Source organism: Electrona antarctica, assembly GCF_951216825.1.
Source record: "Electrona antarctica genome assembly, chromosome: 15".
NCBI classification, from domain to species: domain Eukaryota; kingdom Metazoa; phylum Chordata; class Actinopteri; order Myctophiformes; family Myctophidae; genus Electrona; species Electrona antarctica.
In genome coordinates this window covers 15,748,289-15,820,377 of record NC_136796.1, presented here as the reverse complement: position 1 = coordinate 15,820,377, position 72,089 = coordinate 15,748,289, and the positions used below count along the sequence as shown (strand labels likewise).

Here is a 72,089-nt window from a genome sequence, read left to right as displayed (position 1 = left end):
GAGAACAGCGAGGGTATAAGGAGAGGTTCAACCCTACTGGAGAACAGCGAGGGTATAAGGAGAGGTTCAACCCTACTGGAGAACAGTGAGGGTAAGGAGAGGTTCAACCCTACTGGAGAACAGTGAGGGTAAGGAGAGGTTCAACCCTACTGGAGAACAGTGAGGGTAAGGAGAGGTTCAACCCTACTGGAGAACAGTGAGGGTAAGGAGAGGTTCAACCCTACTGGAGAACAGTGAGGGTAAGAGGATAGATGCACGTTCTCCCTATCCCTCAATGCTAACCATATTACCCGTCTCTCTCTCCCTCTCATCTCTGGTTATCCTCTCCCATGAACATCGCTCACTTCCAATGGTGTAAACTGTAAAGTAACTATAAGTACATGTACTCAAGTACTGTACTTAAGTATAGTTTTGAGGGGGGGGGGGGGGGGGGGGGGTTGTATGCTTTACTGGAGTATTTCCAATTTTCTGTACATACTCCACTACATCTCAGAGACGAATATTGTACTTTTACTCCAATACAATTATTTGAAAACTTCAGCTTCTAGTTACTTTGTAGATTTTTGATTATTATTACAAAACATACAGTAACCACTTCAGCCCTATATAAATTCCGGACATTTGAAAATAGCCGAGCTTGTAGATCTGCTCTTTTCCAATGATTCGTTTTTGAAAACTTGTGAAATGCGGGACATTCTGCATAATGAGTACTTTACTATAGTAAAATTTGAATTCCGGACTTTTACATTTTGATTATTTCTACATTGCAGTAGTGACACTTTTACTTCCACCACTGCTCACTTCCCCTGATGTCTCATCTCTCTCTCCCTCCATCCTCCCTCAGCTCTGGAGCTGTTGCAGACAGCCATAGAGAAGGCAGGTTTCACGGAGAAGGTGGTGGTGGGGATGGACGTCGCCGCCTCAGAGTTCTACCGCGATGGGAAATATGACCTGGACTTCAAGTCCCCGCCGGACCCGGAGCGCCACATCACGGGAGAGGAGCTGGCTGACATCTATCAGGGCTTTGTCAACAACTACCCAGGTTATTACAATCAATGTAAAGTCTGCGGAAACTGCTCTACCAACAAATCTGCAATCTGTCTCCAGTGTTGATTTCGTCGACTAAAAGTATGACGAAAAATGTTCGTTGACTACCTTTTTTCATTGACGAAAACTAAATAAAAACTAAGCTATGATGACTAAATAATAATATATTGACAATTTCGTGTCATGGACGGAGTAGTGGAGAAGAGAACTAAAAGACAAGTCATTTTATGTTTGGTTGCGGTCGGGTGTGAGCTTGTAGATCAGCTATTTTCAGCATGCAACCAAGTGTAAAATCAGACATTACGACGCCATCAAAGCCTGCCAAAATACACTAACGCACACATTTCAGATGACGATGAAATGTAATTCAAAAGACAACACTGGCTGTCACTAAAACGTCCTTTTCTGTCTTTCCTCTTTCCTTCACTCCCGTCCATTGCAGTGGTGTCCATCGAGGACCCGTTCGACCAGGACGACTGGGCAGCGTGGTCTCGCCTGACGGCCCAGGTGGGGATCCAGGTGGTCGGGGACGACCTGACGGTGACCAACCCCAAGAGGATAGAGAAGGCTGCGGAGGAGCGCGCCTGCAACTGTCTGCTCCTCAAAGTCAACCAGATAGGCTCTGTCACCGAAGCCATACAGGCGTAAGGCCTTGTGTTATTATTATTCACTTTACACTAGACCTAGCTGTCACCATTACAAATTTAAGATGACGATTAATTGGCACACAAATAATTGCGATTAAAGATTTAATTGTGGGTTTTTTGAACAATTACAATTTGTATTTCTGTTTGCCTTTTAGCCTTCATAATCACAAAGCTCTACTTTACACTGCAAGTGGCTCATGTAGAGAAATATCTGGCATTTTACAAGCAACATTTTGGGATGTTTGTGAATCTTCCATTTATGTTCGTAATCATTTATAATTGCCGGTATTGCCCAGCTATTTGAACGGGAAAATCATTTTGAAGCTATATGGATATATGCCATAAATGATATGCCAGTGGAAAACAGCTCTGATAATTTTTGTCAAGCAACATTTCCTGACACGATGGGATATGAATTGGCAAATTACAAGTGTAACCACAGGGTCAGATCGTTCATAATCATACCCAGACTTTCTGACAAACCCATCTGAGCATTACAACCAAATCTAATTAAAAACAAATCAGCTATAGCTACAGATTGTTGACTGTGACAACCTCTTGGAGAACAAAATGCAGCTGAGATGGATTATAGGAGAACAGCCCCTTTAAGGAAGTATGCCTCTATGCAAGGCTGTATGTTACCTGCTCTAACCAAGGACACCTAGTACTGTATGTACATTACAACCTATAGAGAATAGCTGACCTGCTATCAATCACACTGTATAAAGGACACATGTGGACACATGTATCCTCCCAAGGACACACACACACACACACCCTGACACTCATCTCTCTGTCACCATGTTGGTCTCCAGGTACAGGCAGCATGTGCACGTACTTGCGCGCGCACACACGCACACACTCACACGCACACGCACACACACACACAATAATAGCAATACATAAAAAGGTAGCAACAGAGAATGTAAAATGGTCTGCTAATCAGATGTATCAATTCCCAGTGATTGTGATCCATGTACTGTAATAGTCTGGCAGCCTGGGGTATGGAGTGGGAAATTTGGTATATATCTTTTTTTTATTTTCCTAAAATATTGTCTACATACATTCATGAATCCACTTGCTGACCGGCTGTCGGTATTGAGCAATTTGTTTTGTAGGGGTTTATATGTGACCATACCACAAAAGAACACTGCTTGGAATTAATTCAGAATCATGAAAACCCCCTAGTTTGACATGTCACATGCTACATAAAGCATAATGACATTTTGATTATTGTCTTATATATATATAGGAGGTTAATGATATGGTCACATATATCCCCCTATAAAGAAATTGCTCAATACTGACAGCCGGTCAGCAAGTGGATTCATGAATGTATAGACAATATTTTAGGCAAATTAAAAAAAAAACTATATACCAAATTTCCCACTTTAAACAAAAGAAGCTTGCTGTTGGCTACCGGACTATAATATGTTTACAACAGTTTGGGGAGAGAGAGAGAGAGAGAGAGAGAGAGAGAGAGAGAGAGAGAGAGAGAGAGAGAGAGAGAGAGCAAGCAAAGGGAGTGAAAACATGCACTTCAAAGCAGTTTTTAAGTGCACATGCGTGTGTGTGTGTGTGTGTGTGTGTGTGTGTGTGTGTGTGTGTGTGTGTGTGTGTGTGTGTCTTTCAGTCAGTGTCAGTGTGTCACTCAGCAGCACTCATGTAATTCATCTATAAATCATGGTCCAGTCAGAGGCGGTGTATGTCAGGACCAAACTGGACCATAAGGACTGGACAAAATTATGACACAATGCGTCAGCCAACAAATAAAAAGAGCAGATACAAGCTCACAACACGTTGCATTGCAACACGTTGCGAGCTCATATATCAGCTATTTTGAACATGGATTTATTTAGCTATATCTTTTGATGTGTAAAATACAGGAGTGTTTCCCGAAGCACAGAAAAATATGATGTCATCATCAGCATGCATGTGTGTGTGTCTCTCTCTCTCAAGGTGTAAGTAGGTCAGCCAACAGCTCCTTAACAGTCTCACACTCTCTCTCTCTCTCTCTCTCTCTAGGTGTAAGCTAGCCCAGGCTAATGGTTGGGGAGTGATGGTCAGCCATCGTTCAGGAGAGACAGAGGATACCTTCATAGCTGACCTTGTAGTGGGCCTTTGCACTGGACAGGTGCGAGTGCACTCACACGAGCGCACTCACACGAGCGCGCACACACACACACACACACACACACACACACACACACACACACACACACACACACACACACACACACACACACACACACACACACACACACACACACACACACACACACACACACACACACACACACACACACACACACACACACACACACACACACACAATCATTCATTCTTTACTTCTCTCCCTCCCTTTCTCAGATTAAGACTGGCGCCCCCTGTAGGTCTGAGAGACTGGCAAAGTACAACCAACTTGTGAGGTTAGTGCTGGAAAAGTATCTCTCTCTTTTACACACTGGTGGAAAAAAGTATCAATACTACAATGTAGAATGTTGCAAGTAGAAGTCCCGTATTCATAATGTAGAATTACAAGTATCAGCATCAAAATGTACTTAAAAGTACTAAAAGTAAAAGTAGTCATATTGCAGAATGTCCCATTTCACAAGTTCAAAATGTGTACAAAATCTTTTGAAAATAGACAATCTACAAGCTGACAATGTGTTGCATTGCGACACATTGTGAGCTTGTAGATCTGCTATTTTCAAATGGCTGAAATGTTTATAGGGTTGAAGAGTGAAGACGTTTTCTAATCAAAATTTAAATCTCGAAAGTAAATAGTAACTAAAGTTGTGAAATAATTGTAGTGGAGTAAAAGTACAATATTTGCAATCACGGTTAAAACTGTTTTGAAGCATTCCTTGGAACTGACCGAATGATGGTATAGAGCTCAGTTTGGAGTTCATATGGGTCGAATGGGGTGACAGAGAAGGCTGTCTTGCCCAGCTCGGTCTGAGCATGAGGAACCTTAAGCATTAAGAAACCACTTTCAGTTCCAACATGGAGCAAATAATCAATCAATCAATTGATTGAGTCGATCCTATCAGTCAGTGAAAAGATGCTGCACGATAGGAACTCCTGTCAGTGATGATAAGGCACTGCCATTAGAAGTTGAGCCAGGCAGGTACTGCTTACTGACTGCTCTTCCTAATTGTGAGGACGGTTCAATACATTTTAACTAAACTTCTATCTATATCTACAGTATATGTACATAATCTACTGTTGCTATCTCAATATGATTGATTGTCACATAATCATAACAACAAACAATGTACTGGTCATAACAATTTGCAGATTTGTCGTATAATCCATCATCTTCATAGTTTATCTAGAACATCTTGAGGAAGAGGGACACAGTCTGTCAGCAACCTGTCAACTGTCTCAGAGCTACGCAGCTTAGAGCCTTTAGACACGCCCCCCTCTACTGATGTCATAACCAGTGACACCCATGTGAGCCGTGCGGTCAGCAGACGTGTGTTTGGGGGGGGGGGGGGGCACCTTGGATTTGCTGCTCAAGTAGCTAAACTAATCCCATTGGAGTTCACAGGAGAGGGAAGGGAAGGAGAGAAAGAAATATCCCTAGATAAGGGAGAGAGATAGATGGTTTAAGGAGGGTGATGGATTATATTAAGGAAATAAAATAATATATATATATATATATATATATAGCGGCCTTGGACAGATGGACAGTTTTCCAGCAGAGCAGTATATAGAGCAGTGGGGAGTGAAGCACCTGGAAGGTGTGTGAGTGTGTGTGTATTTATAATGTGTGTATGTATTTATTTATAATGAATAATAATAAACCCAGGTGCTCCACTCCCTGCTGTTCTGCTGGATAATAGTCCATCTGTCACCAAGGCTGCAGAAAGAATGTTGCTGGGACCAAACATAAAATAAATCACGGTTCAACAGAGGTAACGCCTACACAGAAACAACAATACACATATTCTAACTATGATGAGGAGCTGGAGTATGTCTTTCCTTTCTAAGAAGGACAGGTGATAAGTAGATCATAAATTCATAATCATAATACACTTTTCTCTTGATGTTTCATGTTTAAATCTAGCGACTTGTGGATGGTGATAAACGAATATCTCAACCCAGTAGTCACTGTTTTGCTCTTCAAAAGCATTGTCTTGATTACAAAACACCAACAACAATCAGATATTTCAGGAGCTAAATGTAGTATTTACATTTTCTCTCTTGCATACTGTTTAATTAACAACTAAAATGAATAGGGAAACACATTGCATCTCGTAGATCTGCTATATTCACTACTTTTGATGAGAAATCATTTTTAAATTCTTTGGGGCAAAATTCTGTAATGCTATACCCAAAATAGGTAAGGCAGGTTGAAATTGCTTAAGCAGTAAAAAATAAATAAAAAAAATGCGTCACTCAGATGTTTATTGTTTATGATGAGTACAGTACTTGAGTAGCCATTGCCATTTTTACTTCACTTTCTCCCTCTCGTTTCTCTCTAGGATTGAGGAAGAGTTGGGTGACCAAGCTCGCTTTGCAGGCCATAACTTCAGGAACCCCAGTGCTCTGTGAGACTACCACCAAACCAGACAGACTGACCCACAGTCACTGACTGACTGAATGATTGATTGAAACCTGAATGAAACTGACTGACCAGTGACCACTTACTGTACTAAACAACTGACTGGATGAATCACCAACTGACTGACGGACGGAGGGCCTAGAAAACAGGACAAAAATGGGTAAAAACGTAGGCCTACTTATATTTTGTGTCCTTGAATGATAAACAATAATACATTAGACATAAGACTTGACCGTGTACAAAGACAAGACTGCACATGCAGATTCAGCACCATATATATATATAGGACAAAGAAAACCGAAGCAAAAAGACTAAAGAGAAATTATGCACTGGATTCATAGCTAGGGAGATGCTGTACGCACGCACGCGCACTCACATACGGTACAAACAACACATACACAACTGCAGTGGAGCTACATTAAAAAAATAAAAAATAAATAAAACTAAACAACAAAAGCCAGAGATGCACTGTTGTTCTAGTATTTCAAGACTAGAGAGCTACAATGGTAGTCATTAAAAAACAAAAAGTCCTCTATTAATCCTCCACTAGTACCGCAACAGACAATGCAGTGTATTGGTTCATAATCATAAATGTGTGCTATTATAGCTGAACAGGCAGATTGTCACACATGCACACACATCTCTTTCAACTATCACATGCCAGGCCTGGGTCTTGCACCATCTGATGGCTGAAAATGGAACAAAACTTGAATTTTCCATACCAATTCCTCTCAGAGGTGGTGCAGCAAGGTGAGCTAGCCTGCAGTAATATAAATTAATAAAATAAGGTTGGGACCGGCTACTACTGTATCTCTAGAACATGAAATATCAGACAGATATGCACTGACATGATGTAGAATAGCCTAATGGAGACGAGATGGCAGCATTTTTAACTGTTAAATGAACAGAGTTTACAGAAGAAACAGTTTGGACTGGCCAAATAAAAAGAGCCATTTTCAGGGACTGACTGAAATATAGTTGGACACACACACACACACACACACACACACACACACACACACACACGTTGCACATTCTTGCGCTCACTCACCCTGAACACAAAACTGCACTTGTCCTTCCCGACCTTGCTCTTTTCCACTTCTGTCCATGTCTTTTTCGCCTGTCCTCTTCTTTACTTTTCTTCTCAGTGTGGTTTCTTTGTTTGTTGATGATGTCCCTCTCTCTCTCCTGATATGACCTGGTCCGTCATGCTTGAAGTTATCCCTGACCCCAATCCCTACTTTCCTTTGGTTCCCAGTTCCCACTGAATGTCAATAAATGTGTTGAAAAAGAAGGAAATATATTTAAAAAATATAAAATATGAAAGCCTGTCATCTAAAATAATGTGAAAATATGTTAAATAAAAGAGATGGTACTTTACAGTTTCAATCACAATGGATTGGTCTTGTGTTTTGTGTCCTTAGAATCTTGACTTGACTGATAGAAGTCCACCTAGTGGTGGCCTAATGCAGTGGTAGGGAACCCACCTGGTTGGTAGGTACTACTACTACTACTACTACTAGGTAGGAAGACAGGTTATTAATTCTGAGGGAACTATCACCATTACAGCAGCAATAGTAAAAGGTACAATAGAATACCAATTAAAGATTAAAAAGTGCAGTTATATAAACTGTAAAATAGTTCTAAAAGCATGTGTGTGGAAAGATCTAGATGTTAAAATAACTTAAATAAAATAACACAAAATGCAAATGTGGAATTATACAATTGTACTCTATAGCTCTTAAGTAGAATTGTATTGTACAGGTGTGCAAAATAGCAATGTCCAGGTGCATAATGTCTGTCTGTGCCTGTACATGTTTGTGGTTGATTGTAAGCCCATTTCATTTGTTATAGTCTGATGCTGGATGAGGACCTCTAGCCCCTTTCGGGACTCTCGGTTACCTTTTCTGTATTTTGGACGGCGTACCGTTCAAAATACAGAAAAGGTAACAGACTAAACCGAGGGTTCCGAAATGGGCTAGAGGACCTCCTGCAGCGCTCCACCACTCACTGAGGAAGGATGAGTCTGTTGTGAAGGTGCACCTTTGCATGTTGGACTACAAAACCCAAGTTCAAAATCGTGTGCATGGCCCGTTCAAGTTCTCAAGAACTGTGTTGAGTCAATGCTGAAGATATCCCTAGTCTAAATAACACTAATACATTTCTAACAATTACTCTACCCTGTAATACACATACTATTTTTTCCCCACCAGACTACTGCAGCACTCCTTTAACTTTATATGAATAATACATATTCCTGATTCAGTAGGCAGGGACCTGTAACAAATACAGATGACATGTTCAAATTCCACAACAGCCAACATTTCATCAGAACGTCTTTAAGTGACCCATTACCGAAAATGGTACAACATTATAGTTTTGAGTCAACTGTTTAACTCTAAGCTCACTCAGAACGAAAACAACAGTCAAGATTCCTTCTTTGTCCGCTTTATTCTTCAAGTGATTCACAGACTTCCAGGAGAGCCATTCACTGGGAAACCTGAATGACAGTTGAATCAACCAGGGGGGATACGAAGGAACGCAATCATCCAAAAGTGCCTAAATATATTCAACAAAGTGCATAAATGTTTCCAAGGTTTCCCAGCAACATTCTTACAATAAACTGGTCCCTTTTACAGTAGTGAGCACATATCAGCATCAAACACAACCTGGTGATTAACACACAGTAGTCAAGTATTAAAAGAAAAGATAGATTGTAGTTGGTCGATATCGTTACGATTCGTTAGTATAGAGGGTATGCGTGTGACATCATCATCAAACCAGGAAGTTATGCAGGAACGCCTACTGAGTGGCAAAAAACTACTTTCTGGCCTTGACAGCCCATACATCCACACAGAAAAGTCTTATCTGATTGCATTAAACAACATTAAACAATGTTAAACTCACTTTGCCTGTTGCTTTGCCACTCGATGTGCCATTCACTTTAAGCATGCGCATACTCTCTATAGTGGTAGATTGTTGCACCTGTATTTATTGGGCCATTTCACAATAACTCCACTCCTCAAAACTGACCAAATACCTAGTGGAAATTGACCCAAGTTTACTCTATGTAAGGCTTTTATCATGCAAGTAACTACTGGGTTATCGTTACTACTAGTGCAGTAGACAGTGAGACAGGCTGTAGCTTATTGAGAAACAACATACAGTAACAACAGTGTGATCAAACCACTAAAACACTTAAAGTAGACCAGTGGTTCACAACGCTGGTCTTGATAAGTTAGAACACTGATGCTTTTTATTCCGTCTCTCTACTCGGGACTATTTTGTTTAAAATTTTGACATTTACCATGCCAAGTGAATACATGAGCTACTAACAGGTACAATAGTGAACCAGCATAATCTGCAGCTGTATTATGTGGATCACTCAACCCACCAACACCTTGAAGAACATCTCTAAAGAGCAGCATCGTGATTGGTTAGTTTCACTGGGTCTGGTCAGTTTGATCTATGCACGGGCATTGATGATGTCAACAAACTCGGGTTTGAGAGAAGCTCCGCCCACCAGGAAGCCATCCACGTCCTCCTGAGATGCCAGCTCCTTGCAGTTGGCCCCAGTCACTGAACCTGGCAGGGAGAAAGAAAGATGGAGAAATAGGATAAACACGGCCTCGAGAGAAGGGCTCTAAAAGACTCTTTCCGCTGTTCATCATGAAACTGTCGATTTAATTAATTGTAAAAGGTGGATCATGACCAAGTCAGGAGAATAGTGGATTTCCTGATCTAAATGATGCTGAGAGTAATTATTCTTATCACTTACCTCCGTAGATTATGCGTAAGGTGTCAGCTACCTCCTCGGAGACGTTAGTTCTCAGCCAGGCTCTCAACTTCTCATGGACCTCCTGAGCCTGGTCACACACACACACAATTACTTGATGACCTTGATTACTTTTATATTTGCTTTATTTAGAAGGAGAGTAGAGACTGAGACAGGAAAATGATGGCATAAAAAGGGGGGAAACAACACAGGTCTCCACAGACTGAATCAAAAGGAATATAAGGTCAATGCACAGTTCAGCCACTCCAATCAATCACTTGGAGTTGTTGCTACCACTGCAGCATTTCGTGCCTTTTTCCTTTTTTTAAAGCATATCCTACACACTATTAGGTGATGGAATGATGACATACCTGTTCAGGTGTAGCGGTCACTCCAGTACCGATGGCCCAGACCGGCTCATACGCCAGAACCACCATCCCCCAGTCCTTCACATTTTCTGCAACATAAAAAAGCAGAACAGAAATAACAACAAATCCAGCATCTAGGTGGCAGAGTAGCCCTACTTGACTGATCCCCCGAGCAGCATAATCTCTCCCTTGGCCAGAGATGGGTTTTCCCTTTGACTGATGTTTGATTTCCCATGAAGGAGACTCGGCTTCCAAATCTAAGGTGGCTGCATCAGTATTGGTGAATGGTAACATTAACTGTGTTATGTTGCTTTGTACCACGTAAAACCAAAAGCCACCACTCACATCCAAGTGCTTTTAGCATATTTTATTGTCATGCACAGGCAACAAATGGCGGTCTTTGGGTGTAGCCTTCCTCAGTGTATCAAATGCACTGAAGGCGGCTCACTCCAAAACTGTGCCCGACAATAAAATACCCTAAAAGGACTTGAAATGAGGTCTGTTGGTCTTTCCCTTTTAGTGGAATTATTTCTGAAGCGTGCACCAGGTTAAAATACTGTTGCAGTAAAGGCCGTCGGGATCGGGAGTCGAACCCGCGGCACACTGCCAGACTGGATTGCCAGCCAAGGTGCCTGGACCACTGAGCCATGGCCCATGCCTAAAATACTGTTGTTTGATAGAAGTACTGCAATTCATTTTAAAGTTGCCTAGTATCATGCACCGTACCAGCGATAACCTGTGTCTGAGCGAACACTACTTCGTCTGTGGTGCCGGCCTCTCTTTCCTCCAGTTTCTCTCCGACGCAGGCGATCACACTCAGGTCACTCTCCAGGGCATGGGCCACCTTAATTTAAAACGCATAACAGGCAATGAGGCAACCGTTCTAGACTTGTTGTGAAAACAAGAAAAACTAAGTAAAAGTAGATGGTTGATGGGGAGGCTTACCTTCTCTCCAATCAACTCGTCGCTCTCCCCGAAGACATGGCGACGCTCTGAATGTCCCAGGATCACCCAGTCTGCCCCACAGTCCTTTATCATGGCCGGGCTGGGAGAGGGTTGGGGTAGTTGAGGTGTGTGCAGTGGCGGAAAAAGTACTCAAATGTTTTACTTAAGTAAAAGTATCAATACTGCAAGCTACAAGCTTGTAGATCGTCTATTTTCACTTATTGTATGTTTTGTAATAATAATAAAAATAAATGTAGTGGAGTAAAAGTACAATATTTGCCTCTGAGATGTAGTGGAGTAGAAGTAAAATAAATCAGAAATAATCAAGTAAAGTACAAATACCCTAAAACTGTACTTAAGTACAGTACTTAGGTACTTTCCACCACTGAGTGTGTGTGTGAGAAAGCGAGGCAGAGATGAAAACAGTACTGTAAGCAATGGCAGTCCAGTGAAGCCCCCCTTTTGTGTTTTTTTTCTCCAATGACACAGGCAGTAGCCAGGAGAAGTTGTGGGAAGGCTCTGGTGGGAATGCACTTCAGAAAAGTATTATTTTCTCATCATCACACGTCATTTCAGTTAGTCTGCAGTGCATATTCGACTGCATGCTGGACTGAGCTACAAACAACTTCTAAGTACAGTATATGAATGTTGCAAATTATATTATTTCCACATATCCCCAATACTAACAATGTAAATTAACTTAATATTTTAGTAAATCCACAAAAGATGAGGCACACACAAACACTTCAAATGAAGAGTGCACATGCCAGATTGAGAACAAAAGACAAGAGATAAAAGATAACCACTCGCTACCAGATACAGTATTGTGTGTCCGTACCATATCTCACCAGTGAAGGCTCCTTTAGCTACTTTGTAGCAGTTCTGGGCTGCCACACCAATTCTAGCATCCAGGTTTGAACGGGCAAAGTCCAGATATATGGATGGAGCGCCACACACTACCTCTGAGATATGCACAGGGAGGGAGGGAGAGAGAGAGAGAGGTTTAGTTTATTTGAGGATTTTTTAAATATATAAAGTGGCCCTTGCGGCAGTGACACACCTACATTTAAAGCAACCAGCGAGAATAAAAATGCAGTGATGCTCATGTGTGGTCCTCTGGGATATGGGGCGGGATATGGTGCAGCATCAGCACCAATAGAAAAAAACATCACAATTTCTGTACATACGCATAAACGAATAGTTCAATTTCAATCAAACTACAGTAATAGCCTACTTTTTAGTCAATCTAATAAAAAAGCAAACAAAAATGTTACCTCAAATTCATCTATGAATCCACATTGCACTTTTGGGTATAAATTACGATTCCTATCATTCCTAGGCTAACCATGCATCTCTTCAAAGCCGAACGGAAGCCTCTTTCTGTGGCTTATGCTTTGCAATAGGTATAGGACACTCCAGCATACACAATAGGCAAAATTTGCCCCATATAACTCAGTCTCTCTCACTCAGCTTAACCACTTAAAACATTTTTACCTCCAAAATAAATATATTTGTCGTAATGTTCACCCTCCTCAGCACAGAATAGGGTGGGGTCCATGTGGTTAAGAGATTTAACAGGTATGCAGCAGGCCATGTGTCCTAAATCATTATTCTAAGGTCAGCCTTAGACTGTAAAACTGTGTATGATGAGTTTAAGCGGTGCCCAGTTAAGTAACTTGTGTTTAGTGACGTCTCACGTCTGCAAATGTTTTCATTGCATCTCAATTGAGAAATGTTGTCCTTTTTGTCTAGTTTGGTAACTTTAATATCATTCAGATAATAAGAGTGACAGAGACAGATAACTTTTGTCTATTAAGGAATCTGTTTTGCCATGTCACGCGAAAATGGCATATTTAATTTGACAGAGAAATAACTTTGTCTATGAATTATTACACTTTTTTTTATTTTATTTTTTTTGCACAGTCATGCCAATAAAGCATTTTTAGAGGGGGCAGAGAGAGACCCGAGCCCTTCCCACTTCCCAGACATTAGAATGTACTGTTTTACATTTGTTAATTAAAAGCAGCTGCAGACTATCTTAACCAAAATATCTGACTATTAATAAGTTAATGTCCTTTAATCCTTTATGAATTAAGTCGTCGTCGTTGCAACAACAACCCTGATGGTCTGGAGCGCCCAATGTCACACAACAGCATCCCCTACCCGGGCTACCTCTCCGTCTCCTAAACATAATCTGTTGAAAACACATTCAGATCCAGGGCTTTAACGGTGCGTGGTTCGATAGTTTTGGACTGAGACGAAAGAAAGACGTTTACCGGTTTCGTCGTTCAAGCTGGCGGTGTTGAGAGTCGTCATGAGTTCTTCAAGGCTCTCCTTATTGCCGTTCATCTTCCAGTTTCCTCCGACGAAGAACTTTCTGGACGACATGTTTGGTTTGTTTGTTGCTGGTAAATATCGACAGACAGAGGCCCGACAGGTGCTGTTGCAATTTGCTTCTCTCTGGATGATGCGCGCAACTCTGCGCCGTACGACGGTGCCTTGTGCCAAGAATAGCAGATCTAAAAGCTCACAACGCGTCGCAGCCATAGACCGTAAAAAGGTCGCAGCGCGAGGCGTCGTGTGCTTGTAGATCAGCTGTTTTCGGCCCGCCCCCTAGCTGTTCATTGGCGGCCTGGGATGACACTCTCTCCTAAGGGCCCAATCCCAATTGCCTCCCTCAAGCCCTGAGCCCTGAACCCTCATTGACTTTAGTGACGTCAGCTGTAAGTGCTTGAGGGTGAGAGGCTGCAAGGGCTCCAAATTGTTGTGAAAGGAATGGGACAGCACTTTGAAGATGAGTCCGCCATTCATGACACTTTGCATTATAAAAACTGTCCCTATTCACAGCCAGTACCTATGATGTGGCAGCGGTGGCCGAACGGATTGCGGAGCGGTCTTGATACCGGAAGGTTGCCAGTTCGAATCAGCGGTCCGACACATTAAAATTACCACCGCTGAAGTTCCCTTGAGCAAGGCATTGAACCACTACCATGAAATGTTCTATGAGCAGGGCCTGGCTGGAAACAAGTTCTTGAGCTTAGCCCAGATACCCTGGGTAAATATAGTAACTTTGCTTTGCTTTTTACATGCTTGGCCTATTTATACATGTCTATCACGTCTATTTTAGTATTTAAGCTGATCGTTTTATTATTAGTTTCATAAATACACTTTCCTGTGTGATAGGGGTTGTAATATTCATATATAATAATATTCATTATAAATTGCATTTCCATATTCTTTTACTTTGCTCATTAGTCATTTCTCATCATCTTATTATTATTATTGTTATAGCCTATCCTTCCATTCCGTCTCCCTTTGAGAACAGTGAGAAAGTACTATTGTGTTTGTTGACATTCTAACCGCGATACATAACTAATTTGCATACTTAAATGATTGACGTTCGGAGGATCCCCCTCATTCCCCTGGTAACGCTATGAACTGTGGGTAATTTCTTTGCCAAAGTCAGCATCGATGCTGACTTTGGCAAAGGGCACATAAAGGGGCGGGGCTGAGCCCTCACTGATTTACCGATTTCAAATGGGACATCCCTCAAGCCCTCACAGACTTCACATGAACGCGCAGCTAAGTCAGTGAGGGCTCATTGAGTCAGCAAGGGAGTGGATTGGGATTGGTCCTAAGGAAGCGCTTAGCCAATGATTCTGATCCGGTCTGGGTCTAGAGCGGATACGGAAACGGTGGATGCAAATTACCGGATACAGTAGGCGGGCTCTAGACAGAACCATGCTAGATTATGACCTGATAGATTGATTGATTGATTGATTGATTTATTGATTGATTGATTGATTGATTCATTCATTAATTCACGAAAGTACAGGTCAATACAAAAAACTGCTACGAGGATAAAACCAGAAAAAGCACTTGTTTACACCAGGGTCCTCCATTTTCAAATTATCAGAACATTTAAAGACATACAAAGGAAATAATGTTATATTCAGTTAAATAAAGTAAAAAAAATCTGTACAGTAAGCATTATGGAAAAATAGGTGGGGGGGGGGACTTTAACTTTTTACAGGGGCCAGTTTCAAATTGCAGCTACCCGTAAGTGCTCTTTGAGAGCCGTTTTGAAGGAGTCTAGGGATTCACATGTGGCTGTTGGCAGGGCGTTTCACATTTTAGTGGCATAGGAGCGAAATTAATTTAAGCCCTTTATTGTTTGAGCCGAATCTGGGTTGCACATGGTTTGTGGAACTCCCTCTGGTGTTGTGATTATGGACTTCGTTGACATAAGGAAGTATTTTGACAGTTACATGGTTATCTGGTGTAGCGAATCTTGTAGACCAGGCGAGTGAGGCGAGTAGGCGACACACACATCAATCAATCAATCAATCAATCAATCAATCAATCAATCAATACTTTTCTCTCTCCCTCCCTTTGTTGATGAATTAAGCACAAAGGACTCCAATGGAAACAAGCCATAAGCTTTCTTGGGTTTATAATCCGCTTAGCAGACCTTGTATTGAACTGTACTTTCCTGTGCTCTTTTTTGCAAACTGTTAATAAAGTATTCAATCAATCAATCAATCAATCAAAAACTCACTTTCTAGACTCGTATGGCGCCCCCTATAGGTCTGACTGGCAAAATACAATGTGTGAGGTTAATTCATTCTCACCTTGATTTTGATCACATAAGTTACTGGTTAGTCATTATATATGTCTCTGTCTTTGACCCTATTCCCATTGGAATTGCAATGTCTCATCACATAATGCACTACCGTGTGTGTGTGTGTGTGTGTGTGTGTGTGTGTGTGTGTGTGTGTGTGTGTGTGTGTGCGTGCGTGCATGCATGCGCATATACAGAGACTCCAACATGGTGTTAATGCAGAATTCTATGTTTATTAGAAAGATTTTCAACAAACATTTCATATTTTTTACAGAGGTACTGCAAAAGTGTAAAAGTACTACAAAATGCAGTTGCATCGAGGAGGGGTAGGAAAATATACAGTTACATTTGTAGGTCCAAGGAGCCAAAAACTCAGTAAACACCTTGTTTATTTAAAGACTCAGCATGGCTGTTACTGTCAGTTAAACAGACCAACAAACTCACCTGATGGCAAAGTGACACTGAGCCTTGTATTTTTGATGTACATCACCAGACATGCATGGTGAAAGGAATGGCAGCCATCTTGGATTGAAATCATAAGGAGCTCTGGCTCCATGCTGGTTAACAAGCGGCCAAAATGGCTGCTGCTACCTGCTACTCTTGCATTCCTGTGATACACATACACACTCCGAATATGCGTAGCCCAGGAACACCACTGTACATAAAATCTGCATTACTAATGTGTCAAGTTAGCTATACAATACAAATAAATTTACATATCGAGCCTTTTGACTACATAAAGTGTGGGGTATATTATACAGGTAAAATAAAAATTGATTGGTAACTCTAAAACTGTAATCTGTATTTTGAATTCATACTTTTAATTTTTCTCCATTATTGTCCAAAAGTCTATGTGTTTAATTGCCAATTGCCATTCTCACATTAGATATTACAATAAGAGCATTTCTTACCTGATAATAATTGATCATTTCAAATAGTGTGCTATGTTTCCTCTTTTCTTCCCCCTGTCATTTAGCCATCGTCTCAACAATAATAAAACTGTCCTGTACATACAGTGGGGTGCATCGTGCATGTCTTTCTGTGGATGCCATTTATATTCTATGGAGTCCCATTCACAACCATCCAGATTTGCATACATACAGTAGATCAGGAAGAGGGAGAGTGAGAGAGGAAGATCAACTATATGACCAAACCATTAAAGAACGCATCCTCTTGATATCTCCGTAATCCTAACATGTAGTTTGCTAATTTCCACCATTTCCTTTCCCCCTCGCCTCTCCTCTCCTTCCACCCATGTCTCCTCTCCCTCTCCCAGCAGAACTCCCATGGAGGACCAGCTCAGTTCCAGAGTTTCAGGAAGCTATCCCAGGACCCTGTGCACACCCCCAAACCATCAGCAGGCACCCCAGTGCAGCTCACTCTGTTATCATGGCCAGCCAGCACACCTGTGTGAGGAGAGAAAAGGAGTAAGAAAAAGATAACCTGTTCTGACATTCCATAATTATGTTGATCTGACCTCATCAAACCCTATAGACTGCCCCCGCTGCCGTCCTTAGATCTCCATATATGGAGCTGACCTGTTCTGACATTCCATGTTGATCTGACATCATCAAACCCTGTACACTCAAGACACGCTCCATGTACAGAATTCATTCCATAGGTTGATCTGACCCCCCATGCCAAAGCGCAAGCGCTCGCCCAGCAGTCTGCCGTCACCCAGGCGGATGCGTGCTCGTTATTTATTTATATGTTTTACCTTTGCATGCCTTGTATGATCGTCTCACACTCTCACCCTCTTCTATCTCCTTACATACCTCCTTTTTCCTATAGTGCAATAGTCTCCCTCGGCCTGTCTGAACGTCTCTGTCTGTATCACTCTCTACATCACTCACTACATCCATCACTGTCCATCACCAGCACTGTTTTCTTTTCTGCCTGCCTGACAGGCTCTCTCTCTCTCTCTCTCTCTCTCTCTCTCTCTGTGTCTCTCTACCTCAAGTACTCTTTAACATTGCCTGCGTGGCTTAACTTACCAACTTTCTCTCCTTTCAGTGAGTCCCAGATGTTACATTTGAAGTCATCGTGGCCAGCGAATATAAGACGGCCCGACAGGGAGATAGCCACAGATGTGTTGCCAGTTCTAACGCTGGAGTCAGCGTAGTGTAGCACCTCCTGGTCTGCACGAAGGTCGTACATCTTAAGAGTAGTGTCATCGGATCCTGTGATGATAGCATTGCCATTGGGGAAGAACTGAGAAGGAGATTGGAAGAGTGAGAGAAAGAGTTATTTTGTTTATTCTGATTTATTATCAGATATGTTTACACATGCAAATAACTTGTCTCAGTGAAGTTGGTGCATTAGGTTAAACACATGGGTCGATTTGAATTATTGCACTTCTTATATTTATTATACCACAACTTCATATGTATTTAGGAGAAGCGTGGAGTAACGGAAAACCAAACGGTATTTCTCCACAGGATTTCCACATAGAATTCAGACAGTGTTAAACAAGTATCGGTCAATGAAACTTGAATTACCAAACTGACTAGCCTACATTATGTCATGTGCATTTGCATGCAAGCACATCCTTACTCCAATGGCGTTAATATCGCTGGTATGTCCAGAGAAGGTCTGCTTGCACTGGCCATCTCTGATGTCCCAGAGCTTGGCCAGGGAGTCACAGGCCCCAGAGATGAACATGTTCTCATCTGGAGAGAGGGCCAGGGACATGCAGTCTCCAATGTGGTTCGCGAAGATAGTCTTCTGCTTGCCAGTCTCCAGGTCCCACAGACAGCTGGAGAGGAAGAAAAAGAGGGGGGAGGGTTAACTCATTTACCGCCATCTAGTGGTAGCTTAGTGTGGCGCAGCCCGCCATACATTATAAGTGAATGAGCAAGTCTCTTAACTTGAAAGCGGTTTTGGCCGGAAACCGCTGAGTCAGGAAGTAAAAATCCGCTATGTAACATGTCTCGCGATTGTCATTTAATCCACCCAAAACATACTTTTTGTAAGCGAAATACTATACCAGTTTAGATAAATCAGACGCAAACCAAGCTTGTTTTTGGTCTAAAAATAAGATCTGAGATATTTACGTTCTAAGATGCTGTGTCCCATAGCAAGCAGAAGCCAGCGGATTTTTTATTTGCGGTTTGTACCGGATATTTTTACCGGATCGAAATGGGAGTGTTACGTGGGGAAACTGGACGCAGCACAGAACCGAAATCAATTGTTATTAAAAAGGCGTGATAAGGCCTCATCGGCGCCGAGGTACATATGAAAATAGGCGTCAAAAGGCAAACTCTGCGCCGGGTAAGTTAAAGAAAAAAATGGTGGGAGCAGGCATAATGAAACAACAGTGACACTTGGTGGTGAAAAAAACGCTATTTCTACTTGGACGGACCCAGCCAGCCAGGGACACACATTGCTGGGCAATGGAGTGGCTGCACCACTCAAAAAGAGAGAAAGCAGGGGATGTAAGGAGAGATTGTAAAAGTAGGATGCACAGTGGGGGTAGAAAAGGGGACGGAAGAGGAAATTAGAACGAATTTAAAGTGCCTTGCCCAAAGGCACCTTATCAGTAACTGCTGGGGAAGGGTGAGAGCGGTTGTTCAGTTTCACTGTTCTAATTCTCCCACCCAGCTGGGGTCAATCAGTTCATTGGTCAGTGTCTCAATCGTCTAACGCTGGTGTGCCCAAAAGGTAGATCGTCGTGATCACAAAGGCTGTGCATGCCATATGACATGCCCCTAAAAATATATATAATTTAAAAAATGTAAAAGTATTTTTGGCATCTGCCCCTTGAATTAAGGTGACTTGATTGATTGACATAAAAAAGGGCCTGTCAGCTCAAACCCACAATGCAATACTTTGTTTTCAAGAGTTTTGAGCACAGACGTCAGTTGCATTATGAAGTTACAAATAAAAACCCCTACCAATTCCATCCATTCCCATCCCAAATGCGCAGCTAGTACATTTTCAGCAAGGGATACTTTTTTTGGTGCGTAGATCTTGTTGAAAGGTCATTTTGAACGTAGCTCGCAAGTCAAAAAGTGTGGGCACCCCAACGGTCCAATTGTCTGGTTAGACTCTAACAAACAAAAGAGGTGTAGTGCAGTGTGCACTATTGACGGTGCTTCTGCAATGTTGTTCCCTTTGTATTGCTGTACCCAACAGTACTTTTCATACTCTGTATCTGTACATCTGTAACTCTAACTGCTGCGCTGCCTTAGGCGAATGATTTCTCCCCACGCTATATATTATATACAGTAAAGGTCTATCTATTTATCTAACCAGTTGGGGTTGCATTATGACACACTCAAATGGAAGACACAAATAATAGTATGTATGTCATAAAATATTGATGTCAAAATAAAATGACTAAATGGGATGCAAAAAGCACCCAGTTATCCAAAGCACTTTACATAGAGATTGTGCATTACATTCACCTATTCATATACACCGATGGCAGAGGAAACCATGCAAGGCAACAACCTGCACATCGGGAGCAATTAGGCGTTCAGAGTCTTGCTCAAGGACACTAACTCAAACTGGGAACTTCCCATCCGGCTGTTCTACCAATCACTCTACTCCTGAACCCATCAGCAACTTACCAGGTGGTGTCACCAGATGCAGTGAGGATCTCATTGTCATTAAGGAAACGAGCGCATGCCAGGTATCCTGGGAAACAGAGAGAATTAATATTATTTTCTGATTCTGATTTATTGCCAGTTATGTTTACACACACACACACACACACACACACACACACACACACACACACACACACACACACACACACACACACACACACACACACACACACACACACACACACACTCAGATAATTCTGACACTTAGTTCCTATTAAATCCCTCTTCATAAATAATCACTTCAATTAAAATGTGGATAACAAATTGTGCACGCACAAAGAAAATAAAAGGGAAGTACGCACATCTCTAAAAAATTCTACAGGTGCTGAAAAAAATGATACGTACAGGGAAAAGGAACATCATCCTACTTCTAAATAAACAACCCTGGGAGCTGTTTAAGGCCTCACACACCTTTCGATCTAGCATACAACATTGACACAACATTGTGTTGTGTGAGGGGGAGGGGCGCAGTCGAAACGCCCCTCCCCCTCACACAACACAATGTTGTGTCAAACCATGTGACCTCCATTGGAAATACATTGGGCGGCCATGACACTACACAACATGCATCCAACGAGCACGAGAATTGCATTAAAGGTGTGAGCTCAGCCAAAGATTGCTGAAAGCTTGTTGTATACAAAGGGTGTGACACAGCTTGCCCCAATGCATTTCCAATGGGAGTCACATGGTTTGACACAACATTTGTGTTGTATGAGGGGGAGGGGCGCAGTCGAAACACAGCCGAAAGCCATACAACAGCTTGTAGTGCAAAATGTGGACTACAAACCATGTGACTTCCATTGGAAATGCATTGGGGCGGCCATGACACTACACAACATTCATCCAACAAGCATACAGCAATGCAGTAAAGGTCTGAGTGAGGCCATCATTCTGCATAATGAGTACTTTTACTTTTGGTACTTTAAGTACATTTTGATGCCAATACTTTTACTTTTGGTACTTTAAGTACATTTTGATGCCAATACATTACTCAAGTACATTTTGAATTCCAGACTTCTACTTGTAATGGAGTAGTTCTACATTGCAGTATTGATACTTCGGGGTTGAGTACTTTTTCCACCAATGCCTCTTTCTACCTGCATGTGCATCCTGCGGGTCTTGGGGCTGGCCCAGATGTCGTAGAGTAGACGTACCTGTATGTTCATTCAGCTCCCTGCAGGTCTTGGGGGAGGCTCCTGAGATGTCGCAGACTGTACACATATTGTCCAGACCTCCACTGGCCACAAAGTTTCCTGAGGGGGCGAAGCCAACGCTCATCACCCAGGCTGACTTCAGAGGGACAGCGCATGTCTGGAAAACAAACCCCAAGTTAAACCAGTGAGAGTTTCATTAGCATTTTATTTTGTTGTTGTAGTTGAAATTATGCCGAACGGGAGAGACAGGAGCCATGCAGACTATAGGAGGGATTCGGTTAAATGCCAGCTAAATGTACATGTGGGTCGGTAACGGATGTTCTTTTGGAACTGAAAGTTTCTAACTATTCCTGTATATCATAAACTTTTGACATTTCTGGATGTATATTCTGAAAATTCTTTATGCTGATGTGAGGCGATTGAACTATGTATCTCCTTTCACTTTGTTTAAAGTGGTCTCGTTAATGTCCACTTCACACTGAGTTGGCAAGGTGTGGCTAATATAAGCAAAGGCACTGCCTGATTTTAATTCAATTCTCCGATCTGGAAGAAGGCCGGACAGCAATGGCGTGCATTACTCTTTCAATGGATGAGCTTCAGAACAGTACTTCTATCTCTCTCATGTTTTGTTACCTTGTTTCCTGTGTGTGTGTCCCAGACCAGAAGCTTGCCATCCTGTGAGGCACTGACCATGTGCCTGAAAGGAGGAGGCAGGAGAATCAAGAGGTCAGTAATCAGGGAAAACATTCAGCCCTAAGAATGGGATCCGGAGGGGGTCCCAGCTAAAGTATTGATAGTTATTCCTTCAAATGAAAACATTTGAGAACCACTGGTCTACTCTGCTCTCTTACTGGGAGTCAGTTGCCCAGTGCAACGCATAGATTTTGGCCAAGTGACCCTTCAGGTCCTTCCTCTTCTTGAGCTGGACGGTGCCCACAGAGGCCACATCCCCGGCCTGTCCTTTCATGGTGGTGTCATTCACAGCCTGGCGAGCCGCCTGATGGTGATGGGTGGGTGAGAAGAAAGGGCAGTGAGAGACATGGTAACGCTGATTAAAAGCGATACAAAACAATCTGGTTCGTAAAAAAAACGTGTTTATTTATGTATTCATTATTACAATCATTTATTTGAGTGGTGTGTACATGTATGTGTCTGCTAGAGGCTTACATACAGAAATGTATATTTAATGTTAGTCGTGTTTGAAATGCTCAAACAGTATATATTACAGGCTGAATATGAGCCCAAGAAGTGCTCACCTCTATCTTTGTTCGCATGCCATCACACTCCTTTTTCAGTTTTTCAATTTCAGCTTTCTCAGCCATAGTGACAGTTGCTAGAGGTTGTTACTGACGGAAAACAAAACTGGCACTGAAAAACATACAAAGATGACAGAAAGAAATGATGTTAATTGGTTAATCATTTGAAAAGAGTAATTATTGTTAATGCACTACATGAAAACACACGCAAGCACACTCACACACGCGTGCACGCACACACGAAAAGTTTGTCAACTCAGTATTTAAGATAAACACAAAGACTATCCAACAACAATGTAATGTTTCTTCTCCATTTCTATTTATACAGATCAAGGTTTCACATGATTTTATCATTCATACCTGGAAGACACGCTAGAACAACTACTAATCGCGTAGCAGCACTAGCAGATGTATGTATTTGTTCTTTTAAAAAAATTCACTATACATTATTGCAGGTTTGTACAGTACACTTATCTGATCTATTAGTGCTTATTTCATCGTTTTTCAGCGTCCGTTTTCATGAAAATGTTGTCTATTGCTCCTTTAAGTGTCTTTACTCAAGGTAACTTTGTTCGTAAGTTTTTGAGTTGGGACACTAATGTCCCACCCTAATGGCACCCTGATGCCTTCAAGTAGGTCACTCTAGTTGGTGTTGTATCACCACCGTGTCTAGAAGATATGGAGACAGCCCTGCCTGACCTGGGAACGTACGGTAAGCATAATCCTGTAATACAGTTAGCTGTCAGATTGGTCTAATTAGACCCATTTCCTGTACAGAAAGGAAGAGATATGAGATGGGAAAGCAGGAAGGAACTGAGAGAGATGAGGAAAGAAAAGAAAGTATAGGGAAGCAAAAAAAGCCATGCATGTGAGATTGATTGATTGATTGATTGGATGGAAGGGAGGAAAGAATGAAGGGAGGAGTGGACAGATGAAGACAGCAAGGAAGGAAGAATGAAGGGGAGAGTGGGAGCAAACATAGAAAGAAGAAAAAAGTATGGACAGAAATAAAGAAGACAGAAGACCCAGGTCGAAAGGAAGTGAAGTGAGCTTTTCCAAAATCACAAAGAAATAAAAACAAACCTTATATAATTTATTCAGACAATACTAGATCCTTGAAACGTGAGATAATTTCTCCCGTGATGTACTCCTAAACCTCACCATGTGATATTTAAGGTGGTCTAGTTTATGCCAGTCATTATGATTTGAACATATGAGTACCACAGACGAATAACAGTCTAAGTCCACACTATTGATCCATAATATATAAATTATAGATAAGGGTTCAGGACAACAAGGCCTTTTCGTGGAGGGGTCAGTCTGAAATTTGGACTTAGACTGTTTTTCGTCTGTGGTACTCAATTATATAAAGCACTCTGGTATTCTATTGATAGCCACAAAAGTAAAAACCATCACTTGCTAAAACCAGTAGCATAGTATCAAAGTAAGCCTACTTTATTTCTTAATTAACATTTTGAGGCATTTGGCTAATAGGCCTACTAATTTCTATAGTGACTGAATTGTGATGATTACAAAAGAACAAATGAAGATATCTCCAACAATTCAGAAAGCTCACAACAAGCAGTGAAAGTGCCACAGCATCCAGACAGACAATAGATGCACCCTGTCCCTAGAAGCATTACTTGTATCGCCCAATGAAAAATAACTTCATTGTTTTATCACAAGCCAATTGCTGTCTTTTGTAATTGTCATTTCCCCAAAAGCCTTACGTGCAGTACAGCCTGCGTGCCTAATAACTAAGTAATAGGATCTTCACGTACCTAATTTAAGTCCAATTACCAACATGCACAACTTTACTGATTTCCCAAGGCGTCTACAATCTCTACAAACATCTAATTGAACCACCAGAGAGATGTAGAGAATAGAAGATACACTGTAAATTCTAATGATAGGGATGTTACTAGTACTAACCAAACAGCTGATACCTCAAAAACCTGACGATGGGGGAGGGGGGTTCTTACTCAAACCATAAGGAAAAACGTTGTTTTATGAAATGATTAAGCCAAAGGGTTTGTATTGACTGGGGACTTTACACATTTTAGAGGTACTTGATGATTTTTCTCCCAAAGAAAAAATATCCACAAATGATTTTGGAAACCAATCAATTCAGTGTGTTTCAAGTTGAAACCAGGGATGAGTACAACCTGAACACAGACACACAACAAAAAGCAACTAACTGATAACTGGTAAATGTTCCTATAATGTCCATATCTCATAAAACACGGTAAAACACTGTTTAGCCAGGGCCTGTGTGCAGGACCATTTGACCTATGGCAGGAGGAACCATGCAGGGTTGAGGATAGAAAAAGAAGATGAAGGAAGACCGACGACCGCACAACCAGGTTTTAAATCCCAGCAGGAGATCTTAAGGGAAGATTTAGCGTCAAATCTCCTGTCATCCGATTACCGACTGCTCTTCACCACTGGATCAACGACAGAGAGAGAGAAAGAGGGGGGATTGTGGAAAAGAGCAAGGGGCAAACTATGACCAGCATAGGGGCTGCAAGAATTCCCTCTTTTTAAGTTCCCAACCTTCTTATTATGTTACAGTGAATGTCTCACATCATGGATAGACTAACCCTTTCATGCTATTATTGGATGCATGTGGGGTGTTAACCCTGCCGCATGCAGGTCTACGTCCATCACTCAGATGACCAAGTGCTGATTGTGGTAAAACAACATTGAAGCAATTTAATTTATAAAATAAATAAATAAATAAAACGTCCGGTCACAATGGCACAGTACAACACTTGAACATCTTCTCTTTAATTCCTACAAACAGTATATCAAACCCTCTTGAAAACCGTTTGCTCTTGGTGCCTCAGATCAGAAGCCGAAACCCCAATCCTCTTTCCCAGCTTCTTCCATACAATCCAAAAATCACATGCAAGGGTGTCAGTATTACAAGCAATGACTGCACATATAAACCCACTAAATGCAGTAATTAATATACAGCATCCACAAAGAATATATTAAGGACACTAATACTACAGGTAAGCAGCTTACGTCTTCTGACCAAAGAAAGCCAGACATTGGAGGGGATATCGCCACAAAAAGTAGTAGTAGTAGTAGCAGTAGTAGTAATAGTATAGTAGTACAAGTGTATTAGTACTTGCTGACTTGCACATTTTGCACATCTGCAAAATGATTAGTGCAACTTTACGAGCTCCAGCTACATTTCATGGATTGTAGAAGAAATAAGTTTAGTCCAATGCTCAATTAGTGGGACAGTACTGCAATGATTTTACAGCTATGTCTCCCACACAATGTTCCTATATGAATTAGTATTAGTACTTGCTGACTTGGAAGCACAGTTTGCACATCTGCAAAATGATGAGTGCAACTTTACGAGCTCCAGCTACATTTCATGGATTGTAGAAGAAACAAGTTTAGTCCAATGCTCAATTAGTGGGACAGTACTGCAATGATTTTACAGCTATGTCTCCCACACAATGTTCCTATATGAAGCCAACAGACTTCCAATGTGGGTCTCCAAACAGCAAGAGTAAGCATCTTGGCGAGGTTGCAACCACAGAATAATAAAATACTCACCTTTTACCACAGCCAACCGGTATCACCTTCTCCTTCGTCTTCTTCTGCACTGGTGCAGATCCTCTTCAGTATTCCTCCACTTTCAGGCTGTGTTGCTTTTTTAGACAACACAATCCTTGGGAGTAACCTGCTGTCTCTCGTTACTCTTCTGACTGATAGCAGCTTACCTGTGAGAAACTCTCTCTTTCTTCCTCTCTCTCTCTCTCTCTCTCCCTCCCTTCCTCCACAGAGAAGAACAGATGAGGATTGGAGGGGATGAAGGAGATAAGGAAGGAAGGGATAAAGCTCAAAGATCGAAATAGAGAGAGCGAGGGAGACAGTGAGAGAGAGAGAGAGAGCGGGACAGAGGGAGAGTGAGAGAGCGAGAGAGACAGAGGGGGAGAGAGGGAGGGAGGAAGGGAGAGAGAGAGCAAGGGAGCAAGGCAGGTAAACCGATTGGGAGGGAGAAAATCAGGTTATGGGGTCAAAAGACAATTGAGCAGGTGAAACAATTAAAGAACATGGAGAGGAGAAGGAGGGTGAAGGTGGAGGTGAAATGTGAGTAAACGAGAAAGTGAACAGATTCTGAGGAACCAATTGCACAAAAACTACCAAGGCTTGATGCCTTGGTAGTTTTTGTGCAACTTTCACAAAACAAAGAGACAAAAAGTACAGCATGTTTGTCACCGTCCCCATTCAGAATTGTCGTCTTTTGACCGGGACCATGGAAAAAGAACGAAAGAAGCTGACCAAAGTAACATTTTAGGGGTCTGCTTATTTCTATAACCTTTCCCTTCACACGAAAGGGAAGGCACTATTCAAATGGCAGGCATGAAGTTTGAAGCGCCTTCACTTCCAGTGAGCCGAGTTATCACTGTGCAACTAGTGGCTCCATCAGAGAGTGGGAAAAAATAGTGGTAGTGCATGCATTTGGCGTTTGTTAGGACGGAGGCCATGGTGGGAGAGTGTGGTTGTGCTAGTGGAGGGTTGAGAGGGCTTGAGTTGGTTTGCCAGAGCTAATGAGTTGAGCCTGGTTTATTAGACTCTAATGGGATATCCGGGGAACCTGTAATCTCTTTAGGGAATTAAGGGCGGGCCGCGGACGAACGTGCGTCACACCTGACACACACACACACACACACACACACACACACACACACACACACACACACACACACACACACACACACACACACACACACACACACACACACACACACACACACACACACACACACACACACACACACACACACACACACACACACACACACACACACTCCCTCTGCAGGCAAGGTGTGTGTCTGAGAAAGTTATCAGAATAGTCAGTCAGAGAGGCCATGTTAAGTACCAGAGAGAAAGAGCGAGAGAGCGAGAGACTGTTGGTCATTGGAGCAAATGGAGATGATCGTCTTTGCTTTGGTCCACTTGAAATAAGCTGACCTGTTGCTCTGAGGAAGGATATGTCCCTGACTAGGGAGGGGTTAAAGATGGGAAACCAATGGATTGGGAGTGTTGGGGCCTGTACAGTAGCTATAATGTAATAGTCTGCAGTTAGGGAAGTACCATTAATAATGTATTAATAATGTACTGTACTGGTCTGCAGTTAGGGAAATACCATTAATAATGTATTAATAATGTACTGTACTGGTCTGCAGTTATGGAAATACCATTAATAATGTATTAATAATGTATACTGTACTGGTCTGCAGTTAGGGAAATACCATTAATAATGGTTATATTTTTTCTATTTGCATGCAGTCTGAAATAAATAAATAAACTCAACATTGGTGGAACAAAGTTGTAGTCAATTAGACTAGACACTATACTGTATAATATTGCTTTGTTTTTAAGGGGACAACTCCTATACAAAATAGTAGTAGAAACAAGATTTTACGGTATTTTCTATAGGTGACTGAGTCAGCTCTCGATATAAGGCCTTAAACTAGAGACTAAGACAGATACATTCATTTTAATCTGTGTTTGGTGTATTTTTGTCATAGGTTTGTTTATGTTGGTAATGTCTCTGTAATCATTAGAGCAACAGTAACATACTATATCTTGATTTATGCTAGGGTATAGGAAAGTATCAAATAGCACTGCACATCAACAATATTCAAATATACTTGAAACTATTTGGGAATGGGCCTTTACCATGATCCCAGCGTTATGAAGGCAAATGGACAGCTGAGATTAATCGGTTGCAAGAATAACGCGGTGCCATTGGAAGACCTTTGAAGCGGTTGGTGGTCATTACAGGTAATTTGAGTTAGGCCCGCATCCTGCTTTTGAGTAAATGATGCAACTGGATTTGCTCCCTAGACGTGGTGACGTCAAAGACAAGATGCATCTTAGTGTCTGTTACTTACATGTCTATCCCCATCAGACATGGTTCAGTAGGATATGACCTGTATTCAGGTGAAACCATATCACTTACAATTCAAATGGAAATGCATAATTTGTCCTATGAAAGTAACCCTGACAGGGAACTGCTACTTTTTTTGTTTGTTATAGACAGTCACATAGGCAGTCCAGGCAGTTCTAGTGTGGACCTGGATCAGAATTCTTTGAATTGCTTTTCGATCCCTACAAATTAGAATGAATTACTGGTAAGACAATTTAGTAATGATTTTGATCAACCAATGGGGCCGGATATTGCCTACAACCTCACCATACGATACACATCATGATAGCAAAGACCGGCCCAAAATAGTGACATCAGGTTAAAAGTGGCTAAAGATTTAAACATTCTTAAAATAACAAATTATATATGGGAAGAGCGACTCATACTACATTTCACTGTTATGGTTGTGAGTGTACTGTTAATTAGCCATGATTTGATTGGCAAAAATATGCTCCTCATTGACTTACATTGTACGCTAAAACAGCTCTCAAAGTCACTCTTTTAGTACGTAAACAAATACAGACAATATAGAGCATCACCAAAACTCATGTGGTTTTATTTTTTTTAATAAAAATGTTAACTTCCTGTTGATTTTACCATTTTCTCATGAAAACACATGAGAAAAAAATACCTTGCCATTTAAAAAACAAAATATATATTGGGGACCCACTTGTCATACCCTCATGGCCCGCCGGTGAGCCCCAGCCCACAGGTTGAGCATTTAGTGGGTCAGGCTGACTGACCCTGCTGATTTACACAATGAGAGATGCCCGGTACCACACCACTCTCTTCTTCCATCATCTCTGCTGGAACATTTGGGGCTTGAAATGTCATATGGTCAAGTGTACCGCAATCATAGCTGTGTTAAACCTTCCAGAATTGAAACCAGCCGTCCTTCAGCTCACAGGCCCCATTACCACTGGCATCCATTCAAATATATAATATGATGATAGAATGAACATGCATCAGATGAACCCCTTCCCCATGACACCCCATCTTCTCATTCATTAAGTGCTCAGTATATTAAGGTCAGGCCAATTACCTAGCAGTAGGGTTACATCACCTCATTAATCTACTGTGTACACAAATTCTCACATCACTGTCATCAATCTCTTTATATTTCATTCCCTTCTCTCTCTCCTTTATAGGCTTTAAATGTCTGGCTGGACCTCGAGCCGTTTACATTTCTGTCTAATAAAGTATTCAATCAATGTCAAGTCAAACAGGGAAAACAATGTGTGTTTGAGAAAGATCTCAAAGAGTGTTATTAGGGCCCACATAGGCAGATATCAAGACCATGAAGACGACCTGGAACCAACTGGAGAGAACAGCTCAAGACAGAGATGCCTGGAGATCGCTTGTTGACGGCCTATGCCCCAGAAGGGGTAGTAGGCGTAAGTAAGTAAGTAAGTAGGCCTACATAGCCTAGGCAGTCCTGAGTCAACACTCCTCAGGTCCTCTGGTGTCATGGTGTAAAGGTGTAGGAGGATATATCATGCATATCATTATATATGCATCAGCAGGCTTATCATTTCCACCAGGTTACACGCAGAGATGAGGGGGCTTATCCACTACTGAATATTATATCGTTGCTGTCGGGTACAAACCTTGTATCTCAACTTTACAAATGAATGCAAAAATAGCTGATCTAAAAGTTCGCAACCCGATGTGTTTATGTTTCAAGTGGAAGTGAAATTGAAATTGTGTCTTGGTTGGTTTTATAACTACTGAACAAATCAAAAGTATCAAGAAGAGCTTGTTGACTAAATAATAACTACATTGGATCAATCAGAATGTTCATAGGTTCCGATTGATCCAATTTCCAGGAGGAAAAAAAAAGTAACCGTTTTGGATATACAGTACAAGGTTTACACACCTGGACAGCAATGATCTGCAAGAGATGGGCCATGTTTGATTCAGAATTTGGGCCAGCTGCATGTGATGAGTCTGAGTGTTTCTACTGCCACATAGTGGCCGATACTTTAACAGCATGGCAGCAGGAGTTAAGACGCTAAGCCAATTTGACCCATTAGATGACAGCTTCAGGACAAAAGATTTTAAATGGTCAACAAAATAGCCGCAGATGTTGTAGTTAGTAGCATATATATATATATATATATATATATATATATATATATATATATATATATATGGTACATCTGCCATCAAATAAATTAACATGGTGGACATACATTTAGTATTACTGTAAACCACTGAGAAAAAAAGGCTGGTGGTTTTGACATTTAAATCATGTTTTTATTTACAATATCACATGTTTATCACATTTAACAATCATCTCATATTCTTCTGATTTTCTGTACGTTGAAACATAACTAATCCAAACAAAGCAGTTCGAATAGTTTGATATAAAAGTGCAATATAGGTACTGTATAGTGATTGCTTTTAAGAAGTGGCTGCTTCAGAAAAAATAATACTGTACCCATTTAAAATACACACATACAAAAATATATATTTGATCTACAGTAGAAATACATCAAACCTGCCAAGCTATAAAAAAATCTATTTTGACGAGATTTATGCATTTAAGCCATATAGACATCAAGAAATTGTTGCGAGCTTGTAGATTGGCTATTTTAAACAAATAGATAGCATTCTAGAATCAAGTTTCATATTGTGGCTCAAATAGCCAGATGGTGATTGGGTTAAAACTCTCAGGAATAGAAAGAACTGCGTACGAGGTTGATTCAATTTAAAAGCATGAATAGAATAGAATGGACACCATCAAGACTGTTCAGAGTGGGCCTGACAGAAGGGCCTGAATGTTGGACTTGGAGGTGTCAGGACAGGGACGGTACATTGGTGCATATGCTTTGGGGTTGTCCCAAAATTCAGGACTATTGGACAGCTATACATGAAAGATTGGAGAGAATAACATTCCATTCTCCCACAGTATGTTTATTCTGGGGGATCCTGCCACGTTGAGGAATGTTGCTCCTCCGTTAGCTGAATGGATACAAACTGCAAGCCTGGGTTCCAGCCTGATTCGCTGCGTTCCATGGATTTGTATTGTACAAATCCACAGAACACAGGCTGGAACTCAGGCTAACAAACTGCTATCATGTCAGGTGGGAACTAGGAGGCTGTTGGTTAAGGACTGGAAAGCTTAATCTGCACCTGCACGGTCCCACTGGTACGCCTCGCTTGAACAATTGGCCGCTTACGAGCGACTGTAATACAGGCTGCTTAATAGGATGGACAAATACGATTTAAAGTGGGGACATTATCACATGACTCTGATGTCGCTTCCGGAAGTTCCGGCTCTGAGTGAGCTCTAAATGAACTGCATCTTATTTTTGGAGGACTTGATGTCTGGAATTATGGCTGGGGTGGACTGCTGTATGTTTCTGTGCAATTTTATATTTCACCGGTTGTTTTTTCTTTGTTTGTTTCTTATGCGTTCTCTTTTTTGTCTTTGTTTTGTGTTGATGTTATATTTTTATGTGAAAAATTAACACACATACACACAAAGCTGGGCATAGGAGGGGCGCCCCTCAAAATTCTGAGGCTGTCAGACCTCTAATTGGATGTATATGTGTACTACTGGTGTTTCACAACCAGGAAGTTCGGACCAAAAAGTGCTTTTCTCGGTCCCAGAAAAGTAACAACTTGATATGTTTAAACTCAACACATTAGGGTTTGGTTAATTCAGGATTGCTGGTCCCAGTATGAAACCAGTTTAGAACCAAACTACATGTAGTTGTGTACAACTAGACTACTATATACACATAGGCTGCTGTAGATACAGTACATCAAATGAGTGTAATCTAAAATAACACAAATTACCTAGGCAGAGCACTGATACTCTCAAAACTAGCAGGCTTAAAGCACCAAGGCATTCAGTTGTGCATGCTAAGTGTTTGTAAAAATATAATATAATAATATTTGTTTTGCCCTTATGTAAGTAAGTGATCCAATAACATGTAAATATATGTAAACCTTTAGGGTATAATACACATACACTGTAACCTGACTTCCAAAAAGGCCTCTTTTACTAAACAGATATACATTTACCATACATACCTTTTAACCCATTCAGGACGGGAATCCCTTTTGGTGTTTTAAGCATTATGTTATACTTTAGCTCATAGTATACTTTAGCTGAGTGCCGCGCTACGAGCTTGTAGATCTGCTATTTTTGAAAAATCTTTGAATATATATTCTTTCAGAGCGAACGTTTTTAACTCAAATCTTTGCTTCTGGGGTGGGGGGGGGGTCCTTGGAACAACGTATTTTCAGATGGGGGTCCGCGGCCAAATACAGATAATTCTGGGGGTCCTTGAAATGAAAAAGGTTGAGCACCACTGACATAGAAATATGGGTTTTTCAGAAAACTGTTTGATTTAGAAGACTTCTTTTTAGAATCGTCCTCAGGTCTAAATGACCTTATGGACATGCACTGACAAGAGGCCTGTCAATTGCCATGTACAGGTCAGGTAGGCCCAAGAGAATTCAGGTATTCATTCCAACTAAGCAAACACTACACCAGTTAATTGTACTAAATGGTCTGTTGAAGGTGTGCTAATTAATTGGCAGTGCTGTCAAAAGGGGGAGCCAGACGGCAAGGAGCGAATTGAGAGTGAATCAAGCGATTGAGGTTGGCCGTACCAACAGCCATTAAGAAACGTGAATCCCTAGACTCCTTCAAAACCGCTCTCAAAGAGCACCTACGGACGGCTGTAAATTGAAACTTGGCCGCTGTAAAAAAGGTCATTGAGCGTGCCTATAGAATTGGTCAGTAGCAGGAGAGGCACGGGCTGGGGGAGGCCAAGGAAAACTGTCATAAAACGTTTGTGCGTTAAAGACAAAGACTATTCTTTCTTATGTCAAGAAATGTAAGGCCACAAAAAATTGCATAAATTAAGGCTTCTCACAAGATGTGCCACTAAGGAGTGTAGAGAGCTACACTATATAAAATTGCAGCTACGCTGCTTTCTAAACCAAGTCATATTTATATATCCATACTTAGTCTTCCAAGCTATGGAAAGAGTCTAAAATCATACCATTACTATACTCTGCTGAGTAAGAGAACATTATATCATAATCAAATTAAATCATTTTCATAGAAATGGACTACTTAGAAATGCACAGCATGCTTATGCATTTGTCTAGCACTGCACTAGTGCACCTGACCTGACTGATCAATGGTTGGCTGGAAACTAGTTGGGCAGTGCTCTTGGATTTTACTGCAGCTTTTGATGCCAACTGCACATAGTATCCTCATTACAAAGCTCAAATGTTAGGATTTTCTTTATAAATGAACTGACTACAAATGTGCATAACTGAGAGTCAAGAAAGAAGCAACATGTTACTCATAAAGACCTACTGTATGCATGCTCAGAAAAATACTTGTCTGAATGAACACTGGTGAATACTTTCCTTTGTTTGCTTGTGCACCCGTCACTCATACATAGTAAAAGTAAGTAAAAAATATATATTTACAAATAAAACAAATTGCTGGAGTTTTTCATTCAGCAGCCACAATCTCCTTCTCACAGATGAAAAAGAAAGACAGATCGCAGACTGAGTCGTACCAGCTCTTCACTGCCACACGCTCCAGTTTTCGGGTCTTGACAATGTAGCCGCAGTCCTCATCAATGTGGTTGTTCGGCTCACCATCATCCCAGAAACTATACATGAGAAAGAGATAGGGATAAACTACCTCCCACTGGCCAGCTGGGGCGCCTGATGGAGGGTAAAAGAACTGGTCGGAATAACGCGTTCCTCCACGCACTACGTCCGGCTAGGGAAACTCCCCCCTGTCAGGTGAAAAGAAGCAGCTTGGACTCCTCATGCATAGAAGGAAGCATGAGGTCAGTCTGCTGCCCCCCAGGTTGGCAGAGTGTAGCGCCCAGGATTACATTAGATAATTGACACTGGGTGAAAAAATGGGTTGCAAAATCGTGGGATAAAACTTTAATAAAAAAATCACACCCGTGTGAACTGAGTGGTGCAACTACACATTTATTGTTATAGTTACTGTACATTAGAACCAGGAAAGCATCTGTGTCATAACTACTCTCAGAGAGATGTCAGTGACGTCACATACTAACCATAGCAACCATGCTCGTTTTTTTGGTTGCTAACCATAGCAACCATGCTCGTTTTTTTGGTACGAACAAACACGGGTACACGGGTACAAAGCCAGTTGTTGGAGTGGTTTGCGCCACTCAAAAAGAGAGATAGGGATGAGTTTTTCATGACAAATTTAAGGTCTTCAATGGCTTTTCCATTGCAAGTGATGCATAGTTGCATACATATAACAGTAAAATATATAACAGTGGTTATAAGACATTACAAATTATTATAACTAGACTGGTGCCCGGCTGTAGAGCACTGAGTCGGTAACGATGGAAGTTGGAGATCCATGCCCCACCTGGCTATGCAATACCCGTTGTACCCGTGTCAGAGTACCCATTCCACCCATCTGTATGTGTCCCATTTATGTCCATATATGGAGATTTCTGTATCTGTCTTTGTGTCTTTGTGTCCCTTTATTCCTATATATGGAGTTCTGTGTCAGGCATGCCCAAATATGGAGTGTTGTGATTTCAAAACAGGCCAGGCCCATACTGTCTGGGCAGAGGCCTTTTGTGGCGGTTCTGGACAACCGTGGGTCCGACTCGACACCGGGCAATGCACTCCCTGTGGGGGTGTGGAACGTGTGTGAAGTCGGTGGGGCGAATGGTCCTCGAGTTAGGTGCATTACAGCCGTACACACACGTACAGACAGAAAATCAGTCCTTTATATCTGATCAACCAGGAAGAGAAGTGAGGGAAAAAAACAGGAAGAGAAGGGATGAGAGAGGAAGGGATGGGCAGTAATAAAAGAGGAAGACTGCCAAGTAAAACAAGCAGAAGTTACTTACTCATCTACACAAATATTTGAAAAAGAGGAAAAATATCATGAGACTATTAGACAAAACTGCTGACAGAGCATACAAGGGGAAAAGATAGGCTGGAGGAAGGAGATAAAAAAGGCCCTTGTCCTTGTTGCTTATACTGTATGAATAATATATTCATTGTGCAAGAAGGTAGATTCTATGCCATGATATAATATATCGACACTCCGAACATCCCATAACTTCTTGCATGGTTAAAATCTGGGTTAAGATATAAAAGTTACGAGCTTTAACTAGCTACTCATTGAAAAAGGATGAGAAAAATAGCAGTTGAAACCTGGCAATGAGCCCTACGGCTCAACGCACAACACATCTAGGCTTCCCTTGGACATACATGGAGACATACGGACAGACTTTGCTGTTCATTGGAGAGGTTAGGCTCCACTCAAAAAGGAATATTATTTCTCAGTCAGTTTATTTTATTTTTTTATTAAGATTTATTTTTGGGCTTTTATGCCTTTATTGATAGGATAGTAGAAGGTTGAATTAATTTAATTTACCGAACACAAACGAAAACGGAAGCACACATGGATAATGTGATAACAAAACAATAATTATGGAGTTTTCCCAGACCAACCAAATTTTCTTTTGTATTCTTTTTCATTCAAAACAATAAGGTATCTGTACAAACCATGCAGTTGTTAAGGCTGTCAAATGGTGCACATGCCTTGGGTTTTTTCTTTCTTATTTTGTTACTGTAACATGACCTCTGTTATCTTCTGTACATGTATAAAATGCAAGTTGATGCCTGGGAAAAAACATCTCACTGCGAAACTTGGTACTGTAGAGCATGTAAAAGACAGCATCCATCATGCGTTTCTCTGTATCCAGTTCCCACATGTCACCAACTCGGTGTGCACTCATCGTTCATTAATTGCACAATGTGCTGCGCTTGATCGTTTAACTTAACCCATTAAACACGGGAAAGCACACACAGATCTACAAGCTCAAAGCTCGCCAGTTCGTGCCGCGCAGCAATTTTTCAACAGTTTTACAAAATCTTGAAATTGAACTACTAACCTAACCCATTTAAAAGGCATTTGTAGAATCGGCTTCAGGTCTTAAAATAAAAACCGTTTGAACTTACCCTCCAACCAGAGGAGTACCGTCCACCCATTTCCAGGTATCTTCCGTGTGAGAGTCAGTGATACCGAACCAGTATGCGTTCCAATGGCCACGGGGCAGAAGATCCCACAGGAAAGACTGAGACATGCAAGACAACACAAGACAAGGCACTAAATACATTTTGTAGCATCAGCTTTATTTTCAAATTCATGTGATTTAAATCGTCCTAAAGTCATAGACCAGCCCAATCTGGGCATGTCATAATATTTGATGAAACATTTGATGAAAATAGGCAAACATTTGTTGAAAATAGGAAACATTTGGCGGAAATATGCAAAAGTTTGGTAAAAAAAAAAAAAAAACCTTGTAAGCTTGTAGATCAGCCATCACTTTTTTGTACTTTTCTTTCCATTTCAAAATGGAGTGGTCACATTTTATTATTTCCATATGGGGGTCCTTGTCATGGAAAAGTGTGGGATAGTTTGGGATAGATCTCCCTCGATCCACTCAGAGTCACCTATCTTTTCCTACCTGTTCCTCTGCACTGTGGATGATGGCTAGGTGACCTCCTTTTTCCTTGCAGTAGTTCTGGCTTCCCTGCCAGTCTCGCTTGGTGCTGGAGATGAAGTAGCAGCTGCCATTATAGAGCTGCCAGCGGTCGGGACACACCCCAGTGGTGGGTGGCGCCGTTGAGGTAACGGGCACCGTTTTGATGACTTCTGGAGCTGGTGAAGAGAAAGTGGGTTGTAGTGGCAAGAACATTGTGAGATGAGACAGAAGAATAATTTTAGTACAGTTTTTCGTTTTTTAGAAATTCAAAAGAAACATTATGTACTGTAGTAGGTTAGAAGTCGTTCCAACGATCTCCAAGTAGGGGTGGACGATATGGAAAACTATAATATCACAATATTTTTTCAAGCTGTATCACGAATCAATACACGGTATTATCATATTTTCCATGCGGTTAGTATGGTTATTTACTTAACAGTACAACCACCCACAAGGTAACAAAAACTAAAAGACAAAGGACTAACAGACCAAAATACGTATTATCATTTTTGGCAAACAAAACCGTTGTTCTACAGAAGTATAAATTAAGGTATAGTCTAGAACTGCAGATGTGCACATGCACTTTTACTTGATACAGTGAATCAAGATTCACTGTATCAAGTTATACGTTATATCTCTGAAAAGGCATATCGTGGAGAGTAGACATTGTATCGTCTCCACGATATTTATCACCATATAGCCCACCCCTATCTCCGAGTACCACATAAAGTATGAGGTACTGTACTTTACCTTGATCTTCCAGGTGTCTTAACACCCCCCCCCCCCCCCCATTCACGAGTTACACAAGTAAATTGATGTAGAACAGCTTTCCTCCCAATAACGAGTTACGTTTTCATTGTTTAATTCATGTTTTAATACGTTTTAAGACTTAAGGGGTTTCCATCGGACTGAGTGGGATAGGTAAAGCGTTTTGATGACGTCATCGTAAAAACATCCGTCACACTGGCATGCAAAGGGTCCTGGGAAATTGAGGCCCAATGCATTCCAATGGCGGCAGGCGCGTTCCTCCTCCGCTCTGTTGTTGTGATCGCCACTTTGGATTCTTTTTCAACACTACGACAAGCGATTACACCATTTTAAAGCAGATTTTCATGAAAAGGAACGATGATGTCGGCGCGGTCGTTCTTCAAAGGTTAGTGAAATCCAGGCAGTGAACGTGGCATTGCGATGTAATTAATTCCGCAGTCAAACTGCTAATACCTTTAGTGGCACATTTGACACCGAGTAGATTGGTCTTCTCCTGTTGCAGCTGTCTTACGAGCGAGGTCAGGGCAGTCAGGTTGGCCTCTTGCTTCTGTCGCTGAACCTGGGCCTCCGTGCCATCGCTTTCCTGTGCAGTGGACATGCTCCTATCTGGTGGCACGGATGCAGAGGAGAGGAGAGGAGAGTGAAGCCCGATTTTGAATTTTAGATTTGGTCTGAGGTCCTGTTTAAACGGTCTCTACAGAAAACGTAAAAATAAAAAAAACCTTCCATTTAGACAACAACAGTGTTTTCGGGGGTTGAAAACGCAATGAAGTGAAACTTCCTTCCAGAGTGGACATCATGGCTCACGCCAGGTGCGCCATTACATCAGTGTAAACAAACAGCTGTGAAGTAGAACGGGATGGTTCTATGCATGCGTGACTGGTCTATCTGGCAGTGTGACACCGCCAACTAGCCACCTGGCATGCACACTACAGCGTTTTCCATCACTGTTGCTTCACCATGTAAACGTAGAATAAAAAGTGAGAACGCAACAGCACTTGGTCGTTTTCTATTCTGATTGTTGCCGTGTAAACGTGGCCTCAACTAGCAGATCTATACAGATCTATAGCACTAGTAGCATTAACAGCTAACTGACACTGTCTCCTCAACAACCTACGAACTAGCAAACCAACAGTATCCTCTACTACAGGCTGTGGAATCTGCTGGCTGGCAATGACAAACTGAGTAGTTCAGCAATAATAACTATAATATCACTTTGAAGTTACAGCATATAAATGACAATAAAGAAATAATTACAGTTGTAAAGGCTGATAAGGCCATGTCATTTTGCACCCACCATGCTCAATAGCACCAGTTGCATCTGAACAAGTTATATTGCTTTACAACAGAACTTGCTAGTCTTCACTCTTTATTATTTCATAACAAGTACCACTGTGGGCTCTGGCCCAACTCCTCCCTGGCTAAAATACTTTGATTTGACGGTTTTGACCTAAGGTTAACAGTGAGGAAAAGCAGAACTGAAGGTTTGCAACTCACAGGATCTCCTTACGGAACGTTATTTCAACAGAGAGGACATACGCAAATACGCACGCACGCACGCACGCGCGCGCGCGCGCGCGCGCGCGCGCGCGCGCACACACGCACACACACACACACACACACACACACACACACACACACACACACACACACACACACACACACACACACACACACACACACACACACACACACACACACACACACACACACACACACACACACACACACACACACACACACACACACACACACACACAAAAGCACACACACACACACAGAGAGCTCCAAACATCTGTTTCTTGTTGATTCATCCTCAGAATGTTGCTGTATTCAAAAGCTGATGGATACTCTTGTCGTGTTCATTAAGTAATGACTGACTCATTGTTTCCACAACACGCACAGTCGCACAGTCTGTATAAAGACATATCTCGCATATCTCATAGTGAAAACTCAAGATTCAGGCTAACTTTGAATGAGTCACAAGCTCTTTTTAATACTTTTCATTGCCATATTATAGAGTACTGTATGGAATGGTAGAGGTAATATAATGTTATAAGAGTGTTGTCATGGTCCAGTATAACAGAGGTAGTCATGTACGTATGCAGTGATTATGTACTTACAGCGAAGGGTCACTGCGATGAGGGAGATGACAAGGACAGCACACAGCATAGCTAAGCACAAGGTGGCAAGTCTGTAGGGCCCTGAACCTCTGGGCCGAGGGGGGGCCAGCCTGACAGAAGAGACGGGTCCTGGATAGGAGAGGGAGAAACAGAGAGGGGTATGAGTCTGTAGGGCCCTGAACCTCTGGGCCGAGGGGGGGCCACCCTGACAGAAGAGACGGGTCCTGGATAGGAGAGGGAGAAACAGAGAGGGGTATATGAGTCTGTAGGGCCCTGAACCTCTGGGCCGCCCTGATGGTGCAGAGAGAGACAGAGAGGGGTATGATAGGATTATGTGGAACACAGAGATTAGCAACCTTTTTATTAATTTTAATGATAATATAATATAACATTAATATTTAAAAACAAAAAACTATTTTCTTTAGTGATACCAGAGTAAATAAGAACTTAAGTATACTACGTTAGTTCCATTGATCCAAGCCGGAAAACAATAGATTGATTGATCACTGAAATAATGCACCGAAATGCTTTGAAAATGCACACGGCCTTGTGTCAATAATGGTCGGATGGGAGAGTCGTGAAGCTTTCAAGATTTTCAAGTGGGCCCTGATGAAGAAAGGGTTGTGAACTGCAGATATACACAAAATGGAACAATTCCATACAAAACATCATTTGAAACACATTAAAGAGAATCTATTTTAGGATATTTTATGTGTGAAATACCAACCTTTTTGATATTGAGAAATTGTTTTTAAACACAATAAACTGAACAGTTTTATCCATGAGAATATTTTACTGTAGATGGAGGACTTCCATCCAGCTCCCTTCATCACATTCCTGGGCGCTGGCTGTATTTGTCAGGCATGATGCCAACGTCAAATTATGTTGATAATTATTAGCAACATGATTTGACTTTGGCTGAATGCCTGACAAAGGCAACATGTAGCCGGAAATGTGAGGAATGGGGCTGTTTTACTGATATTTTTAAAGCTGAAATTGGGAACTTATTAATGAATAAAACTTTATTCATTTTTATGTTCATCATCTTTAGAAATATTATACAGAGGTGGTCTGCCTACTCTTCCATTCAGACTTTTAATATAAACCCTGGTTTAGGATCAACAGGATGAAAAGTAGTACTGCCTGAAGCTCATACATGCAATATATCCCCTGGCTGAGAGCTAGAAATCTTGCCTCTCTCGCGCTGGTTCAAATCCTGCGAGGACACGATAAAAAGGATTTGAAGTTTATTGAAAAGGTTTCTGGCACACGATCAAATCCTCTTCGCCAGACTCAGCACAATATACATATTAAAATTGTGACATTCACAAATTCATAAATACTACCCTACACGCACCCAACCACAATTTAGACAATTTACAATTTAGGCATTTAGCAGACGCTCTTAATCCAGAGCCACCCACCCCACCCCACATTTTGTCCACAACCACATACAACCCCATCACATACAAACTTTACATATAAATCCCACGCTTTCATACTTTTTTACACTTTAAATATACAATTCCCTTTTTTCTTTATCTCCTTAATTTATACAACAATACAATTATATCATAATACATTATTTATAATAATACAATTACAAAGGATACAAAGATTGTAGATTTAAAGTCCTAATAACAGGGCAAACGTTGTTAGAGCAGTATATTATGACCTGAGAACACTATCCCCACACGTATTTAGGGTGTATTTATCAAGAACAACAAGTTCAGTTGATCCAAATGAACACAGACTTGTCCTGGCAGGACCTCTGGAGGCGCGGTTCAGTAGGGAAAGGCATTTCACAAAAAAAAGAAAAACAGTTGTTAACTTGTTTGAGAGGCTTAAACAGAGGAATATTCTGCTTTTCAAGAAGTTTACTTGTCACGCACTCATAGTACTCCGCACGGTATGAGTGTACGTGTGAAATGTGAATGTACACTAGTGAAATGTGGGTGTGACATTCTCTGCAAACTGTACTGACAATATAAAACAAAAATCTGCAGTGTTGAAAAAGGTCAAATACAACTAAAAGCAATTCAGTGTATCAGTTTGCACAGTGTGAACTGTAAGTGCAGTAGAAATCAAATCTAAAATAGACAAATTTCAGTGTGAACTGACAATAAAGTACTATATCATATCATATATCAGATAGTAGATCTGATAAACCTGGTTTGTGAAGTGAAACTAAAAACCACTAAAACAAAAAAAACACAAACGAGCATGTGGTTTTGTGTTGTGAAATAGACAATAGTAACACCTCATTGATACCCATGTGTGTTACAAGTATCAAACTCCCCAAATTCACTAGCCCTGGTCCAGTGCGTCAGCGAGTCTCTCTACATTTACATTACACCAATGAACCTACTCTGTTTCTGGGGGAGGATACCCCCAGACGGACCACCCGCTTGGGGAGTCCCCTTATATATATACTCTATGGGAGTCCCCCCCACTCCCCTAAAAATCTTCTGGATTTTCACTGCTCAATGTTGGCAGCCCTGCCCTGCACAATCGAGGACACGAATGGAAACAAGCCGAAAGGTATATTTTTGTTTCATCCTTTAGTTCTGTCTGTACGTCCCTGTGCCTGTCCAAGTAGGCTAAGTGTCCATGCAAACTGTTAATAAAGTATCCAATCAATAACTCAATCCATCAATCAATCAATCAATCAAAACAGTCCTTACCGCTGTAGCCCACATCTTCGTTGCTGTCGACATATGCAGCGTCGACATATGCAGCTTCGTCATCGATCAGCTTTGAATACATCCCCTCGCAGACCTTTGAGCCCGTGGTGGTGGTAGTGGTCTCCATTACGAATGCTACTGCAGAAGAAGTTGAAGAACACTTAAACTTTGTTGCCTGCTGCTCAGCTGCTGCAGTGTGCAGTGCTTTCTGTGCTGTTTTCCATCCTCACTCACTGCCCCAACTTTTATTTACTTACTATACCGCCCCGCCCCCCTAAAAAAAAGTGACGTCGAAATTTACGGTAACCCCCCCCCCCCCCAAAAAAAAAAACATTACGGTAAAAACATGCGCTGCGATTTCCTGGCGGGACCGTGAGAGGGGGACAGTACTCCTCTAGCAGCTCTTTGAGACGATGGACCACCCGACCAGACCCTATGAGGTCCACAAGAGTAGGACTTTACATAACAAAACAAACTTTCATCAGGCTCAGCAATGCTGACAGTGACAGATATCCAATATATGGGTCATTCCTAGTATTCGGTGCCATTTTTGTGTCCTCACTCCCCATGGTCATAATACAGCATCAAACAAATGTTGTACCTCAGACTGAAATAAATATAAAAGAATCCCTTTGATTTGACTGAGTAGAGGTAGCCTATGCTATGTGCCATCATGTTATTCAGCTTCAGTTACATATATAACTAGAACTGCACTCTGTCGAGTGCCTACTTGCTTGTTGCACACAAGTCGGCGTGCAAGTGCTGTAGACCGCTATAAACTTTCAAATCTTAGTCTCACATATTTAATTATTAGATTTACCTATTTGCTACGTACCTTGCTTCTGAAGGAAAAAAAGTAGTATTTTTAAGTATGGTAAAATCATCGTTACGTCACCGTCAACTATACCCTGGCATTGGTACATATATTCATCACGTCATATGCTCATATGTCCATATATGTGTACATGTCTATATGTATGTATATGTAGTTTTCTGAGTGGTTGGTGGTATAATGTGATCGGCTGGGTGGTTTGATGCCTATGTACTTGACACTGAAACGTATCATCATTACGTCACCATCGTCAACCAATTATACCCTGGCATTGGTACATATCTTCCTCACGATTCACGGAAAACATACCTGCACGGTCAGCTTCCGTATGACATCATATCATGTGCATTCTAAGGGACATTGGTACATATCTTCATCACGTCATGGGACATATGCTTCGTAGAATGACAAAAACACACCTGCACGGTCAGCTTGGGGCCAGAATATGACGTCATAACATGTGCTGGCCCCAAACACGAGCATCGTAGCACCTGACTGAAAACATGACTTGCACGCTCTGCTTGCGCAAGTAATAAATAAATATATAAATTCAACCAAAATTTGAATTCTTATTTATATAGTAGCCTATAGTATAGTTCTTTTTAATGCTAAAAATCTTGAAATCAATGTTTGTCCTATGGCTTACTGTCCCCCCTGTAACGCTGATTCAAATCCACCTGCAAATGTCACCGACTATTTCTCTAGCCACATGACTTCAGAAAGTATGTAGGCTATGCTATAGTACAGTGATGGAAACCCATATGCCTAGTATCTGACTGTTTAATTTGCCTTTTTATTTAGGTTGCGTTAGTGATAAATATATTAAAATCTTACGCTGTGTTCACAATGTGCGACCATATTTTTCATTACATGAGGAGTAATGGCCATCTTTAGCATAAAATGCCCCCGTTATGTACAAATGTGTCCCCCTGTTACTTGTAATATGGTCCATATGGAAATGGAAAGATTGGAATAATACATTAGGCTGGACAAATATGTTTTTCTGACAGCTGAACAAGTGAACATGCCCTCTTACAGAAACAAATCCTGCAAAAAAATATTTTGTTTTGAAAAGGTTACTAGGCAGAAATGGCACCGAATAGTAGGAATGATCAATAATTCTTTCTTTTTGAGTGGTGCAAACCACTCCAATAACCAGCTTTGTCTGTATCTATCTATGTGGCCCCACGTACAGGTGAGCATGGTTGCTATGGTTAGTGTGTGACGTCACTGCACCACTCAGTTCACACGGGTGTGACTTTTTTAATACACCAATAACTTACTAGTAGGCCTACTACTTACTGGCCATTATTAGTATTAACCATCCTTGACCGGAGATGGGATATTGCGCCATAGAGTTAAAAAGAATCAGACTCGTCTGAAGTGAGTGGTGCTGTCCTGTACTGTACTGTACGTACATGCGTCAGCAGCGTCAACATGATTCATCATGATGATGTACGATGATAATTATTTGGTTGTTCACTAACTAAGCCATATCATTTCTGATCACTTGAATATTTGTGTTTTATTTTCAGCGTAAAGCCCCAGGGATTATTTTTGAGTGGTGCAAACCACTCCAATAACCAGCTTTGTCTGTACCCGTGTCTGTACCTGTGTACCAGGTGTACTGTGTACCTGTACGTGGGGCCATGTACAGGTGAGCATGGTTGCTATGGTTAGTGTGTGACGTCACTGCACCACTCAGTTCACACGGGTGTGATTTTTGTTATACTAAGAGGGATGCTGTAGATTATTGTCTTTGTTTTCTGCAGCTCATGGTGGTGCCCTAGAAGACTTTTCTTATTTAGTCAAACCGCTTTTAATCAAACATGTCTAATTAGCGTGGTTGCGCTATAGGCAACCCATTTGTAATTGCCCAACTTTATTCCATTATTTAGTGACATCACTTTGTTGTCTGTTACTGTTAGTGACGTCATGTGGGTCAATACATCATCATCATGAGCTTAGCGAGCTAAGTGTGATCGGTGCAACCACACTTGCAATTTTCCCAGAATTTCACCTTTCTAGTTCATTTCCACCTCTTGTATTTGTCAAACAATCCATTTTATCTTCTGTATATTGATCCCAATATGAGGGGAGTGACATCTATATGGCCACTGCACTGACAACATGTAGAGTTGATTGTTTGGACTCTCGCCTGAGATCAGTCTGGTATGGTTGAGCCTGTCGGGAGCCTGTCAAGGCTAGCAGAGAATGCCCCCAGGTGGCTCTGGATAAACAAATATCACACTCGTGTGAAGTGAGGGGCATCCACTGTGGCTGCCACATGACAGCACTGCTTAAAGCAAACATTTGGCTGAGATTTGGCGTCATGTGACATCATGTCTGAAAGCCAGGCTAGCGCCCCTCAAAAATCAGATCCAAGGAAACTGCTGCTAGCGCACAAGCTGAGGCTTGATTGACCTCAGCTGGGACACCCGAATGAAAGACCCAAGACATCCGACAATTTCAGGTAACATTGCTGATTATGTGTCATATATAGCTTTGCATTCGATGTTTCACTACAAATATTGTTTTTGAAATACACTTCTTCATGAAAGTCGGTTCAGGTCTGAACATAGAAGAGAAAAACGAGCACTCTCAGTCCAAAAATGCAGATTACCGGGTGCATGGCTCACGAATAATCACTGTAAAAGAGATAACCGGCACTCCGAAGTCCATTCAAGGTACATTTATTGCATTGTGCAGCACGGACAGACAGACAAAACACGGACGTGTTTCGGCGTCAAGCCTTCCTCAGCAGGCGCTGGTTCAGGTCTGAAGCCTTGCCCAAATTAGGAGATGACTGACATCATCATTGTGACATCATCTATCTGTGTACACTATGTCCCCTCAAACTTTAACCCAATATTGAGTTTCATGGATCATCAAATATTTGCCCAGATGTATAGTTCCACGCAGGTCGAGACTCGCCTCCAAGTATCCATAATGACAGTTTGCAAAGGGAAGCCATCGCATTATTATCTTTCCAATTTCAGCAATTCATACATCGTCACACCGTCACTTGTTTCTTTCAACACCATGTGATTCTCTCAATCACTCTTTTCCCTGTGTGCTGTCTCTCTTCTCCGGTGAGTTACACATTATTGTCTCCACCAGGCCGAAGGCATGGGGAGAGAGTATGTTTTGCACTCCGTCCGTGTGTCCGTCCTTCCTTCCGTCCTTCCGTCCGTCTGTGAACAGCTAATCTCCGGCACCGTTAACCCGGTCGATGCCAAACTTTGCACACACATTCCCTGGATGCCAACGATGAACCTCTGCCCCACATTTTCCAGAACGGCCTGTTATAGCGCCACCATGAGGCAGCTTTTCACATTTGTTACCTAAAACTGCACCGATCTGCGTGAAACGTTGCATGCACACTCCCCAGAGGCCGAGGACAAACCTTTGACCTGCATTTTCCGCATCTGCCTTTTATAGCGCCACCAGGAGGCCGACTCTTGTAAAACACATTTTTTGATATTACTCCTCCAGATTCTGTTCAAAAATCTCACAAATCGTTACACAGTATCTCTATGGTCATGTGCTCAAGTTGGATCTGTCCCATATTCCATCCTAATTGGTTATAATTGGCTTTCACAGTTTGCAAGATTGCCCCGTTTTGAACAAAAGCCTCAAATCATGAACGCAGCATGCAATTTACGTGAAATCTTTCACACATTTTCTTACTAGGCTGAGGAATATATCCCACCCTTTTCACATTGGCCTGTTATAGCGCCACCAACAGGTTGATTTTTGCAAAACACATTTTTGGAACAAAATGCCTCAAATCATCCAATTGCCATCAAAGGCGTATGAAGAAATGGCAAACGGTACACATGATCTCTGTAGTCATGTGATCAAGACGAGTCTGTTGGATTTCTCAGATTGGACACTGATTGGCTAAGATTGCCTTCCAAAGTTTTCAGGAGTGGCCCGTTTTGTACAAAATGCTGCACATGTCCTGCTCATCCAGAATTCTATCCTTAGAGATGCTATGAGTGATCTGGCTCTGCATTTCCTCAACAAAATGAAGAAAATTGTTGCAAAAACAAATAAAAAAAAACATCCTCCTAAACATTTTGCCAAACATCACACACACTCCTATCCTCCTGGTGGAGACCTGTGCCCGGAAGGGCACTTTTTCTAGTTAAGGTTTGAAGTTTATTGAGAGGATGGCCCCTTGAGATGTCGCATCTCGTTTTAGAGGGGGTCCTATACATACAACATTACAGCAGTGCATGTACACATAACATAGCATAACATAACATAACATAACATAACATAACATAACATAACATAACATAACATAACACAACATAACATAACATAACATAAGATAACATAACATAACATAACATACAGTTTGCTTGCTACCTTTCTCCCACCCCCACCCCATCCCTGACCCCCGACTCGTTTATATATGGGAATAGTGGGGAAAACGGTATTATAAACTGTCTCAAAGTAGAGGTAAACATGTGAGCAAGCATTAGAAGCATGAACAGGTTGTTTGAAGATGTGAATACAGGGAAGTCCTGAAGCGGCCTAGAGAGGTGATTGATCTGAGTGGAAGCGGGAGATTATTCCAGTCAGATGGGGCTTTGTAGTGGAAAGACCTGCGTCCAGATTCTGAGAATATTCTGTTGGGAACCATAAGATAGGGATGTTGAGTGTGTCTAAGTGGGTATGGGGATGTGAATGGTTTCAGAGACTGTTTTAGGTATGAGGGGCAGTTGGAGTGGATGCATTTGAAAATAAATAGGTACCAGTGGTGTTGCCTTCTAGCCTTAGGCTGCAGCCAGTCAAGTGAGCTGTACAGTTGGCAGTGGTGGGTTCTGTATGGGCATCTTAGAACGAATCTGCACAGGGAGTTGCATAGTATGTTAAGTGGCTTGAGGTGAGTATCTGTGGTGTTTTGATATACAATGTCGGCATAGTCTACTATGGGGAGTAATACTTGAGATATTATTCTTTTCCTCACTTGAAAGGAGAAACAGTTGATGGATGGGTAGAGTGAGCACAGGCTGCCATAGGTTTTTTTAACGGTTAGATCAATATGGTGTTTAAAAGAAAGTTCCGGGTCCATAGTGACACCAAGATATTTAAATGAGTCCACTTTTTCAAGGTAAGAACCATCATCAAATGTGATCAGTAGGTCGGAGGAGCTTTGGACATTGCGTGAGTGGCCGAACAACATGCTACAGGACTTCTTCATATTCAATAACAGTTTGTTATTTTTTAGCCATTTTTGGACCGGGTTGAAGTCAGACTGTAAAAGGTGTTGAATTTGGTGAATGTTTTTATCAGAGGCATAAATAACGGTATCGTCAGCATAGAGCTGGACTTGACAGTTGGAACAGACATCAGGTAAGTCGTTTATAAATATAGTGAATAGAAGTGGCCCCAATATGGAACCCTGGGGGACACCATTCTCAACAGTTAAAAAATCTGACTGGGAACCTTGTAATGCAACACATTGACGCCTGTTGTGAAGATAAGCACTGAACCAGAGAAGAGCATGTCGTTGGATACCGATGGAAAAAAGTTTGTCAAGGAGGAGGTAGTGGTCAACCATATCAAAGGCTTTCGAAAGGTCAATGAATATAGCACCGGTTAGCTGTCTTTTCTCGAAAGACAGTAGCACATCACTGGTGAATTTTAGGGTAGCTGTGGTGGTTGAGAAGTGTGGTCTGAATCCTGATTGAAGGGGGGGATAAGATGTTTTCCTGATTGATGTATTTTGATAGTTGTTTGAAGACCAGTTTTTCAAGGATTTTTGCGGTGGTGCAGATGATTGAAATAGGTCGGTAATTGTTTATGTCAGTTGGGTCTCCGGTTTTGAAGATGGGGGTAACTCTTGCACATTTCCATATGGGTGGGAGTGAGGAGGTAGACAGGGATAAATTGAACAAATCTGCAAGAGGAAAGGCTAGTACATGAGCAGCAAGTTTAATGTACTTGGCTTCAAGACCATCAGGACCAGCACCACAGCTATCTTTTAGCTCACCTATAGCGTGGAGGACATCTGTAGGCAGAATTTTCTTGAAGTGAAAGGAACAGTTTAGAGCATTTGGTCTTGGGGGGTCAGTTGTTACATAGGAGTTTGTTGATTGGGAACTACCGATTGATGAGAAATGATTGTTGAAGGCTTGGGCAATGAGTGGAGGGTCCGAGATAATATTATTATTTATTTGTATCTGATTTATAGTTTTTTTGTCGGTTTTGTTAAGGAAGGTGTTGAGTTTGTTCCAGAACTGTTTAGGATTGTGGAAATCGTGGCTGAAATTGTTTTTGTAGTAGTTTGATTTTGCGTTCCTTGTTTCTGTCTTCGATAAGTTCCTCAAGTATCTGTAGTGTTCCCAATCTCCAGGGTCTTTAGTTGTTCTGTGTTTGGCCCAGGCTTTATCCCTTTCTTTAAAAAGGCTAATGAGGTGTGGGCTGATCCAAGGTAGGTGGCGGCCCTTTACTCTAATTGTTTTGAGGGGGGCATGCAAATCAATTACTTTAGTGACTTCAGAGTGGAAGTAGTCCCAAGCGTCTTCAACAGATGGAATTAGTTGAAGTCTATTCCAGTCAATTCTAGTTAGATCTAGGATGAAGGAATCTACAATCATATTTTTACTTTGTCTTAGTGTTATGTATTTGGGGGGAGATCTTGGGATTTTAATTTTCCAGACACAGAATATAACAGAGTGGTCGCTAAAACAATCAGACATGACACCAGATTTAATAACCCTCCCGGGATTAGTGACGAGTATCCAGTCTAATAGAGATGAGGACCGGTGGTCCACTCTAGTGGGTTCTTTAATTAATTGGGTGAGATTTATACTTCGAAATAGGTTTCTGTCATTTGAGCAGGCATGACCCGGCCAGTTTTTATTAAAATCTCCCAAAATTATAACCTCATTTTGTTTGTCAAGAGAATTGATAGTGGACAGGATGTTTTTGGTGGAGTCAGCCGGGGCTGATGGCGGCCTATAGATGTTTCCTATTGTTAAGTGTTTGTTGTCATGAAACTTAATGTTAATAAAAAGACATTCAAAATGTACTGGCTCTATGGCAGGAGTAAGACGTTCTGAGACAAGATTGGAATCTATATATGTGGCCAGTCCACCTCCATTGCCATCCCTATCAACTCGATAGAGAACATAGTTGTCAATTTTCATGCTCTCATCAGAAATTAAATTGTGTAACCATGTTTCGGATATTGTGATCACATTGGGTTTATAAAGACTAACCCATGTTCTAAGGGCGTCAATTTTATTCCTGATGCTCCTGATATTAAGATGGACTACCTTTAAACCCCTGGCTGTTTCAATAGTGCCTGTGAGAAAGACAGATCAGTCGGGTTGAAAGGGGAGGTGCAGGTGGAGTGTGAGCAGCAAGCAAAACAAAAAACAAAAACAGGACAAAAACAAGAAAAAACAAAAAACACAACAATATACCACGTGAGGCCGATCCACGACGGCGCGGTTACTTGGCCGCTATTCATTTGTCAAGAATAGCGGAGTAATGGTGTTCAATAGACAGGGTGTGTTATTTTAAGTGTCTAAATGTTAGGAGACAGTGAGAGTAGAGTGTGGGGGTGGGCAGCGAGACAGGGCAGAGACCTGAGGAACAGACAGAGGGACACCCCCACCCAAGCCCCAAGCAGCACAGAGAGGCCACAGTGGACAGACGGCGCATTGAGGTACATTCGGCGAGGGACAGATCCTCCCACCCCCCCACCCCTCACCCTCCTCCCCCTCAGGTTGAGGTAGCTTTAAGAGATGTGTTGGTATTTTGCCATGAGCCGCTCCCAGACCCTAGGGAGGGCGCCAGCCCATAGCATCGTGCCAGTTTGGTCTCTCAAATATTTTAGTTGGTATTATTGGGACAGTTGCATATTTGTTTATTTTATTTTAATTTGTTATTATTACCAGTTGTTGTTTATTTTTATTTGTATTGGGTTAAGGGGAGGGGGGAGAGGGGTGCGGAGGGGAGAAGACCCCCCCACCAAACCCCACACCAACCACAACTTGGCCCCAGCTGTGCCAACGAGAGGACCAGGAGCAGGCAGCCGCCCGCCAGCCCCCCGACCCAACCCCAGCCTCCAGCACCACCACCACACAACTCTCAAAGTCAAGTGATCAAACTTTAACTCTTTTAAGGGAAAAACTGCAGGACTATAGCCCTGGCGGGGCAACAACAGCACAACGTGTCATCATTGTCATCATCACCATCATCATCATCACAGGCAGAGCATAGAAATTGCAATAACAGATTGTTAATGTAAATACATTCAGGTTATGGGGACTTGTAGAGTCTGTAGATCATTTCGGTTCGTTTGGCGGAAGGAGATGTGTGTGTGTGCGTGCGTGTGTGTGTGTGTGTGAGCGAGAAGAGTGTGAGAGAGAGAGAGAGAGAGAGAGAGAGAGAGAGCAGGAGCGCGCGCGCCCGTCCGCAATGCACAGCGGTGAATGAGTGAGTGACAGGGGGGAGAGAGAGAGAGATATATAGGCGATTAGGCAGAATGAGATAAGTTTTGGTATGTCTGACTGATTACACAGAGCAGAGGTGTCCGTGTCACCGTGGCCTGAGTGTGCACAGTCTGTTGAAAAAAGAAAAAAAAAGAGAGAAGGCAAAATGCTTCTTCCCATTAAAAAATAATGTTTTTTTTTTGGTGGAGCAAAGATTTGCGCGTGACCATTTCTTCTCGGGGATAATTCGCTATTTCGCTTCGTGAGCATTGTTCATTTGAGTCCTTTCCCAACAGCATACCCATGCCTTTATATTGCTATTGTAATGTTTATCATCACCATCATCGTAACGAGGGATTTTACCGCAAAGTTTATGAAGGGTTTCATCATTGTTCATTTGGTGAGGCGGCGTGTGTGTGTGTGTGAGCGCACGCACGTAGCGCTTAGATAGATAGAATAGATAGATAGATAGATAGATAGATAGGTCAACATCAGTATAGCCACGGTGTTGTCTCACTGTCCTTATACAGTTGGCCATCAACGTAGAGTCGGTCAGTAGTCTATATATAGGGCTGTACCTTACACATTTTGGCCACTGGGGGCGCTAGTGAGTAATTTATGTTAATTTATGTTAATTTATTAATAAATATAATTAGCATAAAACCATAACTCATAAACCCATAACTCATAAAATCATAAATATAATTAGCATAATAATAATTATAAAATTCCACGCATTCCCTAAATTCCATGCATACCTTAATGTTTATGTTGTGATGTATTGCCATGCTTTTGTTATTGCTTATTATAAATCGCTCTGGATTAAGAGCTTAAGTGTTTTATATCATTAAATGTTTAAGTCTGCTCCATCTCCCCCTCCCTCTCTCTCTCTCTGTCCCCTGCCTGCGTGTTTTCAGGAAGGGGGGTGTCCCTCAGACAGACAGACATGCCGGCTCTGTGAATAGAACAATAGAAAGTTTAGATGAACCTCTGGGGGAGTGGGGGTGGGGGATCCCTTATCTTTTAGAAGTGCCAGGTGGCAGTTGTAACCGGGGGGTGGGGGGCCATTCTCTTTGAAGTGCCAGGTGACAGTTGTAAACCCCCTCCCCCCTCAAAACATTGATGTTGTGGTAATGTGTTAATTAGATGTAGTTAAAACCGGGGGTGGGGGGGTCCCTTATCTTTTTGATGTGCCAGGTGCAGTTGTAAACCCCCTCCCCCCTCATTAGAGGGGGGTGGGGGTCCCCTTCTCTTTGAAAGTGACAGTTGACAGGTGACAGGTACCAGGTGACAGGTGACAGGTGACAGATGACAGCAGCTGACAGCTGACAGGAAAACACACAGCTTGTGTGTTGGTTTAGCCCTAACATTGCAATTTCCAGGTGCATATATACGTTGGAGTATTGGGTGTACAGTAGGTGTACACTATTGAGTACAGGTATGAAAAAATAAAAGTATGAATAAATTATGCAAATTTAAAAAAGAAAATGAATTTAAGCAAAACTTATAATGAAAAAATAAAGAAATAGGAAAAGGTTTGTACAATGGTTGGCTAGATATTAGGTGTATAGATTCTATTGAGTTGTGTAGGCTCTGAGTTAACCTGTGTATGTATACAGAACCTGTGACATTAGGGGACCAATATTTTCTGCTATTATTGTTACCCTCCAAACGTGTTGATGCTCTTAACATGTACCCTTGAAGTTGTGTATTTGTCCAAGATTTGCGGATTGTACATTTGTACAATATGGTTATGATCATTGGGACCAGTTCAAGTAGTGATTATTACTTTCATGCAGCATATGACCAAGTTGTATATAGTTATAGTTAGTACATGGATTCCAACCATGAGGCCCGAGTTCTACTCTTTGTGTGGGAAATATAAGTTTATGTTTTCAATTATAGTGAAAGTTAATGATACCCCATAGTGGCCAATATCTATAGAGATGATTACACTGCAATACCACTTATGACCTGATGTGATTTCAGCCCCCATAGTGCAGTGGTTTTCAAACAATAGGCCGGGGGCCACCGGGGGGTCCTTGAGTGGGTGGGTGAGGTGATCCCTCTGCAGCTAAATCATGGAGAGTTGGTAACCAAATGGACTTGAGAGTTGTAAAAGGAAATCAAATGGTACCACAAAAGTTCAAATATTGCAAAGTTATTCTGTCATTTTTGTAGTTACGGCGCTTGTAGAAATGTTTGGAATAACGATCATGATATTTTTAAAATAAGCCCACCGTTATGATCCATGGCTATATCACTCATCAAGCTTTACATCTAGACAGTTTCTTCAATGGGTAATATTCAGCACGAGACATCAATGATTGTGTTATAGGCAGTGTTGGAACTAGCGCCCAAGTACATTAAGCCTACATACTTTACATAACGAAACTACTTTTTTCTATAACTTGTAATGCGACTCTTATAGTTATCTCTTATAGCTACTGTGTTCTCAATGTGTGAGTTAGTAGTTACCCATATTGTGTAATCTAATCCAAAGGAACCGTCTCCTTCTCCTGCCAGTGCGGAGTCTGTCATGCAAACTGCCATGGTGCGCTGAGTGCACCCCAGAGTGGAACACATTCCACATGAGAAAGAAAAAGTGGCTTCCACAGGGCATAACGTCATATAATCAACAGAATAATAATTACTTACTTAGGCCTGTCTGTGCATGGGGGCAGGGTATCAGTATTATATCGATATCATTAGACTGGATATTGTCTGTGATTTTGGATATTGTACTAATGCACTAAAGACTTCTGGTGATTAGTAGTTTTTGTTCCCTACCTATGTTGAATACACTTATTGTAAGTCGCTTTGGATAAAAGCGTCTGCTAAATGACTGTAATGTAATGTAATGTAATGTACTATTGGCATAAGTGTTAAGAGTAGAGCTTAAAACACACCACAACTGGACAAGTGACATTAGGGAATATGTTTTCTTTGAACAACATTGGTTATAGGTAACTTGAATATTAACAGCTGTAAATACAGCTGACTGTATCGGTGAACAGGTCCAGACTTACAGTATAGCATGAAGATCAGTTATACAATGCAGCCTGACTATTTTCACCTAGCTATAACATTTTCCCTCCCCATACATGATAAAATCACCCGCGTGCAACTGTGCACATAGATAGATGGAATCCCTCTCTTTCATACTTAGCCCATAAGCACTCCACTCCCCCTTAGCCCATAGCACTTGACGTAGCACATAACCGAGCCTCAATGATCTTACAGGCATATTCAAAAAGGCATAACTTATGTAATTTAGATAGTATTATATGTAGTATACAAGATTACAAGATATTACACTATGTAGAAGGGAGTTCCACCCTTCCCTCTAGCCTATGGTCAGTCTGGTCAGTCTGGTGTATCTCAGAAGCAGGACCGGTTACATGCAGAACATTGTCACTTTTTACTTGCACCCTGTTATTAAACTAAGGGCTTAAATTGTCTGAGCTGCTCAGTGCCTTCTTTTTCATAGATATTACACGGTTAGACTGAGGTTATTGACTAGCGTATTATTCTTGGCAACCTTTTATGTATTTGATGCATTACCTTGGGGAGGGGGTCCTTGCTCGCTGTAAATTGCTCTGGATTCAGAACATCGGTTAAATAAATGCCTAAACTGTAAAATTGTAAACTACATAGCGATGCTATTACAACAACACGCGAATTACACAAAATCAAAGGCTACACAAAAAACAAAACAAAACTTGACAAAACAAGCACAAACCATAAAAACACAATATGTACATTAAACAAAACAAAAATTATGACAACATATACGTAACACAAACAACAAAAATAAGAAACAAAACACATTATGAAAAAAGAAAACATGGATACAAAAAAGAACACAAAACAAAACTTAACAAACAAATCACAAAAACACAAGACATACATTAAACAAACATTATGACAACATGAAGCACAGAATTCAAAACTCAACGCAACACAACAAAATAATACAAGACATACATTAAACAAAAAATGATGACAACATGAAGCATACAGAATTCAAAAACACAACACAAGCTTTTGCTCATTATCACAAAACAGTATAAATCAAAAGTAAGCACAAATATCAAAAGTGTTCAAATGTACATGTATGGAGGTTAGATTTGACGGAGGGGCACTATAGTGCAGCCTCCAACTTTTCAGCATAGCCTAGAGGTGGAAAACTGTTTCATGTTTTATCAAAATATGCTAATGTTACACAGTAAATGTGTAAAACACATTTTATATTACTCCTCCAGATTCTGCCCCCAAAGAAAAATCCCACAATTTGTTACATAGTATCTCTATAGTCATGTGTTCAGGAAGGATCTATCCGATATTTCATATTCCATCCTAATTGTCTAACATTGGCTTTCAAAGTTTACAGTATTGACCCTGTTTTGAACAAAGAATCATCAAATCATGAACGCAGTGTGTAATTTATGTGAAATCATTGGGGTTCATCCATCTCTACATTTTTCTTAAGAAACCGTGTAATGGGGCCCTAGTAAAACTCTGTACTTTTCTTGGAGTCCTTTCAATGCTTTTTAGCTCTTTCAAGGTTATTTATCTGTTGATCTGTATGATTGTTCGTACATTCCTACAGATACACTTAAAACTAGTATGAGTGTATGCTAATGTTGATTGACCGGAAAGTATGTACATGAACATATAGGTTACATCGATATGATATACATGTTTACTTTAAACATGTACTAGCTTGTATAATCTTGTAAACCCCGAAATATCGAAAATATATCGTTGGTGTAGTTTGCCTTGAGAAATGAACATTCACCTCTGCTGAAGTAAACATGCTGATTCAACAGTGTGTCACCAGGTATAAAACTCGAAAGGACTAGCTTACATGTTAGACATCTGTGCTGGTCATCCACACCAATATGAATCATGTTAGCAGGGTCCCCTAGCCATGCAAATTTAGATACCCATAATTAATGTTTGATTTGATTCTGGGGACATTGGTTGTTGGAGGTAGTCCACACAATATGGCATCATGGGCATACGTAGAATTGTCATCATGTGCAATATTACGGCATCCGTCAGTATAGTTCATCCAATTAATTCAGTCTGCCATAGATCCATCAAAATATGGATCTATACCAGTGGGTACATATTGTCTATGTTTATGGGTCGTCCATTTTCGGGGTTTAAGTGGAATGGTGTTTCATCTTCATTAGAGGTGTAATACGGATTTGCATTAAAAGTAGAAAATGGGTTTCTTGTTGTTGTTTTGCCAGAATCCGGTTCTAGTAGACATGACCGTCTGTTATCCATACCCTAAGGTTAGGGTTATCCGTGGTTGCCAGGAACGTTTGTGATGGTTGTATGGGATGCAATGAGTTATTTTGTAGGATCTCTGTGAGTATCTGTGACGGATACACTTTGCTTACACTATAACACACTAATGTATGTGGATACTAGGTACCTCCTAGGTACTAGGTTCCGAGGGGTGGGTCATTCAATTTCAATTCAATTTCAATGGATCCACATGAACCAGTAATAGTGACAGTGGTTCAAAACAGTATTCTCCCATACCATTTTAATTTCTGTAAGACTGGTTATAAGTCATTTTAGAAAATGTCTGTAAACCCCCAACTACTGTATAGTGATGGATTGAATATTAATTTAATACATTCTGGTATTCTGAATTCTCCTAGAGTCTGATACACTACCAGCCACAACACAAACATTAAGGTATGAAATTATTATATATTTTACCATGTGAGAAACTAACTTTACATTTTAGTAGTTTAGTAGTTTAGTTCTAATAATATAGCATACCGTCTCTATAGCCTGATAGACTACCATATATTGCTATGTCTAAAGAAATCTGAGATGAAATAATATTTTGATGAAACAATATTTTTATTTAGCAAGAAAAACATGAAATTATATTTGACATACATATTTACACAGGTATGTTACACAATACATGTAGTAGTAGTAGTCGTAGTCATGTAGTTAAAAAAAAGAAAAAAAGAAGATAACATAATATACACAAACATTCATTAAATAAAAAACATTTAGTTTTCTCAATACAGTACATACAATGTATAGTATGTACAATATGTGACAATAACAGGTCATCAAACTATTTGCAATATATGCAACTATGCAAGCGGGTCATTCATCGGGACATTAGTTATGTCTTTGATTTTTGCGTGTATATAGGGTAAATCCTTCAGGTCATGCAGAAAACATCTGCATATTCCATGGATTCTTGACAGTGGTGCTACAATTCCGTGAGTTTCCAATACCTTCATAACCCTAGGTATAAATTCATCAGTCCATAGCTTTTTCATTAAATCTTTAAAATGATTGTAGAAGTAATATCTAGGCGTAGGGCCTAAACATGAATGTTCGGTTTGACTAGGATGATCTATTTGACAGCCATGGCAACCCTCTTTCATATGCTCAGTTATAACCTTTTCGAGTAGTTTAACAACCCGTATTTTCATAATATCTATATGTACTGTACTGATCATCCCGTCATTCTCATCCATAGTCAGGGGCAAATTCACTGGGGATGGCGTCGAAAGCACTGTTGAGGTGGGTGGAGTATCATGGGGAACGGGTGAATTTGTGGATAATAGGTCTACCCTCTCAAAATATTCAGCGTCCCTTGTATCATAGCCCCAAAATGCCCTCTCATCATATTCAGCGTCTTCGTCCATATCATCATATTTATCGTCTTCGTCCGTATCCCCAGTACTGGTGGGATTCCACCATGATGGTGTCTCATACACAGCCCGCCGAGGGTCCATCCACCAAGCTTTGTCTCCTCCACTTGAGCTGGATTCTCCCACTGAAAAAGTAGAGTCCTCCATGTTGAATGATCAATGATCATATCGCAATTGCATGCATGGAGTGTAAGGCAACGGTGTATAAGGAAGAGGAGGAGGAGTTCGCCTTTTACCTATAGTGTAGGAGGGGTGGGCGTAGTAGCTGCAATTGTTGGTGCGTCATTTTCCAGGCTGTCATCAGGCATTGAGAATAATGTAGCGCCAGCCGGTTTTGCGAGATCGATACCAGTAGGCCTATTAGGTATATAATCACCGAACGAAAACCTTGTACGGCCGGTAGGGCATGCCCGGTAATCCACACGCCTAGGGTTATTTTCAGTGACTGCATGACTGACATGACTAAACCCCCTAATGCGGTCTTCAAGCAAAGTTATCTTTCGCCTCTCTCTAGTTGCTTTGAAAAAATCAAAACCTACTCTCAATACATGCCTTAGAATCCCCAAATCTTTCACGTCAACGGATAGTTGAATAGGGAAGTCTTTTTCTTTTTCCATAATACTTTTAGGAATTTGAAGCGGAGTAGAGCCTTGAGATTTGTATCTCAATAACAACCATAAATTTGATCTAGAACAGTCCACGATGAACCCCTCTGCTTTATTACGAATAGGTATTGTATCGTCTACGCGTACAATTTGAGATGGTTCTATATAATCTAGATGTATTTTTGATACCAATTGCAAATAATTACAGAACTCTAAAATAGCTGGTACCAATTTCTCATATTCAGATTCATAAACTCGTATGTAAGGCACTCTGTCTTCAAACATACTAACCCCTGCTTCCAATGTATATAGTTCGATATACGGGTAGTATATGAATGGTGAGAATGTCATTCTTATTTTCCTCCCCTCAGATAAATCCCAAACCATTCTATCATCGTCTTGATAGCAGGTAGAGTAAATTTTTCTTTCTTTCTTTCGTTCTTTCATTTCAGAGCTCTTTCAGTGTCTCAATGTCTCAATGTCTCACGCTTTGACATGTATCGTATATTACGGAGTAGCCTATGCTATACACCCCCCTGGTATTTGGTATTTAACAACACCCTCAGAGAGGTGGAGCCTTCTAATTCTGGTTATGTAAAACACCTTTATTCATGGCCGACCTTTGAGGTTAAGCGCTGTTTTATAGGTCTACACCCACAGCAAAAGAAGGAAGGACCATTCATCATGGCATAATCCTAATTAGTTACAATAGTTACAAAGCTTAGTATACTACCCCCGTAAGAACCTAGCTAGAATCTAACACAGGTAATAGTGAATAAAAACTAAAAACCACAATCAAAATATGTTTGATATTTTTATTTAGCGAGGAAACATAACATATATTTACATAGGTATGTTACACAACACATTTAATAGACATGTCAAATTAAATCATATAGTACAAAATGGGTAAAGCAATCATACTGCTTAGATTATACAGTTCAATACTATTAGCGTGCAATCGGTGAGTTGTCAATGATACAGTTCAATACTATTAGTTTGCAATCGTTGAGTTATCAATGATGGTTTTATCTAGGTCTAGGTAAAAGGATAATCATATCTATCAGAGATTAATGTACTAATGTATCTCTACCAGGCCCCTTCATGTGAATCTCTGTTTTTCTGTTCGTGTTCGATATCCCATAATTTTAATGCAATCTTTATATCTTTAACATTCCTGCGACCCATTCCATATGTGGGGACATGAAGAATGTCATCCATTCGGTTCATCCAGTTAGTTTTGGGTTTCATACAGCTAGTTTTGGGTTTCACCCAGGTAGTTTTGACTGTAGGTGAAGCAGACTCCGCGATCCAGGCCTTGTATGCAACTAGAGGGGATGTTGCATCCTCATCACCAGAGTCTGCAGGGGATGGTAGTGGTTTTGAATAGTTCTGTGTTTCATAGTTCGGTTCTGGTGAGTCAGGGGATTGTGATGGGTAGTTGTCCAATTTGTCCATTTTCTGAGTTTTCTTGCTTGTAGTCAAGTCCAGCGGTTCGATCGGCGCAAAATACTTGTTGTCAGGATCGAATATTAGCCCCTCCAAATCAGAGTCCACTAGGTCCTCCTCATCATCCACCACCAGGTCGTCCTCATCAATTATCGGCATATGGATGCTTAACAGTTCACCGGTCATGACCTCGTCCTCCATTCTCTCTTCGTATAATTTGAGATCCGGTGTATAGACCAATCTGTCCTCTTGCAGATTCACATACCCCCATACTTTGAAAGGATCGTATGAGTTGAATATAGGTACGATAGATGTATTTGCATCGATTGGTTCGGTTGACGATAACGTCTGGTGTTCCACTGATTCATTATGGGTACATGCTTTACCCATAGCCTCCATGACTAATATTGAGAGGAAATAATTGATGATAAAGGTTGTTTCTTGAGGAATTATCTCCTAACCTTATCCTTCTGGTGTGAATAAGCCTAGCTGTCTTTTCTCCGCAAGCATAGCATGCCTACAGATCTGAGGCATCCCTTTTAAATAGGGACATGACTCCAAACACCACGCCCTCACCTCATTATTATTCAAATCACACATGTTTACAAAGCTACAATTCAAGATGCCATATTATAGCTGTTCATAAACTAAGTTCACAAGTATCAATAATACAATAATATAATAATTTCATACCTTAATGTTTGTGTTGTGGCTGGTAGTGTATCAGACTCTAGGAGAATTCAGAATACCAGAATGTATTAAATTAATATTCAATCCATCACTATACAGTAGTTGGGGGTTTACAGACATTTTCTAAAATGACTTATAACCAGTCTTACAGAAATTAAAATGGTATGGGAGAATACTGTTTTGAACCACTGTCACTATTACTGGTTCATGTGGATCCATTGAAATTTAATTGAAATTGAATGACCCACCCCTCTAAACCTAGTACCTAGGAGGTACCTAGTATCCACATACATTAGTGTGTTATAGTATAAGCAAAGTGTATCCGTCACAGATACTCACAGTGATCCTACAAAATAACTCATTGCATCCCATACAACCGTCACAAACGTTCCTGGCAACCACGGATAACCCTAACCTTAGGGTATGGATAACAGACGGTCATGTCTACTAGAACCGGATTCTGACAAAACAACAACAAGAAACCCATTTTCTACTTTTAATGCAAATCCGTATTACACCTCTAATGAAGATGAAACACCATTCCACTTAAACCCCGAAAATGGACGACCCACAATTTTTGACAGAATAATTTATAAACATAGACAATATGTACCCACTGGTATAGATCCATATTTTGATGGATCTATGGCAGACTGAATTAATTGGATGAACTATACTGACGGATGCCGTAATATTGCACATGATGACAATTCTACGTATGCCCATGATGCCATATTGTGTGGACTACCTCCAACAACCAATGTCCCCAGAATCAAATCAAACATTAATTATGGGTATCTAAATTTGCATGGCTAGGGGACCCTGCTAACATGATTCATATTGGTGTGGATGACCAGCACAGATGTCTAACATGTAAGCTAGTCCTTTCGAGTTTTATACCTGGTGACACACTGTTGAATCAGCATGTTTACTTCAGCAGAGGTGAATGTTCATTTCTCAAGGCAAACTACACCAACGATATATTTTCGATATTTCGGGGTTTACAAGATTATACAAGCTAGTACATGTTTAAAGTAAACATGTATATCATATCGATGTAACCTATATGTTCATGTACATACTTTCCGGTCAATCAACATTAGCATACACTCATACTAGTTTTAAGTGTATCTGTAGGAATGTACGAACAATCATACAGATCAACAGATAAATAACCTTGAAAGAGCTAAAAAGCATTGAAAGGACTCCAAGAAAAGTACAGAGTTTTACTAGGGCCCCATTACACGGTTTCTTAAGAAAAATGTAGAGATGGATGAACCCCAATGATTTCACATAAATTACACACTGCGTTCATGATTTGATGATTCTTTGTTCAAAACAGGGTCAATACTGTAAACTTTGAAAGCCAATGTTAGACAATTAGGATGGAATATGAAATATCGGATAGATCCTTCCTGAACACATGACTATAGAGATACTATGTAACAAATTGTGGGATTTTTCTTTGGGGGCAGAATCTGGAGGAGTAATATAAAATGTGTTTTACACATTTACTGTGTAACATTAGCATATTTTGATAAAACATGAAACAGTTTTCCACCTCTAGGCTATGCTGAAAAGTTGGAGGCTGCACTATAGTGCCCCTCCGTCAAATCTAACCTCCATACATGTACATTTGAACACTTTTGATATTTGTGCTTACTTTTGATTTATACTGTTTTGTGATAATGAGCAAAAGCTTGTGTTGTGTTTTTGAATTCTGTATGCTTCATGTTGTCATCATTTTTTGTTTAATGTATGTCTTGTATTATTTTGTTGTGTTGCGTTGAGTTTTGAATTCTGTGCTTCATGTTGTCATAATGTTTGTTTAATGTATGTCTTGTGTTTTTGTGATTTGTTTGTTAAGTTTTGTTTTGTGTTCTTTTTTGTATCCATGTTTTCTTTTTTCATAATGTGTTTTGTTTCTTATTTTTGTTGTTTGTGTTACGTATATGTTGTCATAATTTTTGTTTTGTTTAATGTACATATTGTGTTTTTATGGTTTGTGCTTGTTTTGTCAAGTTTTGTTTTGTTTTTTGTGTAGCCTTTGATTTTGTGTAATTCGCGTGTTGTTGTAATAGCATCGCTATGTAGTTTACAATTTTACAGTTTAGGCATTTATTTAACCGATGTTCTGAATCCAGAGCAATTTACAGCGAGCAAGGACCCCCTCCCCAAGGTAATGCATCAAATACATAAAAGGTTGCCAAGAATAATACGCTAGTCAATAACCTCAGTCTAACCGTGTAATATCTATGAAAAAGAAGGCACTGAGCAGCTCAGACAATTTAAGCCCTTAGTTTAATAACAGGGTGCAAGTAAAAAGTGACAATGTTCTGCATGTAACCGGTCCTGCTTCTGAGATACACCAGACTGACCAGACTGACCATAGGCTAGAGGGAAGGGTGGAACTCCCTTCTACATAGTGTAATATCTTGTAATCTTGTATACTACATATAATACTATCTAAATTACATAAGTTATGCCTTTTTGAATATGCCTGTAAGATCATTGAGGCTCGGTTATGTGCTACGTCAAGTGCTATGGGCTAAGGGGGAGTGGAGTGCTTATGGGCTAAGTATGAAAGAGAGGGATTCCATCTATCTATGTGCACAGTTGCACGCGGGTGATTTTATCATGTATGGGGAGGGAAAATGTTATAGCTAGGTGAAAATAGTCAGGCTGCATTGTATAACTGATCTTCATGCTATACTGTAAGTCTGGACCTGTTCACCGATACAGTCAGCTGTATTTACAGCTGTTAATATTCAAGTTACCTATAACCAATGTTGTTCAAAGAAAACATATTCCCTAATGTCACTTGTCCAGTTGTGGTGTGTTTTAAGCTCTACTCTCAACACTTATGCCAATAGTACATTACATTACATTACATTACAGTCATTTAGCAGACGCTTTTATCCAAAGCGACTTACAATAAGTGTATTCAACATAGGTAGGGAACAAAAACTACTAATCACCAGAAGTCTTTAGTGCATTAGTACAATATCCAAAATCACAGACAATATCCAGTCTAATGATATCGATATAATACTGATACCCTGCCCCCATGCACAGACAGGCCTAAGTAAGTAATTATTATTCTGTTGATTATATGACGTTATGCCCTGTGGAAGCCACTTTTTCTTTCTCATGTGGAATGTGTTCCACTCTGGGGTGCACTCAGCGCACCATGGCAGTTTGCATGACAGACTCCGCACTGGCAGGAGAAGGAGACGGTTCCTTTGGATTAGATTACACAATATGGGTAACTACTAACTCACACATTGAGAACACAGTAGCTATAAGAGATAACTATAAGAGTCGCATTACAAGTTATAGAAAAAAGTAGTTTCGTTATGTAAAGTATGTAGGCTTAATGTACTTGGGCGCTAGTTCCAACACTGCCTATAACACAATCATTGATGTCTCGTGCTGAATATTACCCATTGAAGAAACTGTCTAGATGTAAAGCTTGATGAGTGATATAGCCATGGATCATAACGGTGGGCTTATTTTAAAAATATCATGATCGTTATTCCAAACATTTCTACAAGCGCCGTAACTACAAAAATGACAGAATAACTTTGCAATATTTGAACTTTTGTGGTACCATTTGATTTCCTTTTACAACTCTCAAGTCCATTTGGTTACCAACTCTCCATGATTTAGCTGCAGAGGGATCACCTCACCCACCCACTCAAGGACCCCCCGGTGGCCCCCGGCCTATTGTTTGAAAACCACTGCACTATGGGGGCTGAAATCACATCAGGTCATAAGTGGTATTGCAGTGTAATCATCTCTATAGATATTGGCCACTATGGGGTATCATTAACTTTCACTATAATTGAAAACATAAACTTATATTTCCCACACAAAGAGTAGAACTCGGGCCTCATGGTTGGAATCCATGTACTAACTATAACTATATACAACTTGGTCATATGCTGCATGAAAGTAATAATCACTACTTGAACTGGTCCCAATGATCATAACCATATTGTACAAATGTACAATCCGCAAATCTTGGACAAATACACAACTTCAAGGGTACATGTTAAGAGCATCAACACGTTTGGAGGGTAACAATAATAGCAGAAAATATTGGTCCCCTAATGTCACAGGTTCTGTATACATACACAGGTTAGCTCAGAGCCTACACAACTCAATAGAATCTATACACCTAATATCTAGCCAACCATTGTACAAACCTTTTCCTATTTCTTTATTTTTTCATTATAAGTTTTGCTTAAATTCATTTTCTTTTTTAAATTTGCATAATTTATTCATACTTTTATTTTTTCATACCTGTACTCAATAGTGTACACCTACTGTACACCCAATACTCCAACGTATATATGCACCTGGAAATTGCAATGTTAGGTTATACCAACACAAAAGCTGTGTGTTTTCCTGTCAGCTGTCAGCTGCTGTCATCGGTCACCTGTCACCTGTCACCTGGCACCTGTCACCTGTCACCTGTCACCTGGTACCTGTCACCTGTCACCTGTCACTTTCAAAGAGAAGGGGACCCCCACCCCCCTCTAATGATGGGGGAGGGGGTTTACAACTGCACCTGGCACATCAAAAAGATAAGGGATCCCCCACCCCCGGTTTTAACTACATCTAATTAACACATTAACGCAACAAACAGATGTTTTGAGGGGGGAGGGGTTTACAACTGCCAGCTGGCACTTCTAAAAGATAAGGGACCCCCCCACCCCCACCCACACACAGTGGTTCATCTAAACTTTCTATTGTTCTATTCACACCTGGACCCGGCATGTCTGTCTGTCTGAGGGACAACCCCCCTTCCTGAAAACACGCAGGCAGGGGACAGAGAGAGAGAGAGATAGGGAGAGATAGGGACAGATTTAAACATTTAATGTAAAAAACACTTAAGCTCTTAATCCAGAGCGATTTATAATAAGAAAGAACAAAAAGCATGGCAATACATCACATACATAAACATTAAGGTATGCATGGAATTTAGGGAATGCGTGGAATTTTATAATTATTATTATGCTAATTATATTTATGATTTTATGAGTTATGGGTTTATGAGTTATGGTTTTATGCTAATTATATTTATGAATAAATTAACATAAATTAACATAAATTACTCACTAGCGCCCCCAGTGGCCACATGGTGTAAGGTACAGCCCTATATATAGACTACTTCGGTCAACTGAGATGACAGCTTTCTTATTATCCTGCATGAATTGTTTGAAATGAAATGAAATGAAATCTATATTTACCCAGGGTATCTGGGCTAAGCTCAAGAACTTGTTTCCAGCCAGGCCCTGCTCATAGAACACATTTCATCGTAGTGGTTGATGCCTTGTTCAAGGGCATTTCAGCGGTGGTAATTTTAACGTGTCGGACGGCTGATTCGAACTGGGAACCTTCCGGTATCTAGACCGCGCCGCTATCCGTTCGGCCACCGCTGCCACAATTCCTTATGGGGAACAGAATTTTGCGCCTCTCCATTATTTCTTTAGGAAACTGGTCGTTCATCCCGAAATGCGTGTCTTTGAGCTCCTTTCCCTTTCGCTTGACCTGTTCCTTGTGTTTGTAATGCTCAAATGTAGCAATGATGGGTCGGGGGCGGGTGCTTTCTTTTTTCACAGCACCGAGGCGATGGACTCGGTGGAATGTGATCTCATTTACAGTTTCGGACGGGATTTTCAGATAGGTTGTCATGAAATCTTTTACCGCCTGTTCGGGGTCGGGTGTGATTCCGCTGGGTGGCTCGGGTATTCCAGAAAAAATTAGATTGTCTCGCATGGAGCGAGACTGTAAGTCGAGTATTGTTTCTTTCATGGTTTTGTTTTCGGTAGAGACAGAGACCATTTGGTGGGTGAGGGTGTCGACTGATTGTTTAAGTTGAGAGTTTTCCTGTGTTAAAGTGAGTATTTGTGCCTGGCTGAACTCCAGGCTTTTTTGTAGGCAGTTAAACTCTTTGTGGAGGATCTCAATGAGAGCAATCCGTGCGTCCATGGATGAGAGAGTATTGCTGATTGAAATGAGAGTATCACTGACCTCAGAGGAAGAGTCCGTTTGAGTGGGCGAGTCCTTTGAGCCGTGTCGGGGGCGTTTGAGGGTGTTTGTTGGTGTAATGTTTGCCTTGGAAACGAAGCCACCGTTACTGGCTTTGTTTCCTTTTGGGTTATCCATGTCCAGCTGTTGGTGGTGATCGTAGTGCTGATCGATGAAGTGTTCTAGGTCCTCCAGTTTTCCCGGTTGGAGAATAAAAAGTTTATCAAAAAAAGAATAGATGTAGTCCTAAAGTTTGAGTGCTACTAGCAGCAGGGCGCCGCCATTGATTCTCACACCAAGTCTCGTGAACTACCGGAGTCTCGTCACATCCCTCTAGTGGCTGACAACTGTCAGATGTGTGTGGCAACAAGTCGAGTCAGGCCCGGTTCTTCCTACAGGCCGACGAAGCGGCGGCTTCGTCGGCGGCTTTTTTTAACTTTTTATTTTATTTATTTTTTTACTCTGTCCCAACTCTGTCTGCCCAGTGTCCCCCCAGTGCCCCCCCAGTGCCCCCCCAGTACCTCCCCAGTGTCTCCCCAGTGCCAGTGTCCCGCCAGTGCCTCCACAGAGCCTCCCCAGTGTCCCCACAGTGCCTCCCCAATGGACCCCCAGTGCCTCCACAGTGTCCCCACTGTCCCCCCAGTGCCTCCACAGTGTCTCCTCAATTTTTGAGGGGGGGGGGGGGGGGGGGGGGGGCAGATGGGGCGCCAGATTGCTCAGGACCGGCCCTGAGTCGAGTTACAAGGTTACAAGCACTGCACCCTGAAATGAAACCAAATAATAACAAGAGGACTGACAGAAGTTTGCCAGAGGACTGTGGAGGTGGTGGTGCATGGCGGTTATTCCCATCTTGGTTCACCATCAGCTCTAATGATTCGATTTGCTCTTGTACCTCCTGGTGGCTCTTCTTCAGCGCGGTAAGCTTCTCCAGCTCCTTTCGCCTGAAGTACCTCTCCTCCTCAGCAGCCTGCTTCTTTCCCAGGGATCCGCCTGCTGCTCTGACATACCCACCACCCCCTCCACCTTTTCCTGCACCTTGACCCATGTCACCCATCTGACTGGATGACATTCTTAACTGCGTGCTGATAAAGCTTCTGGAGTTGGACCATGAGTTGGACCTAAGAAACATTGCCATGATTGCTCCCAGCTTGACCCGACTGTCACAACATTATATAGACAGACCGATCCCAGGTCTGACGTCACACCCAACACAAACCGGCACCAGCACAACATCGATTTTCACAGACTCGTCTTGCATTTGGCATTGTATGGACAATTGCCTATGGCGCCCATGGGAAAAAGTAATGGAGTTGCACGTAATCTTCCCTCCTGTCAGTCTGTGAATTAAGTTTGGGGATAAGATGAGATCTCACATCTCAGTTTTCCACTGTCTTCATCCCGTACAAGGCATTCCAGGCAAGTGCCCTCCGGACCTTCAGATCCTATTCCAATGAGGAAGTCCAGGTACCGATGTCCTTGACTACCTCGAACACTGTCCGACTCGCTGCAGCACTGGGTCTGTCCTCCATGTTTAATGCCATTTTGTTTTCTCTCCATTGAGTCGATATAGACCTTATGCAGACCATCTAAACAAACCATCTTGCCATTAAGTTAATGGCAGCTAGCCACAATTTGCCATTGACAGCCCAAACATCCAAACAGAAAAGTCCTATCTGATTGTATTAAACAACGTCAAAGTCACCAACATTGCAGATGTACGAAAAGCTTGAATTGTCCTCTTTCTATCTACAAAGTGTTTGTTTCATAAAAATCTAATGTTATGAGCTACTTTCTGTCAAGAAATTCCTTTCAGGTGATTCTTTTTCTATAAGTGTTGGAGTTTGGATGTGCTCGTTGGATATCACTCAACGGCCCTGCGTACCAACTGTTTAGAATTGAATGAACATAATGCAGGAGGCAGCAGGAGTGAGGCCGCTTTGCTGAAAGCGAGCGCTTCCAAACTCTGACACTTGGAAAAATAATCACATGCAAGGAATGTCTTGACAGAAAGTAGCTCATATTTTGCTCATATTTTGAGAAGATAAAAGTGAGGGCAGAAAAGTGAAGACGCCAAAAGTGATTGGCCGGAATGACTTTTGTGATGATTTGATGACGATAACAGCGATAGAAAGAGGGGGGCACGGTGGCACAGTTGGTAGTGCTGTCGCCTCACAGCTAGAAGGTCCTGGGTTCGATTCCCGCTCGGGACGCTGTGGGCGCTGGCGGCGTGTCTCCTCCTCCGCGTCATCGGTGCCCATACCCGAGGCGGGGTTGGCGAAAGGGTTTGCATGTTCTCCCCGTGTCCCCTAGGGTAGGTACCCTCACAAAAAACATGCAGTAATCCTGGTCTCTAAACTGCCTCCCCCTGGCCAGCCGGGGCGCCTGATGGAGGGGAAAGGAACTGGTTGGAATAACGTGTTCCTTCCACACGCTACGTCCAACCAGGGAAACTCAACTGTCAGGTGTAAAGGAGCAACTTGGACACTCAGGCATGAAGGAAGCATGAGTTCAAGTCTGTTGCTCTCCCCATGTCCCCCATATATGGGGACTAGTTTGGCGGAGGGTGTGTAGAGCCCAGGATCACATTAGATAATTGACACAGGGGTGAAAAATGGGATAAAAGATATATTGAGAAAGAGGATAATTCAATTCATTCATAATACTTTATTTGTGATCTTCAACTTCCTTTTCCCTTATAGTTCTTATTATATAAGTGCTAAGAGAACAAATTAATTGCATATTGTTACAGTAAATGCACAAAGTATGACTAATGTGCTGACCTGCTTTTCTTACACACCTGTTTAGCCACCAGAGAGCGCTATTGGCATATGGAATGGAACTAAACAACTGCAGAGACAGATACACTCTCTCTATCTATTCATAAAATCAACTGAGAGAGTACACAGCAATGACCACCATCCTAATACCACTGGTGGAAAGTAACTAAGTACATTTACATAAGTACTTATGTAAGTACAATGTGACGCATTGTGAGCTTGTAGATCTGCTATTTTCTCAAGATTTTGTATACATTTGAAAATTTTAAATGGGACATTCTATATGAGTACTTTTACTTTTGGTACATTAACCCATTCAGGCCTGACGTCAAAATTTTAAAAAAAAAGTTTTCTAAATCATGACAATTTTCGGAAAGATTTGAGGCACATTTTAACGATTTAAAAAAAATAGCAGACCTACAAGTTCATAGCGCGCCACTCGGTGGCGCGCTATGAGCTTGTAGATCTGCTATTTTTCAATAGCTAAATTATAACAATGTTTAAAACACCAAAAGGGGTTCCCGCCCCAAAATGGGTTAATGGTTAATGTGGTTAAACACTAACGTGACATGGATGCGTTCCAGGTCTCAATGGGTTAAGTACATTTTGATGCCAATACTTTTGTACTTTTACTCAAGTAACAGAGTATTTATATATTGCAGTATTTATACTATTACTTAAGTAAAACATTAGAGTACTTTTTTGTACTGCACATGCAGTCATGCATACACGCGCGCACACAAACACACACACACACACACACACACACACACACACACACACACACACACACACACACACACACACACACACACACACACACACACACACACACACACACACACACACACACACACACACACACACACACACACACACAGAGAGAGCTCCAAACATCTGTTTCTTGTTGATTCATCCTCAGAATGTTGCTGTATTCAAAAGCTGATGGATACTGTCGTGTTCATTAAGTAATGACTGACTCATTGTTTCCACAACACGCACAGTCGCACAGTCTGTATAAAGACATATCTCGCATATCTCATAGTGAAAACTCAAGATTCAGGCTGCCTTTGAATGAGTCACAAGCTCTTTTTAATACTTTTCATTGTGGTTAAATATTTAAAAAACCCACAGACTAAAACACTTTCAATTTGAAAATGTCTGCAGATCTACAGGCTCACAATGCAACATGCTGTGCGCTTGTAGATCGGCCATTTTTGCTACTCCTGCGTGACACACATATACGATAAAGTAAGACATTCATTTATGAAAGAAATACAAGGTTTCTGCCCGACAGCAACGATATAATATATTATAGAGTACTGTATGGAATGGTAGAGGTAATATAATGTTATAAGAGTGTTGTCATGGTCCAGTATAACAGAGGTAGTCATGTACGTATGCAGTGATTATGTACTTACAGCGAAGGGTCACTGCGATGAGGGAGATGACAAGGACAGCACACAGCATAGCTAAGCA

The 72,089-nt window shown here is 41.2% G+C and overlaps 4 protein-coding genes across 5 annotated transcripts in view; 1 reads left to right on the top strand and 3 right to left on the bottom strand.

Moving 5' to 3' along the window:
- LOC306938993 (gamma-enolase) overlaps window positions 1-7,225 on the top strand; it is a 24,022-nt gene extending 16,797 nt beyond the window's left edge. Inside the window, exons 9-13 of the mRNA XM_079523419.1 lie at window positions 845-1,042; window positions 1,490-1,691; window positions 3,720-3,828; window positions 4,065-4,123; window positions 6,185-7,225. Of these exons, the coding sequence (XP_079379545.1) occupies window positions 845-1,042; window positions 1,490-1,691; window positions 3,720-3,828; window positions 4,065-4,123; window positions 6,185-6,254 (638 nt within the window). The 3' untranslated portion in view covers window positions 6,255-7,225. The remainder of the gene's footprint in view (window positions 1-844; window positions 1,043-1,489; window positions 1,692-3,719; window positions 3,829-4,064; window positions 4,124-6,184) is intronic.
- A 1,471-nt stretch (window positions 7,226-8,696) lies between these two features.
- On the bottom strand, window positions 8,697-13,892 carry tpi1a (triosephosphate isomerase 1a). 2 transcript variants are annotated; one of them, XM_079523349.1, is made up of 7 exons: window positions 13,629-13,892; window positions 12,201-12,314; window positions 11,353-11,452; window positions 11,134-11,251; window positions 10,411-10,496; window positions 10,043-10,130; window positions 8,697-9,849 (listed from the first exon to the last, which is right to left on the bottom strand). In XM_079523349.1, exons 3-7 carry the CDS (start codon window positions 11,443-11,445, stop codon window positions 9,731-9,733), a joined length of 504 nt encoding a protein of 167 aa, XP_079379475.1. In that variant the 5' UTR covers window positions 11,446-11,452; window positions 12,201-12,314; window positions 13,629-13,892; the 3' UTR covers window positions 8,697-9,730. The 2 variants fall into 2 exon arrangements, with proteins under 2 accessions (XP_079379475.1, XP_079379474.1); XM_079523348.1 differs by having other exon boundaries at window positions 12,191-12,314; window positions 13,629-13,887.
- A 3,380-nt stretch (window positions 13,893-17,272) lies between these two features.
- On the bottom strand, window positions 17,273-30,895 carry gnb3b (guanine nucleotide binding protein (G protein), beta polypeptide 3b; the record flags this gene model as incomplete). The annotated part of the gene is made up of 9 exons (XM_079522771.1): window positions 30,826-30,895; window positions 22,994-23,105; window positions 22,589-22,734; window positions 22,371-22,434; window positions 21,738-21,894; window positions 20,545-20,611; window positions 18,527-18,728; window positions 17,968-18,184; window positions 17,273-17,379 (listed from the first exon to the last, which is right to left on the bottom strand). Exons 2-9 carry the CDS (start codon window positions 23,057-23,059, stop codon window positions 17,273-17,275), a joined length of 1,026 nt encoding a protein of 341 aa, XP_079378897.1. The 5' UTR covers window positions 23,060-23,105; window positions 30,826-30,895.
- Window positions 30,896-33,185: 2,290 nt separating this feature from the next.
- On the bottom strand, window positions 33,186-43,263 carry LOC306938823 (uncharacterized protein). The gene is made up of 6 exons (XM_079523143.1): window positions 43,059-43,263; window positions 40,375-40,503; window positions 38,705-38,857; window positions 37,466-37,659; window positions 36,957-37,072; window positions 33,186-34,597 (listed from the first exon to the last, which is right to left on the bottom strand). The coding sequence occupies exons 1-6, from the start codon at window positions 43,183-43,185 to the stop codon at window positions 34,435-34,437; spliced, it is 882 nt and encodes a 293-aa protein (XP_079379269.1). The 5' UTR covers window positions 43,186-43,263; the 3' UTR covers window positions 33,186-34,434.
- Window positions 43,264-72,089: the final 28,826 nt, after the last annotated feature.

What these genes read in the sequence shown, in the direction of transcription:
- LOC306938823 (XM_079523143.1), bottom strand. Translation starts at nt 43,185, where the DNA reads ATGGAGACCACTACCACCACCACGGGCTCAAAGGTCTGCGAGGGGATG. An exon ending in CATCGCAGTGACCCTTCGCT is followed by an intron (nt 38,858 to 40,374) that starts GTAAGTACATAA and finishes CCGTGCCACCAG; the next exon opens with ATAGGAGCATGTCCACTGCA. An exon ending in GGTACTCCTCTGGTTGGAGG is followed by an intron (nt 34,598 to 36,956) that starts GTAAGTTCAAAC and finishes TCTCATGTATAG; the next exon opens with TTTCTGGGATGATGGTGAGC.
- tpi1a (XM_079523348.1), bottom strand. Translation starts at nt 13,740, where the DNA reads ATGTCGTCCAGAAAGTTCTTCGTCGGAGGAAACTGGAAGATGAACGGC. An exon ending in GCCTTCACTGGTGAGATATG is followed by an intron (nt 11,453 to 12,190) that starts GTACGGACACAC and finishes ACCCTCTCCCAG; the next exon opens with CCCGGCCATGATAAAGGACT. An exon ending in CTTACGCATAATCTACGGAG is followed by an intron (nt 9,850 to 10,042) that starts GTAAGTGATAAG and finishes TCTCCCTGCCAG; the next exon opens with GTTCAGTGACTGGGGCCAAC.